This window comes from Rana temporaria, chromosome 7, assembly GCF_905171775.1.
Source record: "Rana temporaria chromosome 7, aRanTem1.1, whole genome shotgun sequence".
NCBI classification, from domain to species: Eukaryota; Metazoa; Chordata; class Amphibia; order Anura; family Ranidae; genus Rana; species Rana temporaria.
The window spans coordinates 83,709,141-83,781,229 of NC_053495.1; the positions used below are offsets into that span (position 1 = coordinate 83,709,141).

At 45.9% G+C, this 72,089-nt stretch overlaps 2 long non-coding RNA genes across 3 annotated transcripts; one reads left to right on the forward strand and one right to left on the reverse strand.

Annotated features, from left to right (window-relative positions):
• Nucleotides 1-22,029: 22,029 nt before the first annotated feature.
• On the reverse strand, nucleotides 22,030-41,735 carry LOC120945455. Of its 2 annotated transcripts, none has more exons than XR_005750583.1 (4): nucleotides 41,659-41,735; nucleotides 25,084-25,232; nucleotides 24,875-24,949; nucleotides 22,030-22,210 (listed from the first exon to the last, which is right to left on the reverse strand). It is a non-coding gene; the product is annotated as an uncharacterized LOC120945455 (long non-coding RNA). The 2 variants fall into 2 exon arrangements; XR_005750582.1 differs by lacking the exon at nucleotides 41,659-41,735 and adding an exon at nucleotides 25,435-25,705.
• LOC120945454 lies at nucleotides 26,848-27,884 on the forward strand. Its single transcript, XR_005750581.1, has 4 exons — nucleotides 26,848-26,992; nucleotides 27,093-27,241; nucleotides 27,376-27,450; nucleotides 27,704-27,884. It is a non-coding gene; the product is annotated as an uncharacterized LOC120945454 (long non-coding RNA).
• Nucleotides 41,736-72,089: the final 30,354 nt, after the last annotated feature.

Consider the following 72,089-nt stretch of genomic DNA (forward strand, 5'->3'; position numbering starts at 1 on the left):
GAAGCGGAAGGCACCGCAGAAGCCCGGAGGGTGGCGCCCTCCAGTGGAAGACAGCGGAGACAAGCCCTGGCCCCCACGGAGGTGCAAGGCAGAAAAGGCCATCGAGAGGCACCCCCCGGCAGAAAGCGACGAAGCCCGCGGCCCTCCCCAATAAGCAAGGAGCTTCATGGTGAAGGGGGCCCCGGCAGAAAGCGACGAAGCCCGCGGCCCTCCCCCATAAGCAAGGAGCTTCATGGTGAAGGGGGCCCCGGCAGAAAGCGACGAAGCACACGGCCCTCCACCCTAAGGAAGGAGCTTCATGGTGAAGGGGACCCCGGCAGAAAGCGACGAAGTCCGGGGCCCCTCCCCGAATGTAAAAGGCGGAAGACGGCGTAGAAGACCGGGGGGTAGGTGCACCCCCCCGGCAGAAAGCAGCAAAGCCTGGGCCCCCCCCGAATGTAAAAGAGCCTTATGGGGTGGGGGCCCCCGGTGGAAGACGGCAGAAGACCCCCAGCTGACTAATAAATTAATTTATAAATGTGTGTGGTGTATTATTTTTTTACATTTTTTTTCCCCAGGTGAATGGGTAGGGGTACAATGTACCCCATACTCATTCACATAGGGTGGGGTGGCCGGAATCTGGGGTTCACCACACACTGAATTTATACAGACTGGCAGTCGAAGACGGTTGAAAACAACGTTTCTGGTTTATTTTTCCATCTTGCTGGAAAACAATTTCAAACATCCAAACAGCATAAACGAAATCAAACATAAAATAAATCCTAGCCACGTTGGGCATCTACCTTCCACACATGAACCTATCTATGAAGTCTAACACAGCCTACTGCTGGGTAGACAGTGCTGGTCGTACAGCACAAAACAATAGTCTTTTGATTTTTATCACACAGAAAAATCAATGGTCTCCTCACCTCTCAGAAGACCTTCAGCTCTGCTCTCTTTCACACAGAAAGCCTCAGCATGCAGCAATTAGTGGTAACCCTCTGGACCTCTTATAGAGGCCTTAACTGCCTCATTCTGAACAGCTGACGTTTTTCAACGGCTTTTAGCCTTTCTCTGGCTATGTTTGTAGCCAACGCCCGATAACCATCTGTGTATCTTCTAAACAAGGCAGAAATGTATGTCCCATCAGTGACAACACCCACAGATTTACCTGACTTCCTGTCACAATACTTATATTGATTCAATCGAATCATCTGTATTTTTGTCTAAAGTTTTCACATCATAGGAGTTAATACTCAGCGCATATTATTATCACTATTGATTCACTATTTTTTGTTTGGCTAACATTATTATATGCTGCGATTATTATTTAGTAATTTTTTTGATGTCATATTTATTAAGTATTTAGTAGCGCTGTAGTACTATATTATTTTATATTTTCACATTGGTCACATTATCACTATTTAGCAGCTATTATGGATATATTTAAATATATGGAAAACCGCACAGTAGACTTGAAAGATGTGTTCACCACCAAACCAGTTTCTGAAGCAGGTGATCTTGACACCACTTTTAGAAAGTTTTGTCATCTAATGGAAAAGAAGGTGAGCGTTTGGTGGGATCTAACTACCTATGAGCAGTATATCAAAGAGGGGATTGTCCCACGGAGGCTCAGATGGGATGTACCAATCAATGATGGTATTTTAGATCAAGACTCTATTGAGGAATGGTACAAGTTTTTTAACGAAAAACTGAAACAAAGAAAAATTGCTACTATTAACAAACAGATTGCTGAATGCAAAGTTTTTTTAGAGGGTCATAAAGACACTCCTTCTTTTATAACACTCACTGCCCAATTAAAAAAAGTATTGGAGCAAAAAGATCTTGAGATCAAACAACGAAAGAAGAGAAAATATCTTAGGGATACAAATGATTATCAACAACACCAAAACTTCAAATGGCAAATTAATCTAAAGGATGGAAATAGGGGATCTGTCTCATCATCTCCGGATAGAGAGGTGCGAATAGTATCCCCTGGGAGAGAGATGAGATACAGATCTCCAGAACCTACTGGCAATAATGGAGGTGATTATGGAAGATCATATAGGGATAATCCAAATAGTCATTATTCCAATGGGCAAGGTCGACCAATAAGAGATGACCATAATGAACCCAGAACTCCAAAACCCTGGTGGGTGAATAAAAACAATCAAAAACCTAGGTTTAAGTCACCAAAAAAAACCTTCTGGAAAAATAAGAATAATCAAAAACATCAAAACCTCCACAGAATCGATCTGATGAGCAAGGGGGACACCAATATGGATACCAACAGGATCATTCACAATATAATCAAGATCGTAGGGATCCTAGAGATAATTATCCCCACCAATATCCTAGAGTGCAATCCCAACAATATCAGCAAAGGGACTCAGCTCTCAGGGACTACCAACAGTATGATAATAGAAGAAGTCCCATCCCAATGTATAATAAATATGAACCATTGGGTAATTACAGAGAGGAATCAGATTCCCGGTCTTTTTTAGAGTATCGCAGGAGCGACAGAACACCTCCACGATACGAACAAATGACACATACGCGAAGCCCAAACGACAGAGAGGATTAGAGGCGGACACAAGATCCAAAAGAAGAAAGGTACAGTAGGGGAAGGGATCTATAACATCAGTGGGGTAGAACTAACACGTACGGAACTTTTAACTCTGGATAAGGGGCTCAAATTTGCCCCTAAACGGAACCTTAGCAAATTTGATGTCTATGTGGACATACAAAAATATACCAGAAAGTTGAACATTAAAAAGTACAAGATGAACCAACCAGTGAAGGGAGAATAGGATCAAAGTAACCTATTGGGGAGGGTTCAACATAGTTATTTGAGGAATAAATCTTTATTTAATCCTCAGGTTCACAATAATGAGCATGTTGAGGTTTTCAACAAAATGGTACTTCGAGATCTGGAGAAACTAAAAATTAAAAAAGTCTGGGATTCCAAAGCTATACATAAAGGAATTAAAGAACTGGAGGACAACAAGCAAGTCATTATTAGGCCTGCGGATAAAGGTGGAGCCATAGTGGTATTATCCAAAAATTATTATTATGAAGAATTGGATAATCAGCTGAAAGACACTAATACATATATTAAACTCAGGGGAAATCCCACGTGTGAATACAAGGAAGAACTGATTGATTTGATCCAAAAGGGAAGGGACAAAGGAGTCCTCCATAAAAGGGAACACAAATATCTGGTTCCAGATAGTTGTAGGGTACCTATAATATACACAGTCCCCAAAATCCACAAGGATCCACTCAGACCCAAAGGAAGACCTATAATCATCGGAATTCAGTCCATAAACTCGAGACTGGGGGAATACGTAGATAAATTTATCCAGCCGTTGGTCCCACAAACAAGGGCATACCTAAGGGACACCAAGCACCTTATTCAGGTCCTCAATACAGTGAAGATTGACACATCAGGCAGCTACTTGTTAGCCACAGCCGATGTGGCCTCACTCTATACGGTCATTAACCATATAGAAGGTATTCAGGCGTCAAAATGGGCACTGAATAAATTTGGTGCACTTGTGTCCAAGCAAAATAGGTTTGTCCTAAGATGCCTGGCTTTTGGACTACAACACAATTATTTGTGGCACAAACAGGGATATTACAGACAATTAAATGGTATAGGCATGGGTGCCAAATATGCACCAAGTGTTGCTAATGTTTTTATGTCTGAGTGGGAGGAAACTGCTATATATGATGACATACCTGATCAATTAGTACTATACAAAAGATTTATTGATGATTGTATACTCATTTGGAGGGGTGATGAAGGATCACTTATGCGTTTTTTTTTGAAAAACTAAATATGAACCAGAGGAATATCAAACTCTATACCATCAATGAAAAAACGATACAGTTCTTGGACCTTGAAATCACACTTGAGGCGCAACAACTAACCACCAAAACCTATTTTAAACCGGTTGAGAGAAATAGCTATATACCGGTGGATAGGTGCCACTTTGATCCCTGGTTAATAAATATTCCCAAAGGGCAAATGGTTAGGATCCGCAGGAATTGTACTGATTCGCAGACATTCCTTGAGCAGGCCAATATGATTGGCACAAAGTTTGTTAACAAAGGATATGATACCAGCTTTATACAGACACAGATTCAAAATGTGTTAGCAATACCGAGAGACACACTTATACAAGATAAAGTAAAAAGCAAAGGTTTGGACAACCAAGTACAAATCATTCTCAATTATAATGTCCAACACAAACAATTGGAAACCATATTTAAAAGGCACTGGTCTATATTACAGGCAGATAAACAACCGCAATGCATACTACCCAGTATGCCAAGAATAGTATGTAGACGTGCACCCACCTTAAGAGATTTGGTGGCAAAAAATGTACCGGATCCTCCCACCAAATCCAAAACATTAACTTTTTTTCAAGGAAAAGGATTCTTTCCGTGTAAGCGATGCTTCGCCTGCAAAAAAACAAACTTTAATGGACAAAAATGCTCAAGTTTTGTTTCCAATGTCACACAAAAGGAATACGAAATTAAAGATTTAATCACTTGCCGAACCGAAGGAGTAGTTTATGCTCTACAATGCTCATGTTCCCTCCAATATATTGGACGTACGAAAAGAAACGTCTTAGGAAACACGTTCAGAATATTGAAAACGGCTTCCCTAAACACAATGGGGCTGATTTACCAAGCCTTTGCTCCATGACTCATGGAGCAAAAGCAGGAGTAGCAGCCGTTTTGACATTTACTAAAGAAATACGCTGCTAGTGCAGTGTATTTCCTTAGTTACTAAAGTGCTCAGTGCACCTGTATAGACCTGGCGCACGGCATATTAAAATGTAAATTGCGGGGATTCGGGTGGGAGTTTATTAGGGGGGAGGTGGGGTGATGCGGGGGAAGTGTTGTGACATGTGTTTGAATGTGTGTTGCGGGCCGAATTGAAAGTGAAAGTGATTTTAGGGAACCGATCCCCGTACGCTTACACAGTGCGCCTGAACCTCGGGAGGTTCATTTTCATACTGGGCATGCGTACAGAGAAATTTCGGAGATTACCGTGCGCCTTGTCAGTACGCCGAGAAAATCTTGGTAAATACCAAGCGGCATACCCGTAATGAAGGGGAACGCCGCGCCAAATTTCAAACAAGGAACCGTCGCGGGTCCCCCTCCAGGGGTACATTAGGCTCCTCGGCTTGGTCTGGAACGTGAGGGGTTAAACCCGCGCCGAAAACCAACGCGGGGTTCCGCCCAGATCCAGACCAAGCCCTTATGCCAGGCACGCAGTCTGGCCCGGACAGGAATGGGGGTGGGGACGAGCGAGCGCCCCCCTCCTCCTGAGCCATACCAGACCGCATGCCCTCAACATGGGGGAGTGTGTGCTCTGAGGGAGGGGGGCACTGCCCCCCCACCCCAAAGCACTCTTGTCTCCATGTCGATAGGGACAAGAGCCTCTTCCAGACAATCCTTGCCATTGGTTGTCAGGGTATGCGGGCGGGGGCTAATCGGAATCTGTGAGCCCCCTTTCACCCATTCACCTGGGGGAAAAGTGTAAAGTAAAAAAAACACACCACACAGAATAAAATAATTTATTAGTCAGCTCCGGGGCCCCCCCTTTCTTCTTTTAGCTCTTTCAGAAGGGGGGTGTCTTCTCTCCTGATCTTTCGCCGGGCCCCTGGGCTTCGCCGATTTTTGCCGGGGGAGGGCGCCATCCCACCCCGGTCTTATCCGGTGCCTTCTGCCGGGGCCCCCCAACCCATTTAAGCTATTTAACATTAGGGGGGCATCTGGACTTCGGCGACTTCTGCCGGGGGGTGGCGCCTATCCCCCGGTCTTTCCAGTGCCTTCCGCCAGGGCTCCGGTCTTGTTCCTCGTCTTCTGCCGGGGGTGCGCCAACTCCCTGGTCTTTTCTCTGCTGTCTTGGCGTTCCCTCTTCTGCCTGTCTCCCCTGCGGAGCCCAGGGCTTTCTTCTCTGTCCCCTCTTCTGCCTGTCTCCCCCGCGGAGCCAGGGCTTTCTTTCCGCTTTCTTTCCTCTTCTGCCTGTCTCCTCCGGGAGCCCAGGGCTTGTCTCCGCTGTCTTCTACCTTCTCTTCCATTCGATGTTGACACGACGAGGTCCCGCGGTGAAATGCCGTCTGAGCAGTGGGCATCGAGTTATATAGGGCAATGCCACCATGTGACCTCAACCCATGTGACATCACATTCCCTGGGCATGATGGGAATGTGATGTCACATGGGTTGAGGTCATATGGTGCCCTATATAACTCGCTGCCCACCGCTCAGACGGCATTCCAGCGACGGACCTCGTCGTGTCAACATGGAAGAGAAGGAAGAAAACAGCGGAGACAAGCCCTGGGCTCCGCGGAGGAGCCAGGCAGAAGCGGAAGGCACCGCAGAAGCCCGGAGGGTGGCGCCCTCCAGCGGAAGACAGCGGAGACAAGCCCTGGCTCCCGCGAAGGAGCCAGGCAGAAGCGGAAGGCACCGCAGAAGCCCGGAGGGTGGCGCCCTCCGGTGGAAGACAGTGGAGACAAGCCCTGGCTCCCGCGGAGGTGCAAGGCAGAAAAGGCCATCGAGAGGCACCCCCCGGCAGAAAGCGACGAAGCCCGCGGCCCTCCCCAATAAGCAAGGAGCTTCATGGTGAAGGGGGCCCCGGCAGAAAGCGACGAAGCCCGCGGCCCTCCCCCATAAGCAAGGAGCTTCATGGTAAAGGGGGCCCCCGGCAGAAAGCGACAAAGCACGCGGCCCTCCACCCTAAGGAAGGAGCTTCATGGTGAAGGGGGCCCCGGCAGAAAGCGGCGAAGTCCGGGGCCCCTCCCTGAATGTAAAAGGCGGAAGACGGCGCAGAAGACCGGGGGGGGGGGTAGGTGCACCCCCCGGCAGAAAGCAGCAAAGCCTGGGCCCCCCCGAATGTAAAAGAGCCTTATGGGGTGGAGGCCCCCGGTGGAAGATGGCAGAAGACCCCCAGCTGACTAATAAATTAATTTATAAATGTGTGTGGTGTATTATTTTTTTACATTTTTTTCCCCAGGTGAATGGGTAGGGGTACAATGTACCCCATACTCATTCACATAGGGTGGGGTGGCCGGAATCTGGGGGCCATCTTATTAAAGGGGGCTCTCAGATTCTGATAAGCCCCCCGCCCGCATACCCCGACAACCAACGGCCAGGGTTGTCGGGAAGAGTCTCTTGTCTCTATCGACATGGGGACAAGAGTGCTTTGAGGTGGGGGGGCAGTGCCCCCTCCCTCAAAGTACACACTCCCCCATGTCGAGGGCATGCGGTCTGGTACGATCGCTCCTCCCCACCCCCATTCCTGTCCGTGCCAGACTGCGTACCTGGGATGAGGGTTTGGTCTGGATCTGGGGGGGGGGACCCCAGGCTTTTTATTGGCGTGGGTTTAACCCCTCACATTCCAGACCAAGCCAAGGAGCCTAATGTACCCCTGGAGGGGGACCCGCGCCGGTTTCTTGTTGAAATTTGGCGTGGAGTTCCCCTTTATCCCGGTCCTGTCAGGGGGGGAAATGCCTGATCGTCTGTTCATACAATGTATGAACAGCGATCTGACATTTCCCCTAGTCAGTCCCACCCCCCCTACAGTTAGAACACACCCAGGGAACATAATTAACCCCTCCCTCGCCCCTAGTGTTAACCCCTTTCCTTGCCAGTGACATTTTTATAGTAAGCAATGCCTTTTTAGAACATTGGTTGCTAGAAAAATGCCAATGGTTCCAAAAATGTGTCCACCATAATGTCGCAGTACTGATAAAAATCGCTGATCGCCGCCATTACTAGTAAAAAAAAACTATATTAATAAAAAAGCCATAAAACTATACCCTATTTTGTAGACGCTATAACTTTTGCGCAAACCAATCAAACGCTTATTGCGATTTTTTGGAACCAAAAATATGTCGAAGGATACGTATCGGCCTAAACTGAGGGAAAAAAATATTATTTTTAGTTAATTTTGGGGATATTTATTATAGCAAACAGTAAAAAATTTTTTTTTTTTTTTTTTTAAATGTCGCTCTATTTTTGTTTATACCAAAAAAAATAAAAAACGCAGAGGTGATCAAATACCACCAAAAAAAATCTATTTGTGGGGGAAAAAAAGGACGCCTATTTTGTTTGGGAACCCCGTCGCACGACCGCGCAATTGTCAGTTAAAACGACGCAGTGCCAAATCGCAAAAACTGGCCCGGTCATTGACCAGTAATATGGTCTGGGGCTCAAGTGGTTAAAAAATAACAAAACACTTTAGCCCAATTTTTGGCGATAATGTGAAAGATGATGTTACACCGAGTAAATAGATACCTTACATGTCACGCTTTACTATTGCAAACACTCATGGAATGGGGCCAAACTTCAGTACTTTAAAATCCCCATAGGCGAAGTTTTTTTTAAAATCAGGTTACCAGTTTATAGTAACAGAGAAGGTCTAGTGCTAAAAGTATTGCTCTCGCTCTAACGCACGCGTTAATACCTCACATGTGTGGTTTGAACGGTGTTTACATATGTGGGCGGGACATGCATAAGTCCCGCCCACATATGTAAACATCGTTCAAACCACACATGTGAGGTATTGACGCGTGCGTTAGAGCGAGAGCAATACTTTTAGCACTAGACCTCCTCTGTAACTCTAAACTGTTAACCTGAAAAAATAAATTGTGCGTGTTCGCTTCTGACTGGGAGCTACTAGGGACAGGGGCATTTTAATTTTTTTTTTTTTTGTTACGTAATAATTCACTAAGACCTCCCCTTCAGGCTGGAAAGCATGAGTTCAGGGGAAAAAACACAGCTCTCATGCTTTCAGCAGCCATTGCAGCTTTGTTCCTGCATGTGAGCTGAACTGAGCCTGCTCAGACACTTAGAATTGTATTTCTTTCTTTTTGAGGGTGAAAATCACTTGGATGTCTCTGAGCATGCTCATAGAGCGTGGGTGGGTTAGTAATTTAAGGACATCCCTACCAGGTGTAATCACTTACAAGCTCACCCAAACTAGAGACTGAAATTTGTTCATGTGATTTCAATTGCTTCATTAGCACACATGTTATAAAAAGCGTGGATCGAGCAGTCCTCAGCTGCCCTCAGAGGGGCAGGCTGGCAGGAATGTTGTTGCTAAACAGAAATGTGTTTTTGAGCATGTTTATTTTTATTTTGCCAATGTTTTTTGTTTATTTTTAAATGATGTTCACTTTGATGTATTTGTCTCTGCTGCCTTATTTTGAAAAATATTTCTGAAGATGTTGGGACGGTTAACCTATGTTTATTTTGATTTTTGAAATGTATTTTTGTTTGTTTGTTTGTGTGTGTGTGTGTGTGTGTGTGTGTGTGTTTTGCTTTCCTTGTTTTGTTGACCAATAAAAATTACTTTAACATTTTTAAGTTTGTTTTTTTTTGTTACTTTTTCATGCTACATATTTTGACAGCTGCAGCTGAAATAGGTTTGGGCCTAACAAATTAGGTGTGATTTTTGTCTAAGCTTCTTTCCTGGTGTGTAATCATGAAATGTTTGCCCTGTTTAATCTCGAGGAAATTAAAGACAAAGTGGTAAGTATTTTGTTTTTACTGCAGTGGTCCTCAGCCCTCAAGTACCCCCGACAGGACATGTTTTGTGGATTTCTCTTATCAAGAATTGCTGTCCAGACTGTCTTTTAAAGCACATGTGCAAGATGAAGGAAAACCTGCAAACATGGCCTGGGGGTGGGGGGTGGGGGTGGTATTGGTGGACAGGCTTGAAGTGCTGATTTACAGCACTGTGCTTAAATCTAGCGCAAGGCAATCCTATTCTAATTGTGGGTGTTTGAGGGAAGCAAAGTGAGTGTTGGAGCCCCTGCTTGTGTTTTTTTTGGGTTGAGCTTTGTGTCCCTTTTCTTAAAATTGGCTTCACTTCCTGTCACACAGCTGAACAGGAAGTGAGGTTAAAACTCTACCAATGTCTTTTCTTGGGGACACAGGTCAATCTAACTAGTGTCCCCCACGGCCCTCCAGTTGTTCAGGAACTACAATTCCCATCATGCCTAGTCATGTCTGAATGTCGGTGCATTACAAGGCCTCATGGGATGTGTAGTTCTACAACTGGAGGGCCGTAGTTTGAGGATCCCTGCCCCAAATGATTATTTTGTTTGGGGTTTAGTAAAGGCAAAGCCACTCTGCAGTACAAGCGTAGTCGCTGAAAATCAGAGAGGAAGCACTGATGGTTTTAACATCCAATCCTGTAGAAGCAAAGTTTTTTTGTTTTCTTCCTTGCTTGTCCACTTGTAGTGCAAAGTGAATTTGCCTTTAGTAAATGGACCCCAAAGTCCAAGATCCCTAATAATTTGGGGTGTACACAGCAAAATGCTAGAGTGCAATTTACATAATGGGAAACTATTTAGATTGATCTCTGTGTCCCCAAGAAAAGATAGTAAGGATTTACCCTCACTTCCTGTTTGACTATGTGACAGGAAGTGAATGAATTTGAATTAGAAAGGGTGAAGACACCTCACAAATGTTGTCACTATCAGGGGTGCAGACATCCCCAAAAAATGAGCAGATAATACTTATTTGCAAATTAATATTTTTTTATTTAACATTGGGTGGTGTTTGTGGGGGGCCCCAACACACACATTCCTACATATTAGCAACGCTGTATCCTGGCCTATTGGCATGGTTATATTTTTTTAGGCCTCTCAATAAAACTCTCTGAAATTTGTACTAGAACTTTAATCAACACTTTTTATTTTCTTTAATTTTGGATAGAGTGAGGGAGGGTTATAGCTCTGTCAGTTTATTTTTTATTATCGGTGTTCAATTGGGGAGATTTGCCTTCACGTCCTGCCCCATAGCCAAACAGGAAGTGAGAGAAAAACTATGCAAATTAAGGGAATCCAGTGCCCCCCTCCCCCCCAGAACTAGTGTGTGTGTGCCCTGAAAATTCCTGGGCGGGTCATACAAAAACAGGGTGTGGCTTTGACAGGAAGGGGTGGGTCATTTTTGTATTAGGAGGTGCAGAAATGTAGTCAGGCCTAGGGCAGCACAAAACCTAAATATACTACTGCGGGGATATGTAATTAGCGGACCTCCAGCTGTTGCAGAACTACAATTCCCATGAGGCATAGCAAGACTCTGACAGCCACAAGCATGACACCAGAGTCAGAAGCATGATGGGACTTGTAGTTTTACAACAGCTGGAGGTCCGCTAACTGCATATCCCTGTACTACTGCATATTAGGGCTTATTTAGACCGGATCCGATTTACAGCATGTTTTTATAGTGTGGGAGGAAACCCACGCAGGCACAGGGAGAACATGCCAACTCCAGGCAGATGGTGTCACGGGCGGGATTCGAACCAGCGACTCTTTTGCTGCTAGGTCAAAGTGCTATACACTACACCACTGTGCTGAACGAACATGATTGCAGCTGAAAGCATGAGATCTTTTTTTTTTTTTTTTTGCCAATAACATGCTTTCCAGCATAAAGAGGACCTGTCACACACTAGTCATATTACAAGGGATGTTTACATTCCTTGTAATAGGACTAAAAGTGATCCAAAATAAAAAAAAGGGACAAAAAAGTGCAAAAAGAAAAATATTAGGTAAAAAAAAAAAAAACGCCCCTGTCCCTAGTAGCTCGCACTCAGAAGCGAACATGCTTGTAAGTCCTGCCCACATATGTAAACACCATTCAAACCACGCATGTGAGGTATTGACACGTGCGTTAGAGCGAGAGCAATAATTCTAGCCCTAGACCTCCTCTGTAACTCTGAACTGGTTACCCGTAAAAAAAAAAATCAAGCATCGCCTATGGATATTTTTAAGTCCCGAAGTTTGGCGCCATTCCATGAGTGTGTGCAATATTAAAGCGTGACAAGTTAGGTATCTATTTACTCGGTGTAACATCATCTTTCACATTATCCATAAAAATTGGGCTAACTTTACTGTTTTGTTATTTTTTAATTCATGAAACCGTTTTTTTTTGGGCCAAAAAAAAAAGGCGTTAGAAAAGTTATTGCGCAAATACCATTGGAAATCAAATAAAAAATGACCGCCACTTTATTCCCTAGGGTGTCTGCTAAAAAATTATATATATTATGTTTGGGGGTCCTGAGTAATTTCCCAGGAAATAAATATAATTTTTACATGGAGGAGAGAAGTGCCAGAATAGGCGCGGTATGGAAGTGGTTAAAGTGAAATAATAAAAGTTAAATATTCCTTTAAATTTCATACAGGGGGGAGGGGGGGTACACGCATGTTTCCCATGCTTAGAACTGTCCCTGTACAGTGTACAAGATGTCATTTCTGAAGTGAAAAAAAAAAGTAATTTAAAAGTACTTATGGCTATAAAGAATATAGTCATTGCTCATTAAAACTAAAAAAAAAAAAAATGTGTGGGGGTCCCCCAAACTAAATTACCAGGCCCTTCAGGTCTGGAATGGATATTAAGGGGAACCCCGCCTTAAAAAATGGTGGGGGGTCCCCCCAAATATCCATACCAGGCCCTTCAGGTCTGGTGTGGATTTTAAGGGGAACTCCACCCCAAATTAAAAAAAAAATGGCATGGAGTCCCCCTAAAAATCCACACCAGACCCTTATCCGAGCACGTTAACCTGGCCGGCCGCAGAAAAGAGGGGGGGACAGAGTGCGGCCCCCCCCTCTCCTGAACCGTACCAGGCCACATGCCCTCAACATGGGGAGGATGTCCCCATGTTGATGGGGACAAGGGCCTCATCCCCACAACCCTTGCCCGGTGGTCGTGGGGGTCTGCGGGCGGGGGGCTTATCAGAATCTGGAAGACCCCTTTAACAAAGGGGACCCCCAGATCCCGGCCCCCCCCTATGTGAAATGGTAATGGGGTACATTGTACCCCTACCTTTTTACAAAAAAAAGTGACAAAAGTGTGAAAAATGACAGTAGCCGTTTTTTGACAAATCTTTTAATAAAATCTTCTTTCCGCGTTTTTTCTTCATCTTTCATTCGGGTTTCTTCCTCTGCTTCTTTCTTGGGTCTTCTCGTCCACATCCTGCCCGACGTCTTCTCCTATCTTCCTCTCCTTCCGTCCACATCTTCTTGATCTTCTGGGCGCTGCGCTTGAAATTGAAGACCCCGCCGTGTTCCGCCCCCCTCTGACGCCACAGGTAAACTCATATGAAAGTCCGCATGTGGTATATGTGCATCAGAGGGGGGCGGGGTCACATGAGCGTCACATGGCGGGAACTTCAATTGGAAGCTCGTCCGCATAGTGCGGCGGCTTCTTCTTCTCCAGACGGCGCGATTGAAATTGAATTCCCCTGCCGTGTGACGCTCTGTGACCCCGCCCCCCTCTGACGCACATGACCTTCTAATGAGTTTAGTTGTGGCGTCAGAGGGGGGCGGGTCCCAGGAGCGGCACACGGCGGCTAATTCAATTTCAAGCGCTGCGTCCGGGGAAGAAAAAGATGTGGACGAGAAGGCTGATGGACGGAGAAGAAGATGATAGGAGAAGACACCGGGCAAGATGTGGACGAGAAGACCCAAGAAAGAAGCAGAGGAAGAAACCCGAATGAAAGAAGAAGAAAAAACGCGGAAAGAAGGGAATAAAAGATTTGTCAAAAACCGGCTACTGTCATTTTTAACACTTTTGACATTTTTTTGGGGTGAAATGGTAGAGGTACAGTGTACCCCATTACCATTGCACACGGGGGGGCAGGATCTGGGGGTCCCCTTTGTTAAAGGGGTCTTCCAGATTCTGATAAGCCCCCCGCAGACCCCCACAACCACGGGGCAAGGGTTGTGGGGATGAGACCCTTGTCCCCATCAACATGGGGACATCCTCCCCATGTTGAGGGCATGTGGCCTGGTGCGGTTCAGGAGAGGGGGGGCTGCACTCTGTCCCCCCTCTTTTCTGCGGCCGGCCAGGTTAACGTGCTCGGATAAGGGTCTGGTGTGGATTTTTAGGGGGACTCCACCCCATTTTCTTTTTTAATTTGGGGTGGAGTTCCCCTTAAAATCCACACTAAACCTGAAGGGCCTGGTATGGATATTTGCGGGGAACCGCACGTCTTTTTTTTTTGTTTTTACGGCGGGGTTCCCCTTAATATCCATTCCAGACCTGAAGGGCCTGGTAATTTAATTTGGGGGAACCGCCACACATTTTTTTTTGTTTTATGAATGAATCCTCTCTGAATTGTCAGAGCCGACAATTCATTATTGCCGCGTGTGAATTTTAAATGACTTTTTGCACAAAAAAAAAAACCTAACGTCACTGGTGTGCCCCACGCCTGGGGCGGCCACGGCCACGGCTCCTCAGGGGAGACTCATGGGGGGGGGAAATCAGGAGAAGGAGGAGCATCCCCTGGTCTCTGCCCACCTGGCGGCCTGCCCTCCAACCCCAGGGCGATGCGGGTGAGGCCCACATTGAGGGCTGCCGTGTTGGCTGGACAGCCTCGGTCAGGGCGCACACCTCCTGACCCATGCCTGCTGTGGTGGTCTGCAGGTCGCTCTTTACTGACGGCGCTGTGATTGGCCAAGCATGCGGGTCATAGAGCATGCTTGGCCAATCATAAGCAAGCAATGCCGCAGTGAATTATGGGCCATGGTGCGTTACTCGAATATGGCGCGAACGACCTGTTTTGTTCGTATTTCGACAAACGATCGAACATACGATTTTCGAGTCTAACATACATTCGACTCGAACACGAAGCTTATCCCTAATCCTCATATTCGTGCTATCAAGGAGAGGGATCATTACTGGTTGGCAACCCTCCTTGATCCATGTTACAAGGGTAAGGTTGCGGACCTTATCTTGCCGGCACAGAGGGAGCAGAAGATGAAACATTTTCGGGAGGCCTTGCAGAAAGGTCTGTGCAACGCGTTCCCAGATACTGGGAGGTTACAAATCCTGGTCCTGGACAACATGTTGCTGAGGCTTCGGTCAGTCACAGAAGGAACGGTGGAGAAGGTGGCCGTCTAAACGATGCATTCAGACAATTTTTTAGTCCGCAGACCGGTTCCAGCAACCATCGCCAGCGTCTGTTTTACATGGTACGGGAATACCTAGGGGCAAGATCAGACTTGGACACCTTTCCCACCGAAAATCCTCTGGCTTACTGGGTCTTGAGGATGGATCACTGGCCACAGCTTGCACAGTACCCAATTGAGCTACTGGCTTGTCCTGCATCCAGCGTTCTTTCAGAACGCACATTCAGTGCTGCTGGAGGCTTTGTAACCAATCACAGGGTGCGCCTCTCCACCTACTCGGTCGATCGACTGACCTTCATAAAAATGAATCAGGCTTGGATCACCACCAGCTACCAAGCACCTGATGCTGATGTAACTGAATATTTTTTTTGAAATGTAAGATCCCTTCAAGACTGCCTATGCTGATGCTGAGTGACTATCCTGTTATGCTGAGTTACTATCCTTTTCCTCCTCAATGACCATGCTGATAGCTTGTAAGAACATTTTTGGTTCTGGGCACCAGTGCCTAAGGCCCAATTTGTCTGCCCCTGTTTAACAGGGGCGTGTAATTACAATTTTTGATGCAATACTTTACAGCGGGCTCATTCATGCGCTCCAACTATAGTATCTGTGAGGGGTTGCAGTGTTGTGGCACCAGCACCACCACCACCACCAACAAAGGCCCAATTTGTTTGCCCCTGTTCAACAGGGGCATGTGATTACAATTCTTGATCTAATTTTTCACAGCAGGGCCCATTCATCTGCCCACCAAGAGTAACTGTGAGGTCTTACAGAATTGTGGCACCAGCACCACCACCAACAAAAGCCCAATTTTTCTGCACCTGTTCAACAGGGGCATGTAATAACAAATTCTTGATCTAATATTTCACAGCAGGGCCCATTCCTGCGCCCACTAAAAGTAACTGTGAGGACTTACAGTGTTGTGGCACCAGCGCCAGCACCAAAGGCCCAATTTTTCTACCACTGTTAAACAATGGCATGTATAATACAGTTCTTGATATAATGGTTCAGACAGCAGGGCGTTCCAGCGCTCACCAAGACTAACTGTGAGGGCTTAGAGTGTTGTGGCAACACCAACACCTAGGGCCCAAATTTATGCAGAGTATACACGGCAGGCCCCTACTTTCAAACATCCAACTTACAAACGACTCCTACTTGCAAACGGAAGGAGACAACAGGAAGTGAGAGGAAATCTACCCCTAGGAAGGGAAATTCTCTTCTATAAGAGGTGCCTCCTGTCCACTGATGCTTTATCATCAATCCTTGTTTCACAAAAAAAACTGAATTTTCAAAAAAACATTTGTCTTTGGGACAGAAAGTGAATTGCAATCTTCTGAACAGATGCACACAGACAGCAAAACAAATGTTACAGGGGTGATAACCCTTCTCTATGTTTTCAGAAAAGCTTAAAAATAGATTTTATGGCTGGAGCTAAACTTTAAAAAAGTACCAGTTCACAATTACAAACAGATTCTACTTAACAAACCTACAGTCCCTGTCTTGTTTGCACCGCCTAAATACTGCTGTTCAACGTATATAGGGCCAAAGGGGCTTGTAATGACCTGGGGGGAGTTGGGGGAAACCCATGCTATTTTTCTCAATGATTTTGATCCATATTGCAGGGACCAGACATTACATTTAAGCCGCAAGCAGTTTTTAATTACTTTTTTCTTATAGTAATCTCATTTTGTGCAGGGACAGTTCTAAACACGTGCCACTTCACAGACATACTATAGACACCCAGCAGGTACGATATTTAAAGGAATTTTAAATTGTTTTCACTTTAAGCATCATTAAAATAACTGCTCCAGAAAAAACAACCATTTTTAAAACTTTTTTTTCCATTGATACATGTTCCCTGGGGCAAGACCTGGGTTCGGCTCATCCCTATTTCTCGCTTGTGGCTCCCTTCCCACTCCCCCCCTCGAAGCCCCTCCTTCCATTTCCCTAAAATATATATATATTTTTATGATCTTCATGTATACCTTAACTGAATTTATTTTTCTTTCTTTTCTTTTTTCCTTCTTCTCCCCTTATCTCCTCTTTCCCCTTCATACCAATTTTCCATACTGCGAACGCAGGGCCTAAACTCTAATTATACATATAATTTACACATGTGTTACCAAATACCAAATAACACACTTAAGTTATTCAAATATTCTCATAAAATGAACATACAGTACATAAAAAATTAAAAGAGAAAGAAAAAAAATATATATATAAAAAGAAAAAACATGAAGAAAAAAAAAACTTCATAATATATAAGCTCATCCTATAACGGCTTTTATGTACAACCTTCGTACTCTGAACAGAACAAAACAATATTAATATCCTCCCTCTCCCCACCTCTAGCCCTGCTTCTAATGGGTTTCTTCATGGCGTCATCATTGGATGGGGGCTCATTTCTAATTGCCTAAACCATTCTCCTTCCATAGGACCAGGTAAGGGTAAACACACTCCCCCCTGAAACCATCCATCTCCCCCTATTCCCCACCTCTACCCTCTCTACCCCCCAGGTTCTACCCATCCTACTTATAAACTATGTGAGCTGTGTGTTCCCCATTCTACCCATGTGCTCAGAGGGGCCTTGACTCTCCTCTCTTAGTGTCCAATCTCTAATTTAACCATTAATCTATGTATGTGTATTCCACTTTATAAGGGGTAGTATTTGACTACCCTGCTGTGCCAAACATAACCAAAAAAAAAAAACACGACCATATTGTCATATGTGGTGAAGTACCTATACAAAAATACAATTCCCCTCCCCCCAGTGCTTGCTGCTGCAGGGAAAGCTCCTATATTCTTACTTCATCCTTACCCCCCCACCCCTATCCCATCTGTCCCCTATCCTAAGCCCCCCCTTCCCCCATGATACAAATATCCAATCACCCATCCTCCACCTTCACTTACGCCCTCTTAAGTGAATGATAGAGTTTAGGAAGGGGGAGGAGGACAGGAAAGAGAAAAATATATATATATATATATTTTTTTTTTTCAAAAGTATTTATTGAGTTATAAAAGATCATATAAAGGATAAACAAACATGAAAAAAGGAAAAGGACAGTTGCACAAGAAACTAACATGTTACAAACAGAGTGATCCAAGCATCCAATAAACGAGTCAGAATGTGGCAGAGTATACACATGTATCTTGAGAGAGCATACAGTGACTATTGTAGTAGACTAAAGACCTAGACTTACAAGGGGTAATAACGTATCAGACTATAAAAATACCGGTTAAAGGAATAAAATGAGGAGGGAGGGGGGGGCACCAAGGTCCATTTGACGTTATCGGGGGTGACAACCGTTCTTCCTGCAGTCAATCAATCGGAGGCGGTGGATTGGGTATCCAGTGTGGCAGCCTCTCCCGAGAATGAGGGCAGAGGGGATTTAAAGTACGAGAAGGTAAACTGATGAAAAGTAGCTAAGTCCTCTGGAGATAAAGTTGAGCACATAAAAGGTTTCCAGATGGAAAGTGTGACGAGATCCTTTCTCGCCCGGTTCTGCTCTCCCGACACTCCTCTGCTACCAGTGAGTCAGCTTGCAGATTGCAGCATCTGATGGTCCAGTCATCCAAGGTTCCGGGATCCGAATTACAGCTATGTGCCATTCAGACCCATTAAGAACAAACACCAGGCAGGCTGTATGTAAGTTCAAACAGGACTCTTTATTTTCAAGTACACAGCACACTTTTATACAGAATTTTGGAACATCCCACTCCCAACAACCGCTTTCCTATTGGTCAATTGTAAAGTATATGCAGTCTTCACTCAAGTCCTCCTTGACCATGCAAACGAGGACTTGAAATTGTCAACAGGGATTGGTCCAATAGCTTGGATAGAAAGACTTGTGTATTGAGACAGAAGCCCCAGGGGGTAATCAATGTACACAATAACCCGGTCTACTTAATTACTACCTCTGAGAGGTTACATTGCTTTAGACAATAGAATGCTAATTCAATACAGCTGACAGGAGGCTTCTGACCTTTAGAACAATACAAAGTCCCTTAGCGTAAACACATACATCTTCAACCACACATAATAGATTCAATTAACCTTCAATCCCTAATTCTAGCCAGACGGACTGGCTCCGACACCCACTCTTAACCTGCAGAACACAATAAAAGGTATTTCACAAGCTGGTTCCACTTAGCATTTCAAAAGCCTTGCATTGAATGTCCCTCTCCTGTGTAACAGATGTCAAGTAGAAACACTTTAATATCTCAAGGTCCATGACATTACTTCCCCTGGGAAACAGTCCAACAGCCGCAGTGGGACCCAAACGGGTCAACTCGAGGATGTTGGAAAAGTAGTCTTAAAGTTCCAGGACTGTCTGCTGGGATGACCCATCTGCCTTCCTGTTTTGAGGTCCTGGCCCATAATCGGACGGCAAGAGGCTTGCATTCAGTCCTCTCCAAAAGCCCCTGTCCCGGCTAGGTCTGTCACACATCTCCCCCTTTGGCAGGAGACTAACACTGGGAGAGACCCCAATTCCGGTACCCACCCAGTACCCCAGATAACTTGTCCCAAACAGAGCATTACTCACCCAGCCAATCTCTGCCTCTCTCAGAGAACACGCCTGCCGCTGGGGAGAGGCCTGGACTGGCCCTTCTCCCTGGAGTCCTTTCAGCCGCTGGAGAGAAGACAGGGTGGCGGGGCTCAGTTCATCATGCTGTTGGGGATCTGGGCCAACTGGCCACCATTCCTGGGGTATACCAGTGGAGACTGAAGTCCCATCCCCTGATGCTAGGTGAAAATCCCACGGTGCTTGCAAAGCAAAGCCAACATCCTCCTGTCTCAGTGCCGCACCATTTTCTGGGGTTGTGTCAGTGGAGATCTGAGTCCCATCCACTACCACAGGAACCCCCTCTTCTGTTAGTTGAGAGCAGAGGCCTGGGGCACTCTGCTCTGTTGCCAGCTCTTCCGCTGGGTTGCTGTGAGTGGAGACCACAGTCCCATCCACCGATATCCGCTCAATCTGTAGTCGTGTGCAGCAGCCAGTAGCATCCTGCCCTGCTGCCAGTGATTCACCTGGGAGTAACAGCTTTACTACCTCAGCTTGTTGCTGGGGAGGGGGGCAAACTGCCCCGGCTCCCTGGAACTCCACAGTTGGTTCCGGTGCTGGGCAGAGATTGCTAGCACTCTGCCCTGTTGCCAGCACTTCTGCTTTGGGAATGACAAGCTCCCGATTTTCCACTGCTGATTCATCAGCCAGGATTTCAGCGTTGTCAGCTGATATTTCCTCATAGTCCCAGGCAAAGGGAGCCCCATCCTGCTGCTGAGCGGAGTCTAGCAGCTGTTTGTAGGCTATTTCCAGCTCATGTTGCCGCTCTCGTTCTCTCTGTTGCCGCTCTCGTGCTCTCTGTTGCCACTCTCGTTCTCTCTGTTCCTGCAGCTGGAGGTCTCTATTGGTATTCTGTATGGCCGTCTCTGATGGGTTAGCACCATATAATGCCAACCGTTGTTGAACTCGCTGCTGGAACAAGTCTTCAACTGACCGGGGTCCTGCATCACCATCCCTCTGATCCATCTCGGCTAGCACAATGATCAGGGTGGCCTTGTTCTTCCCACCGGTCCCTCCACGGCTCTCAAGCAAGTCTTTTAGCATGGTTCTCCTCCAGGCTGCATAGCTGGTCATTCATGGTGGTGGTTTGGAGTTGTCCCAGTAACTGGAGAGCAAATCCCACCGCTGCCAACCAATGTGACGAGATCCTTTCTCGCCCGGTTCTGCTCTCCCAACACTCCTCTGCTACCAGTGAGTCAGCTTGCAGATTGCAGCGTCTGATGGTCCAGTCATCCAAGGTTCCGGGATCCGAATTACAGCTATGTGCCATTCAGACCCATTAAGAACAAACACCAGGCAGGCTGTATGTAAGTTCAAACAGGACTCTTTATTTTCAAGTACACAGCACACTTTTATACAGAATTTTGGAACATCCCACTCCCAACAACCGCTTTCCTATTGGTCAATTGTAAAGTATATGCAGTCTTCACTCAAGTCCTCCTTGACCATGCAAACGAGGACTTGAAATTGTCAACAGGGATTGGTCCAATAGCTTGGATAGAAAGACTTGTGTATTGAGACAGAAGCCCCAGGGGGTAATCAATGTACACAATAACCCGATCTACTTAATTACTACCTCTGAGAGGTTACATTGCTTTAGACAATAGAATGCTAATTCAATACAGCTGACAGGAGGCTTCTGACCTTTAGAACAATACAAAGTCCCTTAGCGTAAACACATACATCTTCAACCACACATAATAGATTCAATTAACCTTCAATCCCTAATTCTAGCCAGACGGACTTGCTCCGACACCCGCTCTTAACCTGCAGAACACAATAAAAGGTATTTCACAAGCTGGTTCCACTTAGCATTTCAAAAGCCTTGCATTGAATGTCCCTCTCCTGTGTAACAGATGTCAAGTACACTTTAATATCTCAAGGTCCATGACAGAAAGAAAGCGAGCTTTGGAAGTGTTACGTTTAAAATCTGTGTTGGCTCGTTCTTTGTAGAGGAGGAGAAGGAGCTCTCGTTGGATTTGGGTAATGGAGGGACAGTGAGAAGAGGTCCAATTCTTTAAGATAGCCCTTTGAGCGACAAGAAGGCAGAGTAGAGGCCAGTCTTTGTAAGCATGCAAGGGGTTTGGGGTAGCAGGTGTGGTTGAGCCATCCTGTCGAGACCATTGGAGTAGTAGGGGGTCCCAGTAACCAAAGATAAGGAGTAGCAGGTCTTTTGGCAGTTTCAGCAGGGTAATTCCAAAAATGTAGGCCAGCACCTGTTCCCAGAAGGTAGAGATGTAGGAGCATGCCCAGAAGCGGTGTGTCAATGAAGGTTTCAGTTGGTGGCATAAGGGGCATTCAGCACTGTTTCGATCCGTTGCGGAATGGAGGAAGGGTACGTGAGCCCGGTGGAGGATTTTCAGTTGGGTTTCTTTCCAGATTTCATTCGGGGTCAGTTGTTGGACTTTGTTGAAGCCCTGCAGCATCTTGTGAAAGATAGGTGATCGAAAGTCCTCTTTAACATATGGCACCTCATCCCAAATAGATTAAATGGAAGGTTTGGAGAGGATAGAGGATTATAGCGGTGCCAATTATAGAAACCAGACGTAACGTTATATCAAAAATAGAAAATTTTATTCAATTTATACAAAGTTTAAAATAAATTAGTAACATTCATTGGTGGGAGCTAATTATGGAGACAATTATTTTTTCTCTTGAACAAGACTACCCTACTAGTTTCGCCCTTAGGCTTCTTCAGGGGTTTTAGGACTTGATCATCTCAAAGACAAAGCTCTAGAATGAAACAAAACAATTTTTACAATCATCAAATAGACAGTCATTTATAATTTAACAGTTAATGTCAAGTAATAGCGAATAATAACGAGTTTGGCTGGGATAAGTGGCCGAGCGTCAAGGAACCATGGTCCCAGAAAGAAAGGGGCGCCAAAACATGTCCCAAAAGTCCACATCCACCCCCAGTACTGAACCACCCTGTGAAAGAAAAAGGGGGGAACACAAACACCCATAACAAAAAGAGTTTTCCCAGATGGGGTTGTTGCGCAGCTCTGATAGAGAAAGGTTTAAACCATGTAGTAAAAAATATATATTTTATTTGATTCACATGTAAAAAATGGGAACAAGGAGGGATGGCGCAATGGATGGAACATGAGTTATAGCAGGTACACAAACAGCGTTTACATGAGTGTGTAAAACGGTACACAAATGGTGTTTATACGATCAAAAATATGCATCATAATATAAAAAATTCTAACGAACGTTTCGACCTGTTAAAGGTCTTCTTCAGAGAAATTTTGTGTAGCTGAAAGGGAACAGATAGTGGTTAGACATCTCATGATTGTAATTTTAAATATTGGAAAATACATTATTACGTTTTAAGTTTGTGTCTGCTAATACAAAAGGCCTGAATATGGAGAAGCAGTAAGCTACAATACAATATAGGCAGTTCATATGTGTTTAATACAGAACAATAATATTAAATGTATTTTTTTGGGGGATTTGTAGTCCCCTTACCTTGATGCGGTGTCACAGGTGAGTGCTGCGGGCCGGATGGCTAGATCAAATGGCCCACCCAAGAACGCCCCCCATCCCAGGGAGTGTGGCAGCCAGCCACGCCATGTGGAGCTCCTCGCTCGACACCACAAGAGGTCACCCCCAAAATAGGTGGGGCGGGTGGTGGAAGGACCGTACTCACCCTCTTTTTGCTTCCCTTTGCCACTTTCACACCTACCCCCCCTCCCCCTCTTTCAACCCTTCCCCTCACTCTTCCTTTTCCTTTTTTCACTTTCCTTGTCTCTTCACTTCTGTTATCCATCCTCACTCTTCTTCCTTTCCCTCTTACTTCTTGCACACCCCTCACTCTTATCTTCACTTCCCCCCCTTTCCCTCTTTTTTTTTTTTTCCCGCCTTCACTTATTCACTCATCACTCCCACACTCTTTTTATTCAATTGGTTTTTGCTGTCACTACCTCTTTCACTTTGCACTTAGCACCCTTGTTCACACATCTTTTTTCAATCTTTCTCACTCTCCATTTATCCCCAGCTTCCCTTCTCCCCTCACTCCCTTGCCATCTCCCCTCCCCCATCCCCTCCTTTTCTTCTTTCCTTCCTTCCTTTCCCCTTCCCTTTAATTTCCTCAGCCTCCCTTCCTTATTCCCTCATTGCTTCCTTCCTCCCTCTCCTTTGTCTTCCCTCCTTTTTTCTTTTTCTTTTTCTGGATTTTCCCAGCATCTTTACCCCACTCCCCCTTTTTCCTTTTCCTTCTCTTTCCTTTTCTTTCTCCCTTCTCCATTTCCTCCCTCCATTTCCCCTCCCCCTTTCCTTTCCTCCTCTCTTCCCTCTTTCCCTTTTTCCCCATTCCCCTTCTTTTCTGTCTTTTTTCCGTGCCATAGGGAGACCTACGTACCCTTTCTTTAGAGACACACTGCTTTAAAATCTTTACACCGGCATCCCTTGGCTTTTTTCCCTGTTACCGACAGTTCATGTCGGTCCTATCTGTGTCTTGTTCTCCTACCCACCCATCCTCAAGGACCAATGTTCATATCATTCAATTACCTGTTATGCATGTGTATAAAGATACAGTCCATAATACTACCGTATTATCTTGCTTTCAGGCTTTTTCAAGTTTTCCTTCCCATCACCTCCAATCTCCCCCATCCCTCCCGGGCTTTCGTACGGTCCTTCCACCACCCGCCCCACCTATTTTGGGGGTGACCTCTTGTGGTGTCGAGCGAGGAGCTCCACACGGCGTGGCTGGCTGCCACACTCCCTGGGTTTGGGGGCGTTCTTGGGTGGGCCATTTGATCTAGCCATCCGGCCCGCAGCACTCACCTGTGACACCGCATCAAGGTAAGGGGACTACAAATCCCCCAAAAAATACATTTAATATTATTGTTCTGTATTAAACACATATGAACTACCTATATTGTATTGTAGCTTACTGCTTCTCCATATTCAGGCCTTTTGTATTAGCAGACACAAACTTAAAATGTAATAATGTATTTTCCAATATTTAAAATTACAATCATGAGATGTCTAACCACTATCTGTTCCCTTTCAGCTACACAAAATTTCTCTGAAGAAGACCTTTAACAGGTTGAAACGTTCGTTAGAATTGTTTATATTATGATGCATATTTTTGATCGTATAAACACCATTTGTGTACCGTTTTACACACTCATGTAAACGCTGTTTGTGTACCTGCTATAACTCATGTTCCATCCATTGCGCCATCCCTCCTTGTTCCCATTTTTTACATGTGAATCAAATAAAATATATATTTTTTACTACATGGTTTAAACCTTTCTCTATCAGAGCTGCGCAACAACCCCATCTGGGAAAACTCTTTTTGTTATATTTTTCGGGGTGAGCAGCCCCATTCTCTCCACTTCAGTGTCCAGTCCTTTCCACAAACACCCATAGGGGCAGAAGAACACCTACCCAAAGTACTGCATACGACCTAGTGAGGTAGCCCAATCAAAGACAAGATGAAACAGTTTGGCCTCAATATGGCAGCTAGAACAGAGCATTAAATAATTGATATATTAGTTTTGCCAATAATGAATCCATATCAATAGTTCAGCAGCAGAAACCAATAATTAAAAGGCATACACAGTAAAGAAAGAAAGTCCTATAACTAATGAGCCTACCTGAAATTCAGAGAAAGGAATCGAATACAATTCTGAGGCAACTATCATAAGGTATAAGGACAGCTGGATCATCAAGGTGCATATACAATGCAAACACCCTGGGTGCTGGTAGGTGTTGAGGGATACGGTCTGCAATGAAGGCAGAGTCCCTGAAAGGGGAGGGGAAAAGAGAGGGAGGCATCAGAGTATGCATTGACGATCTAAAACAAAAAACAATAATACGAAGAAACAGAATACATAGCCACAATTTGTGGTTTCTTTTCTAAATAAAGTTCAATATTCTATGTAATGTTAATTTATTATCATTATTTACTGTTTGCATTGATGACTATTGTATAATCTTTGTCTTACACTGAACTATTTTTGTCCATTATTGTATCCTTTGGCTTGGATATATGGCCGGGTGTCACTACCAATATCCGGGATTTCCCATAAGTGGTAGAGGGTTAATCCTGGGCTGGTCCCTTTTTGGGCACCTACCTGTCCCTCTTGCTCTCCCTACCCCTTCAAAGACTCATAGATATCTGCACCTCCCAATTTATAATCTAAATTCTCCTCTGAATAATAAAACTTCCTTTCCCTTTTTCTTCCTCTGTCATGTTTGACAATCCGTATCGCCTTGTGTTGTCTGCATTATGCTTAACCTATCCCGATGGAGCACGGGCGTGTCCACGCTATTCATTGGCTATGGCGGTTTAGCCATAACCTCTTGTGACTGCAGGGCATGTTGGGGGCTGTAGGCCCTCTGACTACCTTGCGTCACATGATCCGGTAACGCTGTCGCGTCGCCTGTCGGCGGGCGTTCACCGTGTGATGCGGTGCAGTGTCATATTCTGCTCCCTATCACAGAATGCAGCCTAAGTCACGTGGCGGCGAACTGCGCATGCGCAATGCGTTCCAACGCCAAATGTGATGCGTTCCAGGGGATTCACGACACTACCCCTCAGTGAACCCATCACAATTTGTCACGGAAGTGACGAGGAACCATAACGAGGAGGCATACACAGAGCGGGGGTGGGGGGCGGGACAGAACATGCAGATCCAATGAGAAACCTACAAAGAGCGGGGGGGGGGGGGGGGGGGGGGGGGGAGACGGAGGAGAAAGAGACATGCAGATACATTAGGCTGCATTCTGTGATAGGGAGCAAACGGTGACACAGCCCCGCCTCCAGCCCCGCCCCCAAAGCAGAGGCTTATTGAGGTCCGTAAAAAAACATAGACTCTCTGGCTTTTAAAGCATCCCCCATGTATAATAAAATGTCACATTGTTTTGGTGTGCGCAATAAAGACTGTGAATAAAATGTGTATGTAGGAGGAGAGCTTCTGAATACCATCAAACACATTTCATTTTATTCCTCATTTCTATGGGAAAGTTTAAGGTGGAACTTTAGGTTTGATTAACTTTGAAGTGAAATGTTACCCAAAAAGTAAAGTTCCGCTCTTCTGTATTTTTTTAGGCTCCATGTACACGGGACCATCCTCACCCCCCCCCCCCCCCCCCACCGCCATCCTCCCAGCTGTAGGGATCACCCCCCCACCGCCATCCTCCCAGCTGTAGGGATCACCCCCCCACCGCCATCCTCCCAGCTGTAGGGATCACCCCCCCAGCACCACCATCCTCCCAGCTGTAGGGATCACCCCCCCCCCCCCACCCTCCCAGCTGTAGGGATCACCCCCCCCCCCCACCGCCATCCTCCCAGCTGTAGGGATCACCCCCCCCCCACCGCCATCCTCCCAGCTGTAGGGATCACCCCCCCCCATTGTGGGGGCTGTAGGCGCTGCGGCGCTGCGCTGTTATGCGTCGTATTGACGCTACCAATTACGTTGCCAGCCTATAAAACGGCGGTCTCCGCTCACTAGCATCTGCTACTGCCACGGACACTGGAAGCACTCCATCTATGAGTGCATGGTAAGTGAGAAGAACATAACCCCTAAATGATTGAGCTCATCCACTGTAATGCTCCAATGCATACTCTGATGCCTCCCTCTCTTTTCCCCTCCCCTCTCAGGGACTCTGCCTTCATTGCAGACCGTATCCCTCAACACCTACCAGCACCCAGGGTGTTTGCATTGTATATGCACCTTGATGATCCAGCTGTCCTTATACCTTATGATAGTTGCCCCAGAATTGTATTCAATTCCTTTCTCTGAATTTCAGGTAGGCTCATTAGCTATAGGACTTTCTTTCTTTACTGTGTATGCCTTTTAATTATTGGTTTCTGCTGCCGAACTATTGATATGGATTAATTATTGGCAAAACTAATATATCAATTATTTAATGCTCTGTTCTAGCTGCCATATTGAGGCCAAACTGTTTCATCTTGTCTTTGATTGGGCTACCTCACTAGGTCGTATGCAGTACTTTGGGTAGGTGTTCTTCTGCCCCTATGGGTGTTTGTGTTCCCCCCTTTTTCTTTCACAAGGTGGTTCAGTTCTGGGGGTGGATGTGGACTTTTGGGACATGTTTTGGCGCCCCTTTCTTTGTGGGACCATGGTTCCTTGACGCTCGGCCACTTATCCCAGCCAAACTCTTTATTATTCGCTATTACTTGACATTGACTGTTAAATTATAAATGACTGTCTATTTGATGATTGTAAAAATTGTTTTGTTTCATTCTAGAGCTTTGTCTTTGAGACGATCAAGTCCTAAAACCCCTGAAGAAGCCTAAGGGCGAAACTAGTAGGGTAGACTTGTTCAAGAGAAAAAATAATTGTCTCCATAATTAGCTCCCACAAATGAATGTTACTAATTTATTTTAAACTTTGTATAAATTGAATAAAATTTTCTATTTTTGATATAACGTTACGTCTGGTTTCTATAATTGGCACCGCTATAATCCTCTATCCTCTCCAAACCTCCCTGCAGCATCTTGTTTATTAGGTCATCATCCGGGAAGTCTCTTCCCCAGTTGGCTGCGGATGAGGATGCCAGAGGGGGGATAGTCTTTTGGATCAAAAGTTTGTATATGTCTGAGATTTTATAGGATCCCTCCAAGAGCAGCTGGTTGATGAAGTTGGGGGGAAAACGCTTGCAGGCCTCATTGCAGGTAGCCCTCAGATAGTTGACGCATTGCCAGAAGTGGAAGGCATGAGATTGGGGCAAAGTAAAAGTCGTGGCGACATTTGCAAAAGGTAAAGGATGACCAGTAGAGGTATCACATAAAGAGGCAAACTGTGTGAGACCCTTTTCCTGCCAGATTCTGAAAGGTTTGTGATCCAGACCCGGAGGGAAACTTGGGTTTCCTTGTATCGGTAGGTGTCTTGACATGAATGGGGATAGCCTGAGGCTCTTCCTGGTTTCTCTCCAGGCGATGACTGTGTCTCTGAGCAGTAGGTTGTGCTGGAGTAAGGGGGTGATTGACTTCCACTTGCAGTAGAGGAGAGCCACTAGAGAGAAAGGGTGTACCATAGCAGACTCCAGAAGATAGTTCGAATACCTTGAAGATTGCAATATCCAATCTAAGCCGGTTCTCAACAAACATGCTAAATTATAGGTTCTAACATTTGGGAGACTAACACCTCCTTCGCGTCTGGGAAGAAATAATTTCTTTAAAGCTATGCGGGGTCTCCTGCCCTGCCATATAAATTTGGATATAGCCTATTCAATGAGCTTAACGTCTTTATAGCGAAGGAGCAGAGGAATAGTTTGCATCGGATATAATAGCCTGGCGAGACTGACCATTTTTACGAGGTGACATCTTCCCAGGAGCGAGATGGGCAGATCCAACCAGTTCACCAATTCCTGAGAAATTTTAGAAATCAAAGGGGGGTAGTTCAAGTGGTACAGAGAGGAGGGCATTATGCCAATTTTGATGCCGAGGTACGTGATATGGGATTTAGTGACAGAGAAAATGGAGTGGCATGTCCAGGGGGGGTCGGGCAGAGTACCTAAGGGGAGAATTTTACTTTTGCCATAATTTATCCGGAGACCCGAGCAGGAGAAGCCCATTTTTGCCATGGATAAAGAGAGCCATTCGAAGCTAACATTATCGAAGGCTTTCTCCGCGTCTAGTGTGATGATGGCAAAGTCGCCTGCAGGGTGTTGTTTAGCATGCTCCAAGGCCAACATCACTTTGCGAATATTTAGAGTAGCTGTTCTGCCTTCCACAAAGCCAGATTGTGCTGGATGAATTAGAGAGGGGATGATGTCAGAAAGCCTATTGGCAACGATTTTGGATATCCAGGTTTAGTAGGGAGATGGGTATATATGAACCAGGCTCGAGGGGGTCCTATCCCTTCTTAGAGAGCAGTTTGATAATGGCCTGGTTTCCCGATGGAAGGTAAGGGCCGCCGGACCACACGCCGCTGTACACCTTATGGAGGGTGGGTTCCACTATTCTTTGTAGGGTCTTGTAGAATTCACCCGTGAATCCGTCGGGTCCCGGGGGCCTTAGAGGGGGTAAGTTTGCGAATGGTGTTCGAAAACTCGGGGAGAGACCTGGGAGCATTAAGGGCCTCTAATTGGGAGGGAGTGATTTTGGGAATTGCTAAGTGTTCTAGAAAAGCGTTTGCCGTCTGCTTATCAATGGGGTCTGGAGCGTATAGGGCCGAATAGTATTGGAGCATCGCCTTATTTATCGTTAGTGGTGTGGTATTAATGGTGCCGTTGGAACCTCTCAGGGACATAATGAGTGGGTCGAAAGGATCCTTTACAGAGTCTAGCGAGTAGCTTGCCTGATTTGTTTCCAAATTTGTGGAGGGTGGCATCTAAATTAGCTTTTTTGACTGTTTCAAGAGTGCCTGCCCAAGTATCAAAAGATCTCTTAGCTGCATGCCATTCGTCTCTGTTGCCAGGGGAATCATAGGATTGGAGGTTTGGATCATCCGCGTGGGGGGCATTTGCTGAGGAGTATTCTAGCCATGCTTTCTCCATGAATTGCTAAAAGTCAGCATGATTATGGAGGTAAGAGGGGAAACGCCAGATCTTGGGGTGGGAAGGTAGGTCGAGGTTGGCAAGTTGGACTGAGACTGGAGCGTGGTCAGAGATGGCAATGTCAAGGATGTCGTGGCAGATACCATAGGGAGTAAGTCGTCCGAACCAAAAAGATAGTCTATTCTAGTGAAAACGGCATGAGGGTTGGAATAAAAGGTAAATTCCCTGGCGGGGTGATTTAAACGCCAGAGGTCCTGGGGGTGAAGGGACTCCATAGTGGATGCGAAAAGTGAAGGGTTACAAGGGGCATTGTCTGAGGCGTTTAGGGGAGGATCTGTCTTCAGCCTGATGCAGGGTGTCATTGAAGTCACCTTCAACCAGATGGGGGAGGTGGGTGTTTTGAAGCAGCCACAAAGAGAGTTCACTGTAAAAGGATTTGCCGGGACTGTTAGGGGCATAAACATTAGAAATAACCATTTCCTTGGATCCTATTTTTACATGAGCCGATAAAAGCCTACCTAGGGAATCTGGTTTTACTGCGATGACCGAGCATGGGAGATTTTTGTGAATCAGCAGGAGAACTCCTGCCTTACGGCCAATGGCTTCTGAGCCCAGGACTGTGCCCACCCAAAGTTTTTGCATGCGTGTGAAATCAGAAGTTGACAGATGGGTCTCCTGTAATAGTGCTGTGACGGTATTGGTATGATATCCCCGTCAAACAGTCCCTTCTTCCCATAACAGAACATCACAGAATCATCCACACATGAGCCCAAGCTTACTGCTGGAACCAGAGAGCCTTTAATGGTATAACACACAGCTGATATGTAATTTCCAAAACTGTTACAATGACAAATCTCCGCCCCCTCACACTGGGGCTTCCATACAGATCATGGGCAGACATTTCGGAGCCGACTCTGAAAACACATTTTCTTTAGATAATGACATCAGTGGAGTTAATTACTAGGTGTAACAGAATACATTATCTAGACAGCTTGGCCCCGCATATAGAAGAGATAATTACCACAATGAAGCAATCAGAATAATTAACATGACCCACTTCTAATCACAGTAAACAGTAACCACGGCTTCTTCACACAACATACTAGATCAATTAACATTTCAACAGCCTGTTAGCAGAGTGAGTCACACCTGAAATCACCTTCCAACACAGCATTAACCAAGCAGGGAGAATTTAAACTGAAGCATCCTTCACAATGGCCCCCCTTTTTCTCCCTGCTCTGGCAACCCGGTTGGACCTTCCCTGGTCCAGTAGGGTTGACGGGTTCAGAGCTTTTAGTCCGAGGTTAACTCCGTTTGGCGTGACTGACCTCCCTTGGCAACTGCTTCAGACTCAGGTATGCCACCGGGTCGTCAGATCACACGCCGGTCAGTCCCCAAGTCTTTGTGTGATCTGCAGAGTCACCAGAAGTCAGTGTGAAGACGGCGAATGGGTCTGTGCGCCGCCATCTAGGTGTCCCGCTATGGGAGGGGCAGGTTATGGCTCTGAAGTGACAATCACAGGAGATTCATAAAAAAAAAAAAGTTATATTTGTTGAAATGCTGTAGCACTGGTGCTCAGAGTTCGGGGGGGGGAAATCAGTGCCCCATAGGGTCAGCCACCCTCTGCTCCCTCCGCAGCCACCGGTTTTCCTCTTTGAGCTTCTCCAGCTCCATCTCTAGTTCATGGAGCCTGGGGGGGTCAGCCTGCTGTGACCTCAGGTGGTTGTTCTCCTCCTCCATGCGGCTTATGCACTCCTCCAGCTCCATGTACTCACGGATCAGCTCTTGCTTGCTCATGTCCTGCAGGCTTTCCACGTGGTCCTTCATCATCAGAAACTGGGTGGTGGTGTAAGGGGCCACCGGTGGGCCCTTGGCGAACATCTCGGCCCGCATCTGGGACACCCGCTGCGACTCCCTCTCCTCCAGTCGCTTCTTTTCCTCCCAGGTCAGCTTGTTATACGGCTTCCAGGACCTCTTCTTCTTGGAGGGTGGCCGGCGGTGCCTCTTTCTGCCCAGCTCCCTCCAGGGCCCCTCCGGCTCATGGCTGTCGCCCATGACCAGCTGACAATGGTGTTCCCTGTTGTCCGTAATAACAGATTGTACCATGAGGGCTTCGTAAGGGGTGCCCAATGGTTCTTCCTGACCCAGCTCCTGGGGATCCCAAGCCGAGTCTACACAATGGGCTGCTGCTGGTGGGCGGTACCCAGGTTGAGACCAATTTGACCTGGTGTTGTCATTCAGGGGGCAATTCTGCTTGAAGTGACCCAGCTGTTTGCATCGGAAGCAGCGTTGTTCGTTGTCCTCCTGGCGTGGATAGCGAGGGCTAGATGTCACCGGTCTGTTAGGAGGTTGGTATCTAGTGGCTGGTGGGTGTGAGGGCGCCATTGGTCGTGGAGGTTGTACCTGTGGTGTGACCTGGTTTGTCTTGCGAGTATCCGCATATTCATCCGCCAACTTAGCGGCCTCTGGTAGAGTCATGGGCCTGCGATCTCTCACCCAGTCTTTGACGTCCGTCTGGATGTGATTGTAAAATTGCTCCAGGAGCATTAGTTGCAAAATGTCTTCTGCGGTGGTGGCCTGGCTGCTGTTAACCCAGTTAGAGACCGACAGGGATAACTGACATGCCCATTCCACGTAAGAGTCTTTCGTGGTTTTGCGTGAATCCCTGAACTTCTGTCGGTGGGACTCTGCATAACGAGCCAGGAGCACTTCTTTAACCCGGGCGTAGCTATGGATATCTTGATCTGGCACGGTCCGGAAAGCATCAGAAGCTTTGCCTGACAGTTTGCCTGACAATATTGCAACCCACTCTCTTCTAGCTATTCGGTGCAGGTTACATTGTCGCTCAAAATCTGCCAGGTAGTTATCAATTTCACAGTCCTTTTCATCAAAAGCTTTAAAAGCGCTAAACGGAATCTTCCTTGTGTCTGCTGTGCTGTACTCACTGTTTGGAGAATGTGCGGCTGCTTGTTGGACTGCTGCCAGTTTTAACTGTAGCTCTGCGTTTACTAACAGGTCCATCACTTTCAGCACCACATCCGCTGTTGGGTTCGGACCGAACCATGCTAGCTTCTCTCTCATTACTTTGTTGGCTGGCGATTCCTCCTCCTGAATCACTGGTGTCTCCATCTCTTGTACTGCTGGCGTTGCTGCAATCCCGTCCTCCTGGTCTATCTCCATTAATTCTGCTATGATGACACGCTTGGTTTTGTTGCTAGCAATCCTTCCACGAACTTCCAGTAGTTCTTCCAGTGTCTGCTTGGAATCCGGGTGTAAAGGGGAATAGAAGGGAAAATCCCGCTGCTGCCAACCAATTGTGATGGTATTGGTATGATATCCCCGTCAAACAGTCCCTTCTTCCCATAACAGAACATCACAGAATCATCCACACATGAGCCCAAGCTTACTGCTGGAACCAGAGAGCCTTTAATGGTATAACACACAGCTTATATGTAATTTCCAAAACTGTTACAATGACAAATCTCCGCCCCCTCACACTGGGGCTTCCATACAGATCATGGGCAGACATTTCGGAGCCGACTCTGAAAACACATTTTCTTTAGATATGACATCAGTGGAGTTAATTACTAGGTGTAACAGAATACATTATCTAGACGGCTTGGCCCCGCATATAGAAGAGATAATTACCACAATGAAGCAATCAGAATAATTAACATGAGCCACTTCTAATCACAGTAAACAGTAACCACAGGGCTTCTTCACACAACACACTAGATCAATTAACATTTCAACAGCCTGTTAGCAGAGTGAGTCACACCTGAAATCACCTTCTAACACAGCATTAATCAAGCAGGGAGAATTTAAACCGAAGCATCCTTCACAAGTGCAATGTCCGTTTTAAGTCTTTTTAGATAGCGAAGGACATTCATTCTCTTGTTAGGGGATCTAAGTCCCTTCACATTCCAGGAAACTATTTTCATGTTAGGGGGCCTGAGAAAGGGGTTTGAGGAGTAGTTACAGAAAAGTCATCGCTCTGTTTGGAACGAAGGGAAGTCACCGGGGTGAGGTGGAGTGTGCCGCTCACATCCCGGAGGGCCGGTGGCAAAGAGAGTAGGGGTACGTTGGTGCATGGGGGAAGGGAGCAAATAGGGGAGACAGGGGGAGAACCTGAAACAAAAGCAACAAAAACAACAAAACCAATTGCGAAAGCTTCGCTTTTTTCTGCATGGAGTCACTGTATGAGCCGGCCCCCATGTCACGACCCTGGCAACATGAGACCCGGGAGCCCGAGATGGGGTGCGAGGTGTCATGCGGCTGGCATAAATTTGTGAACGGGGAAGGAACAATAAGGTTGCATACAGTGAGACCAGGAGGTGCATTTAAAAACAGAACAACAGAACAGCAACCTGGGGGGACATAAAAAGGAGAACAAGAACAAAAAATACAAACAATGTTAACTGAGCAGAGTCATATTAGAACAATAGGAAGAGAAGCGGGCAGGAGGACGAACAAAGTGCAATGGTTCATTTCGGGGTGGTCCGGAAGGGGTCCGGGACCGAAGCTCTGAAACGTTAGGGAGAGTCTTTCCGCGGGCTTCTTTGGTCCAAGGGAGGGTTGAGTAGAGGGGCTTTAGAAGGGGTCTGGGAGTGCGGACTTGCATGCCGGGATCGTAGGAAGGCTTCTGCTTCAGAGGGATCCTGAAAGGATAATTGATCGCCATTTGGAGCTTTGAGGCGGAGAATGGCCGGAAAGGCTAAAGTGAATTTGATTTGCTGTTTGAAAAGTTCTGTGCAGACCTGCTGAAAAGCTTTCCTTTTCTTTGAAACCTCAATTGAGTAGTCAGCAAAGACCAAGACCCTTATTCCATCAATTTAGATTTGGCGGGATTGCCTGAATTTTTGCAGTATAAGGGACTTGTCTGAGTAGTTAAGGTATTTGGCGATTATTGGTTGAGGTGATTTGCCTCCTGAGTTGAAGGCCCCCATGCGGTGGACCCGTTCTACCGTGCAGGGGCCCGAAAGGCCTAGAGCTTCTGGGATGCGCAGCGCGCAGAAATCTGAGAGTGCAGATGCTTGGAGCGATTCCGATACTCCTATGAATCGCAGGTTGCTCCTCCTGGACCCATTCTACAAATCGTCCAGCTTTTGTAAAATGTACTGGTTCGTTTTTTCTTGGGCGTGTTCAGTGGCCTGTGCCTGATAAAGCTCTTCCTCTACATTGGAGAGACAGTGCTCTAGTTCATTTAGCCTGGTACCATGTTCCCCTAGCTGGGCTTTTATTTGTGCCATCCCAGCATTCACAGCCTTCTCCACTGAAGCAGCTATCATGGGAGTCAGAAGCGCTGCCACAGCCTGGGCAATGCGCTCTGTGGTGTTATCCCCCATTTGCTGGGGCACTGATGTGTGTGGAGAGGGAGGGGGAGAGGTATCGCTGCTTACCTCCATTGCCGCCGGCAGCACTGGTGCATGTGAAGCGGAGTAGGCCGAGACCGGGGCCTCGATTTGTGGATGCGCCGTCTGGGCCGTATGGGTGCGAGCGCCCGATTTTTCAACAGACTGGTCCATGGTGCCGGGGGGGGGTATGCCCAGAGATGGAGGGAGGCTTGCCGGCGTCTCAGGCCATTTTTTTAAGCCGAGTTGTGTTAGTGCTGCGGGAGCCGATGAGGAGAGCAGCTACTCCATGCGGCGCCGGAACCGAAAGTTGCATATTCTTATTAGAGAAGTTTTTCCTCCGGAAGCAAAAAAAAAGAGAATGTTCTTCCTGTGTTACTGATTCGCCCCCCAGTGATCTGGGACCTCCCTCTGGATTATTCTCTTTCTTCTATCCCCTGTCCTCCTGAATTGGGGTTGTTATGTGGGCGTGGGGTATATTCCATCCGTTCTGGTAATCCTAACCAATTGGGGACTTCGAGGGCCCCCCCCAAAAAAAAAAGAAGAATTCAGGAAGCTGCTCTGGTTCCCGCAGATTAAAGCTCCGTCCTTCCTTTTTCACAAGCACAGCCAGTGGGTGTCCCCATCTATATGTACCACCATTCAGTAATATATAGTCCAAGATTGGTTTTAGCATTCGTCTCCTCATTTTCGTTTGTCTACACAGATCCGGAAAAATTTGTATCCGCCCCCCCCCTCATATTCCAATGTTCCCACCTGCCATGCTGCTCTAAGAATGTCCTTTTTCACCCGAAAAAAATGTATCCTACATCTCGTGGATTACTCTGGGTACGATTCACTGTGGTGGGCACTTTGTGCACACGGTCTATATCAATATGAGTCTCTGTTTTTTTTTTTTAATAATCGATTCAAAATATCCATCACCATGGTTCTTAGTTCTGGACCATCAATATTCTCTGGCACCCCTTTGAGGCGGATATTATTTCTCCTACTCCTATTTTCGATTTCTTCCGCTTCGAGCTGTAGCATAATTAACTGCTGTGTTTGTGTATAAACCTTATTTTCCAGCATCATAAGACGCATATCTGTTGTGCTTTGCTCATTTTCCACTTTGCACAGCCTTTCCTCCACCCCCCCCACCTGAGTTTGGACCTCCTTAATCTCCCCCCATAGTGTACCTGTTAAATTGACCATAATCTCTTGTATATCTTTCCTGGTGGGTAATGCCTGAATAAGCTGAAAAAGTTTTCTGATGTCTATTTCTCCTTCATGTTCAGTTTGCTCAGTTTGCTGGCTATCATGTACATTTGTCAGGCATACCTGTATGTCATGCTCCAAAATCTTTTGGGTCTTTGAGGGGGTCCGCTGAGCCTGCTCTGCATTCTCATCCATAGCGTCGGAGGCTCCTTCTGTCTCCCAGGCTGCTCCACTCTGCAGCTGCTGCACATGCTGGGGGAGGGTAATTGCCTGTGCTAGTGCTGACACTTCAGGCAGTGCTTCCCGTATCAAAGCACCCCCGTCTCCTCCCGTACTTCTCCTCACCTCCTGGCGTGGGTCCTGTCGGGCGTCCTGTCTCCCCGACATATAGTGGGTAGGGTAAACGTGACATTACAGTGTGAAACGCGTCAGCTATATACCCCACTGTCTGCTGTGAATTGTAGTGCTGTTTCAATTTTTATCATTAAAGGCAACCTTTTTAAGGATTTTGTGGAAGTGCGGCTGTCCAATCTTTTCTTCAAGTTAGGGTAAGCATGGGCTTGTGTGTACTGCACATCTGAGACAATCACACTTGTCCCGCTCTTCCACCTCCTTTGCATGAATGGTGATACGCTGTAATAGTGGAGGTGGCGGAGCCAGTGGTGGTATTAACTGACCAAGCAGCAGTACGAGCAGCTGTATGAGCAGCTCCCCCAAAAAACAGAGGTCCTGTTTGTTAATTTCCTTCACTGAGCTTCAGACAGGTTTAATCCCCCATGTATTTAAATTCCCTTGAGAACACATGCATATAGGGGGAGACAAGAGGTCAAGAAGTCAAGATGTCCAATATACACCCAGTGAGTATTCAGCTCCTGTGTACCTTAGGAGCCGGGGATTTTGTACAAAAAGTTCCTAGAAGTAATATGCTCTTTTGAATGCAGTCATACAGATCAGTCAAATGAGTCAGGCATTCCATTAAAAACCTCCTATATCATTTAAGGAATTATTTGTCCTTCTTCAAGAGCTAGGCTGAAGCTTTTTATTTTTACTGTAATTTAGGCAAAGATGGCTAGATGGACTTATTTGTTATGATTTGCCTTACCCCCTCCACAATCTCAGTCCTTCATGGCTCTTCCCTCAGCCTTCTTTCTCGGTCCTGCCACTTACCAACGGGGTTCCACGCCTGTGAGAGTCTGCTGTCCCCCGTCCGCTACTGGAGATCTTCACCACGAGTCCCAGAAACTTCACTTCCCAGGTGTCCCGTTCGGTCTCAGCGTCAGATGTCACGTGGATCACCAGAGGCTGTCCTATCTTCGTCTCCTGGCGACGAGCTCCAGCCTCTGTCTTACCCCCCTTACTCAGGACACAGCTTCTCCTCCCCTCACCAGACTTAGCGCTCACCAGCTAGGCGTCAGAGCAAAGGCAGCCAACCAACAGCAGCCCGTGCACAGGATGGGGATCGCTGTCTCACTGTCCCAAAAGGTAAAAGCTTTTAGGGAAGACCAGTCCTGATACCTTCATTCTATAGGGGTGCTATATGGGTGCTAGCTGTCCGACAGGTAATACAAGCAGCTATATAAGCAGCTCCCCCTGTCATACAATGGGGGTTCTCAGGGTTTCTCGGGGGGGGGGTTTTTTGCTCTTCCAGGCGGACTCCTATCGGACCGCTACACTCTCAGCGCCGTCAGAGTCTGCTCACTCCATCACGCAGCTGCCACTCCCCCCCAGAAAAAGGAAGTATCAAGGCCTTTCTTAAAGAAATCTACTGAGTTGGCCAGAACCACCTGTGGAGACAGGGCCGATCCCAGACGGGGTGCACAGGGTGCACTGCACCCAGGCGCCAGAGGGGAGGGGGCGCCAAAGTGTCAGGAGCACCGTTGGTTCGGCAATCAGAGCAGGGGAGAGAGCCGGGACAAGGAGCAGCCTGCAAATGCTGCATTAACATGGAGTCGGCTGGGGCGGGTGAGATGGAACTGGAAGCCCTGGCTGCATGTAACCCTGCCTGGGCTTTCTGCGATTTCCCCTCCTCCTCCTCCTGGATCGTGAGAGATCTGTCAATGAGGGCACACTGCCGAGGGAACTCTTAGACACCTCCTCAGCTCTGACACAGCTGAAGGGAGACCGGGTATGCAGAAGATTTCCTGCCTCTGTCTGTTCCGTGCCAATTTCTGAAGATAAGGTCAGGTAGGCATGACTTTCTATGTGGAGGAAGGAGGGAATGAGAATTCCTGCCTGGGGGAGTTTATTTTGGTAGGGAGGTTAAGGAAAGGGGGTGGGTTTGCTTTTGGAGAAGGACCCCACTGTAAGTTTCTTGTAGAGAAGTTTACAGGGGGTGGTTATTGGTAGGGATTTGCTCCTGAGTGGGAAGTTTGTTGAATGAAGGGAGATATTTTTTAGCTTAGCATTAGATATGAGGGAGATATTTTTGCCTTGAGGTGTGATCGGAGACAGGGGGTTTAATATTGTGGGGATATATGAGGAAGGGTGGTGTTTTGCAGTGGGGAGTTTTGGTTGGGGGTGGGGGGTTCTTAAGCAGTAGAGGGGGGGGGATTTTTTCCTTTAATTCACACTGATGTGGCTCTGCAAGGTGCATTTTGTGTGGGCATGGCAGCCCATTTATACTGTATGGGATGCTGTGCCTCCTTAATTACAAAGAAAAGGTCAAACGGACCCTCCATCATTTCTGGCGTCGCAGCCCGCACAGGAATCGCAAATGCAGAGCAGTTTCCAGTGTGGGTGTGATTCCTAGTGCAGCATGCCATTAGGATTAAAGCAGATGTCCGCTGAAACAAAAATGTTTAAAAGCCAGCAGCTACAAATACTACAGCTGCTGACTTTTAATATTAGGACACTTACCTGTCCTGGAGTCCAGCACCATCTGCAGCAGAGGACGAGCGATCGCTCGTCACTCTGCTGCCCCCCCCGCCATCCTCGGTGAGGGAACCAGGAAGTGAAGCGCTCCGGCTTCACTGCCTGGTTCTCTACGGCGCATGCGCAAGTCGAGATGCGCCGTGCTGACTGGCTCCCGCTGTGTTCTGGGAGCCAAGTGTTTCCCAGAACACAACTAGGGGGGGGGGCCGGGATCTGACGTCCTGCCCACAGTCTACCCACAGACTGTGTGGCCAGAAGTGGGTGCAAATACCTGTCTTTAGACAGGTATCTGCACCCCCCTCCCCCCTGAAAGGTGTCAAATGTGACACCGGAGGGGGGAGGGTTCCAACGGACGGGAGTGGAGGTGGAGGGTGGAGTTCCGCTTTAAGGGCCGGTTCATACTGCTGCAATGCCGGAACCCTGTAAATCCACTGGGGGTTCCCACATCGCATGTCTCCTGCCGGCAGGTCACACTGCCCCATGTGAACGACTGGGAGTGCCAATTAAAACTTAATGAAACCCCCAAATCAGTTTGCACATCGCAGTGCGATCTGCAAATTCGGACAGGAATTGGATCGCATGGGTGTGAACACCCAGGGCTCGAGTCCTGCAGGAATGCATGGGAACAACGTTCCTGTACTTTTTCCACAGCAGGAAAGCCATTCTCATTGTCATCAAGGTGCACCCGTCCTCCCCTACCTCGGTCCGCCCATTCCTCCTCCTCCAGCGGCCGCTGTAACAAGTCCCGGCTCTAGTGATAGGGGGAACACTGATCCAATGGCAAATTGAATCAGTGTGATGTAAATTATAGGAGCCGGGACTTTGTTACAGCAGCAACTGGAGGAGGAGGAGGAGGACCGAGGGAGAAGAGGACGGGGTCGCAGTGGGATATTCAAATCCCAGATTCAGACACATGCCAGGCTTCATTGCTAGACACAGATCAGGCTGCATTGCTGCACACTGATCGGGCTGCATTTGATGGACACTGGCAAGGCTGCATTTGATGGACACTGGCAAGGCTGCATTTGATGGGCACTGGCAAGGCTGCATTTGATGGGCACTGGCAAGGCTGCATTTGATGGGCACTGGCTAGGCTGCATTTGATGGGCACTGGCTAGGCTGCATTTGATGGGCACTGGCTAGGCTGCATTTGATGGGCACTGGCTAGGCTGCATTTGGTGGGCACTGGTAGGCTACAATTGGTGAGCAATGGTAGATTGCATTTTTATGGGCACTGATAAGGCTGCATTTGATGGGCACTGGGGAGGCTGCATTAATCTCCTGTACCATGTCTGCAGTCTCTGACCATCTCCTGTACCATGTCTGCAGTCTCTGACCATCTCCTGTACCATGTCTGCAGTCTCTGACCATCTCCTGTACCATGTCTGCAGTCTGTGACCATCTCCTGTACTATGTCTGCAGTCTCTGACCATATCCTGTATTATGTCTGAGGGCTCTTTCTAAACAGACTCTCTAACAGAGGCCCTCTCTGTGTCCATTAGAGAAACCCCCCTCTAGGTCCAATTAGAGTAGTCTGCTTCTCTTTCTGTATTTTGTTTATTATTAAGAGATCATGGGAGGATCTCAATGTAACGATAACTCCTTAGGGGAGCATCTCTGTGTTTGAATCGTTGCCATAGAAACATTTGTAAAGGGGGAGGAGTTAGTTAGATGGCCACGCCCTTGTAGAGGCGCCAGAAATATTTCTGCACCCAGGCACATGTGACCCTAGGATCGGCCCTGTGTGGAGGCAGTCTGTTCCACAATTTTTACAGCTCTTACTGTGAAGAAACCTTTCCGTATTTGGAGGTGAAATCTCTTTTTCTCTAGACGTAAAGAGTGCCTTCTTGTCTTTTGTGTTGACCGTAAAGTGAATAACTCAACACCAAGTTCACTATATGGACCCCTTATATATTTGTACATGTTGATCATATTCCCCCTTATTTTCCTCTTCTCAAGAGAGAATAAACTCAGTTCCTCTAATCTTTCCTCATAGCTGAGCTCCTCCCTCCCTCTTTTCAATTTGGTTGCCCTTCTCTGCACTTACTCCAGTTCCCTGATATCCTTTTTGAGAACGGGTGCCCAAAACTGAACTGCATATTCCAGATGAGGTTTTACTAATGATTTGTACAGGGGGAAAAATATCTCTCTCTCTCTCTCTCTGAAGTCCATACCTCTCTTAAAGCGGAGTTCCACCCTCTTTCACAACATAGCTTCATCCCCTGTAGGTCTGTCCCCTTATGACGTTTTGGCATATATTTATTTTTTATCTTTTAAACTCACAGTTATATTGTATTCCCATTTACATCCCCGCCGCGGCGGCAGCTGCCTCGGCGCCATACACGGACCGCTATGCCTCCTGGGAGAATACATCGCAGAATTGCAGAGGAATCAGCTCGATGTCGGGGGGCGGGACCAGCACAGCAGCTGAAAACACCAACATCAGCTGAGCCAATGGTATGGGATCTGGGCGGTACGCTACGTGTATGTAGCCCCGCCCACTTTCTAAAGCAGCCCAATCATTGGCTGATGTTTGATATCTGCATGGCTCCGCCCCCCGTTCCCGCCCGCCCCCGACATCACGCTGACAGCTGCTCTCTGCATTTAGTTACATATACTGTAGTGTAAGTGAAGCAGACAAATCGGCTCAGTGTGAAACTGCCAGTGCCAAGCAGTGACACCAGCCAGTACCAAGCAGTGACACCAGCCAGTACCAAGCAGTAACAATCAGTGACACCAGCCAGTACCAAGCAGTGACACCAGCCAGTACCAAGCAGTAACAATCAGTGACACCAGCCAGTACCAAGCAGTGACACCAGCCAGTGCCAAGCAGTGACACCAGCCAGTACCAAGCAGTGACACCAGCCAGTACCAATCAGTGACACCAGCCAGTACCAATCAGTGACACCAGCCAGTACCAATCAGTGACACCAGCCAGTACCAAGCAGTGACACCAGCCAGTACCAAGCAGTGACACCAGCCAGTACCAAGCAGTGACACCAGCCAGTACACCAAGCAGTGACACCAGCCAGTACCAAGCAGTGACACCAGCCAGTACCAAGCAGTAACAATCAGTGACACCAGCCAGTACCAAGCAGTGACACCAGCCAGTACCAAGCAGTGACACCAGCCAGTACACCAAGCAGTGACACCAGCCAGTACCAAGCAGTGACACCAGCCAGTACCAAGCAGTGACACCAGCCAGTACACCAAGCAGTGACACCAGCCAGTACCAAGCAGTGACACCAGCCAGTACCAAGCAGTAACAATCAGTGACACCAGCCAGTACCAAGCAGTGACACCAGCCAGTACACCAAGCAGTGACACCAGCCAGTACCAAGCAGTGACACCAGCCAGTACCAAGCAGTAACAATCAGTGACACCAGCCAGTACCAAGCAGTGACACCAGCCAGTACCAAGCAGTGACACCAGCCAGTACACCAAGCAGTGACACCAGCCAGTACCAAGCAGTGACACCAGCCAGTACCAAGCAGTAACAATCAGTGACACCAGCCAGTACCAAGCAGTGACACCAGCCAGTACCAAGCAGTAACAATCAGTGACACCAGCCAGTACCAAGTAGTGACACCAGCCAGTGCCAAGCAGTGACACCAGCCAGTACCAAGCAGTGACACCAGCCAGTACCAATCAGTGACACCAGCCAGTACCAATCAGTGACACCAGCCAGTACCAAGCAGTGATACCAGCCAGTACCAAGCAGTGACACCAGCCAGTACACCAAGCAGTGACACCAGCCAGTACACCAAGCAGCGACACCAGCCAGTACACCAAGCAGCGACACCAGCCAGTACCAAGCAGCGACACCAGCCAGTACACCAAGCAGCGACACCAGCCAGTACACCAAGCAGCGACACCAGCCAGTACCAAGCAGCGACACCAGCCAGTACCAAGCAGCGACACCAGCCAGTACCAAGCAGCGACACCAGCCAGTACACCAAGCAGCGACACCAGCCAGTACACCAAGCAGCGACACCAGCCAGTACCAAGCAGCGACACCAGCCAGTACCAAGCAGTGACACCAGCCAGTACCAATCAGTGACACCAGCCAGTACCAAGCAGTGACACCAGCCAGTACCAAGCAGTGACACCAGCCAGTACCAAGCAGTGACACCAGCCAGTACCAATCAGTGACACCAGCCAGTACACCAAGCAGTGACACCAGCCAGTACCAAGCAGTGACACCAGCCAGTACCAAGCAGTGACACCAGCCAGTACCAAGCAGTGACACCAGCCAGTACACCAAGCAGTGACACCAGCCAGTACACCAAGCAGTGACACCAGCCAGTACACCAAGCAGTGACACCAGCCAGTACACCAAGCAGTGACACCAGCCAGTACACCAAGCAGTGACACCAGCCAGTACACCAAGCAGTGACACCAGCCAGTACACCAAGCAGTGACACCAGCCAGTACACCAAGCAGTGACACCAGCCAGTACACCAAGCAGTGACACCAGCCAGTACCAATCAGTGACACCAGCCAGTACCAATCAGTGACACCAGCCAGTACCAATCAGTGACACCAGCCAGTACCAATCGGTGACACCAGCCAGTACCAATCAGTGACACCAGCCAGTACCAAGCAGTGACACCAGCCAGTACCAAGCAGTGACACCAGCCAGTACACCAAGCAGTGACACCAGCCAGAACCAAGCAGTGACACCAGCCAGTACCAAGCAGTGACACCAGCCAGTACCCGGGAACTCAGCACAGCACAGGGATTGTGGGAACCCCTCATAATGAGCACATCAGAAGTACAAACCCAGGAAGTCAACACAGCACAGGGATGATGGGAACCCCTCATGAGCACAGCACAGGGATGGTGGGAACCCCTCATAATGAGCACAGCGGCTGTACAGCCCCAGGAACTCGGCACAGCACAGGGATGGTGGGAACCCCTCATAATGAGCACAGCAGAAGTACAAACCCAGGAATTCAGCACAGAACAGGGATGGTGGGAACCCTTCATCAGGGGTTCCCACCATCCCTGCACTGTGCCGACTTCCTCGGGCTGTACTTCTGCTGTGCTCATTATGAGGGGTTCCCACCATCCCTGTGCTGTGCTGACTTCCTGGGTTTGTACTTCTGCTGTGCTCATTATGAGGGGTTCCCACCATCCCTGTGCTGTGCTGACTTCCTGGGTTTGTACTTCTGCTGTGCTCATTATGAGGGGTTCCCACAATCCCTGTGCTGTGCTCATGAGGGGTTCCCATCATCCCTGTACTGTGCTGACTTCCTGGGTTTGTACTTCTGATGTGCTCATTATGAGGGGTTCCCACCATCCCTGTGCTGTGCTCATGAGGGGTTCCCACCATCCCTGTACTGTGCTCATGAGGGGTTCCCACCATCCATGTGCTGTGCTGAGTTCCCGGGTCTGTACTCCTGCTGTGCTCATTATGAGGGGTTCCCACCATCCCTGTGCTGTGCTCATGAGGGGTTCCCACTATCCCTGTACTGTGCTGAGTTCCCAGGTCTGTACTCCTTCTGAGGGGTTCCCACCATCCCTGTACTGTGCTCATGAGGGGTTCCCACCATCCCTGTACTGTGCTGAGTTCCCAGGTCTGTACTCCTGCTGTGCTCATTATGAGGGGTTCCCACCATCCCTGTACTGTGCTCATTATGAGGGGTTCCCACCATCCCTGTGCTGTGCTCATGAGGGGTTCCCACCATCCCTGTACTGTGCTGAGTTCCCAGGTCTGTACTCCTTATGTGCTCATTATGAGGGGTTCCCACCATCCCTGTACTGTGCTCATGAGGGGTTCCCACCATCCTTGTACTGTGCTCATGAGGGGTTCCCACCATCCCTGTGCTGTGTTCATGAGGGGTTCCCACCATCCCTGTACTGTGCTCATTATGAGGGGTTCCCACCATCCCTGTGCTGTGCTCATGAGGGGTTCCCACCATCCCTGTACTGTGCTGAGTTCCCAGGTCTGTACTCCTTATGTGCTCATTATGAGGGGTTCCCACCATCCCTGTACTGTGCTCATGAGGGGTTCCCACCATCCCTGTACTGTGCTCATGAGGGGTTCCCACCATCCCTGTACTGTGCTGAGTTCCCAGGTCTCTACTCCTTCTGTGCTCATTATGAGGGGTTCCCACCATCCCTGTACTGTGCTGAGTTCCTGGGGCTATACTCCTGCTGTGCTCATTATGAGGGGTTCCCACCATCCCTGTACTGTGCTCATGAGGGGTTCCCACCATCCCTGTACTGTGCTGAGTTCCCAGGTCTGTACTCCTGCTGTGCTCATTATGAGGGGTTCCCACCATCCCTGTGCTGAGTTCCTGGGGCTGTACTCCTGCTGTGCTCATTATGAGGGGTTCCCACCATCCCTGTGCTGTTCTGAGTTCCCGGGTCTGTACTCCTGTGCTCATTATGAGGGGTTCCCACCATCCCTGTACTGTTCTAAGTTCCCGGGTCTGTACTCCTGTGCTCATTATGAGGAGTTCCCACCATCCCTGTACTGTGCTGACTTCCTGGGTTTGTACCCCTGCTGTGCTCATGAGGGGTTCCCATAATCTCTACAGCGCCAGGAAGTCAGCACAGCACAGGGATGGTGGGAACCCCTCATAATGAGCACAGTAGATGTACAGCCCCAGGAAGTCAGCACAGGGATGGTGGGAACCCCTCATAATGAGCACAGCAGATACTATTAGTCCAGCTTTTAAAAAATTCATCATAACGAATGTGGGTAATTGTTACGAAAAGTGAACGAATCTAACGAAAATTCGTATTTCGTACGAATCTGAATTGAGTTTCGGGCACGAAATACAAAAATAACGGCTAATGCGAAACGGAACTAAACAAAATGAATTTATTGACGGCGCAAATGTCTAGTATATGTATGTGTATATATTAGTGCTGTCAAGCGATTAAAATTTTTAATCGCGATTAATCGCATTAATGTCATAGTTAACTCACGATTAATCGCGCCAAAAATTTTTTTTTTGTTTTCTTATTTATTTTTTATTTTTTTATAATATTAAATTGTGTTTTTTAAATTTTTTTACATTTTGATCACTTTTATTGCTGTCACAAGGAATGTAAACATCCCTTGTGACAGCAATAGGTGGTGACAGGTACTCTTTATGGAGGGATCGGGGGTCTAAAAGACCTCCGAGCCCTCTTTTGCACTTCAAAGTATTCAGATCGCCGAAAACGGCGATTCTGAATACTGTGTACTTTTTTAAATCCGGCGCCATTGGCAGCCGAGAAACCCGGAAGTGACGTCATGACGTCGCTTCCGTGGTTTCAATGCAGAGACTGAATCAAAGCCGCTTACGGCTTAGTGTCAGTCTCCGCCTGGACACAGAAGGCGCCGGATGGAGGATCGGGTCTCCCGGTGGGACGAGAGGCCCGGTCAGAGCGGCGAAAGGCGGCGGGAGGGGGGGATGTCCCCTCCCGCTCCTCCGGCATAACAACCGAGCGGCTTTTAGCCGCATCGGTTATTATGTTTGGATAGCCGATCGCCCGCTCTAAACAACGGTACCGGGATGATGCCTGCGGCTGCAGGCATCATCCCGGTATAACCCCGAACGACGCCTCGTTAATCGCGCGATAAAAAAATTGACGGTGTTAACGTGGGTTTGCGTTAACGCCGTTAATAGCGCGTTTAACTGACAGCACTAGTATATATATATATATGTATATATATATATATATATATATATATATATATATATATATATATATATATATATAAATAATCTTGTTTCTGTGCAGATATATCTACATAACAAATGATTTAGTATATTTACTGGTTCCTGGAGGGAGGAGGGGAGGAGAGTTTTGCACAGACAAGGGGCAGCAAGTTCCTCCCGTTGCTATGGAAACCTGACCTGAAACTATTACATGCTTGTGCAGCACTGAGCATGTGCGAGATCAAGGCTGAAATCCAGGAAGTCATACAGTCTGGCTTCATGATGCCCACACTTAAGATGGCCCCAGTCAATTTCTATTTTATAAAGTGTCTAAATGCTGTAACAATCTAACAAAACGGACCTTAGTTTACAGACTAACTGTAGTAGAATACATTAAGCTTGTGTATTACAGGGGTTTTCATATTGAAAAAGTTTTTATTTTTAAAATTGTGGCCGGAACTCCGCTTTAATACAAGAAAGGACTTTGGAAACCGCAGCTTGGCATTGCATGCCATTATTGAGCTTATGATCTACCAAAACCCCCAGATCCTTCTCCACTATGGATTCCCCCAGTTGTACTCCCCCTAGTATGTATGATGCATGACTATTCTTGGCCCCTGTTGCCTTATGAGGAAGTTTATGAATAATCTCCATTAGCAACTGGGAATATTTGTACATAGATGTGTGTGTGTGTGTATATATATATATATATCATTTAGGATAAGGAATGTGTAGTGTGTATGAAATATTGTTTCTGTAAGGGTTAACTGGGCTGACAGGCTGGGCCTGAGAAAATCTAGTTAACAGTCCCCTTTTGATATGCATGAATGCTGGGTGACGAGGTGCAATGAAGCCGTTCTGTCTGTATACCTAACTTAGTATTCAAACAAGAAAACAGAAAATTCTGCGCTATTAATGGTAAGCAGTAGGGATGAGCCGAACACCCCCCCCCCCCGTTCGGTTCGCACTAGAACCTTCGAACGGACCGAACGTTCGCGCGAACATTTAGAACCCCATTGACGTCAATGTGACTCGAACGTTCGAATTCAAAAGTGCTCATTTTAAAGCCCAATATGCAAGTTATTTTCGGAAAACGTCTTTGAGAACCCGGGTCTTGCCCCAGGGAACATGTATCAATGGAAAAAAAAGTTTTAAAAACGGTTGTTTTTTCTGGAGCAGCGATTTTAATGATGCTTAAAGTGAAAAAAAAATGAAAATTCCTTTAAATATCGTACCTGCTGGGTGTCTATAGTAGTGGCACGTGTTTAGAACTGTCCCTGCACAAAATGAGATTAATGTAAGGCCCCATACACACGACCAAACATGTCTGCTGAAACTGGTCCGCGGGCCAGTTTCAGCAGACATGTTCGGTCGGGTGTAGGCCCGAGCGTGCAGGATTCCAGCAAACATTTGCCTTTTCCCAGCGGGCAAATATTCCTGGACTTGTTTTAAAACAGTCCGCTGGAATCCTGCCCGCTCGGACATGTTCGGTCGTCTGTACAGACCTACCGTACATGTCCGAGCGCCCGCCATCCCTCGCATGCGTCGAATGACTTCGACGCATGCGTGGAAGCATTTAACTGGCAGGCCCGCCCACGTCGCCGCGTCATCGACGCGGCGACACCGTGGACACGCCCTGCGTATTGTTTACGCGCGGATTTCTGTACGATGGTTAGTACAGCCATCGTACAGAAAGCCCCGGCCAGACATGTACGGTGAAAACGGTCCGGCGGACCGCTTTCATCATACTTGTTTGGTCGTCTGTACACGGCCTAAGAAAAAAGTTATTTAAGACTGCTTGCGGCTTTAATGTAATGTCTGGTCCCTGCAATATGGATGAAAATCACTGAGAAAAATAGCATGGGTTTCTTTAGGTGCAAACTACAGAGCACAAGTGCAGTACACACAAAGTAACTTTAGGTGCAAACTACAGAGCACAAGTGCAGTACACACAAAGTAACATTAGGTGCAATCTACAGAGCACAAGTGCAGTACTGGTACACACAAAGTAACTTTAGGTGCAAACTACAGAGCACAAGTGCAGTACTGGTACACACAAAGTAACTTTAGGTGCAAAACTACAGAGCACAAGTGCAGTACTGGTACACACAAAGTAACTTTAGGTGCGAACTACAGAGCACAAGTGCAGTACTGGTACACACCAAGTAGCTTTAGGTGCAAACTACAGAGCACAAGTGCAGTACTGGTACACACAAAGTAACTTTAGGTGCAAACTACAGAGCACAAGTGCAGTACTGGTACACGCAAAGTAACTTTAGGTGCAAAACTACAGAGCACAAGTGCAGTACTGGTACACACAAAGGGCCAGATTCAGGTACATTTGCGGCGGCGTAACGTTTCGCATTTACGTTACACCGCCGCAAGTTTTACGGGCAAGTGCTTGATTCACAAAGCACTTGCCTGTAAAGTTGCAGTGGCGTATCGTAAATCCCTCTGGCGCAAGCCCGCCTAATTCAAATGATCGGGTAGGGGGCGTAGATCATTTAAATTAGGCGCGCTCCCGTGCCGAACGTACTGTGCATGCTCCGTTTTGAAATTTCCCGCCATGCTTGGCGCGAAATGACGTCGCACCGACGTCATTTTTTGAACGTAGACGTGAGTTACGTCGATTCCTATTCACGGACAACTTGCGCAAAAAAAAAAAAATGTAAATTCGACGCGAGAACGACGGCCATACTTTAACATGGCACGTCTATCTATACACCACGAAATAGCAGCTTTAACTATACGCCGGGAAAAGCCGTCTAGCGACGACGTAAGAGAATGCGACGGACGCGCGTACCTTCGTGGATCGCCGGAAAAAGCTAATTAGCATACCCGACGTGGAAAACGACGCAAACTCCATCCAGCGGGCGCCAAAGTATTACACCTATGATCTGAAGGCGTACGAAGCCGTACGCCTGTCGGATCGAAGCCAAAAGCCGTCGTATCTTGGTTTGAGGATTCAAACTAAAGATACGACGCAGCAAATTTGAAAGTATGCCGGAGTACTCCGGCGTACTTCTTCTGTGAATCTGGCCCAAAGTAACTTTAGGTGCAAACTACAGAGCACACGGGCAATACACCACGTGAGAATACTGCAGCTAGCACAATCAACTGATAGACAGTAAATTAGGATAGGAAGAACTGATCTAACTAAACTATACAGTGTATAAATATGTACAACACCTGGGATGTATATATATCCTCTACACACTGTGGCCCGGATTCAGATACAATGGTGTATCTATCGGCTGGCGTAACGTATCTTAGATACGTTACGCCGCTGTAACTTAGGGCGCAAGTTTCGTATTCTTAAAGAACTTGCGCCCTAAGTTACTGCGGCGTAGCGTATGTGGTCCGGCGTAAGCCCGCCTAATTCAAATGTGGATGATGTGGGCGTGTTTTATTCAAATTAATTGTGACCCCACGTATTTGAAGTTTTTTACGAACGGCGCATGTGAAAGAATCCCAGTGCGCATGCTCGAAATTACGCCGCAAATCGTCAATGCTTTAGACGTGAACGTAACTTACGTACAGCCCTATTCGTGAACGACTTACGCAAACAACGTAATCGACGGAAAATTCGACGCTGGCCCGACGTCCATACTTAACATAGGATACCCCTCATATAGCAGGGGTAACTTTACGCCAGAAAAAAGCCTAACGTAAACAACGTAAAAAAATGTGCCGGGCGGACGTACGTTTCTGAATCGGCGTATCTACCTAATTTGCATATTTCTCGCGTAATTCTACGGAAGCGCCACCTAGCGGCCATCGTAAATATGCAGCCTAAGATACGACGGTGTAAGAGACTTGCGCCGGTCGGATCTTAGGGAAATCTATGCGTAACTGATTCTATGAATCAGTCGCATAGATACGACCCCGCAACTCAGAGTTACGATGCCGTATCCAGAGATACGCCGTCATAACTGCTATCTGAATCCGGGCCACTGTCTCTCTCTCTCTAGGACTGATCTATTCACCAACACCGCCGCAACACACTACACAAGGCCGCCCTGCAGGCAGCCTTTTATAGTGTGGGGCGTGTACTAAAGCCCTGAGCCATAATTGGCCAAAGCCAATTATGGCTCTCCGTTTTTTGCGCACTGTGATTGGCCAAGCATGCAGGTCATAGTGCATGCTTGGCCAATCATTAGCGCGCAATGCCGCAGTGAATTATGGCGCGAACGACCCGTTTTGTTCGTATTTCGACGAACGGTCGAACAGACGATGTTCGAATCGAACATACGTTCAAATCGAACGCGGAGCTCATCCCTAGTAAGAAGCTCACACTACCAATGGACAATGGTGAAATTCAAACAAACAAAAAAAGTGTAGCGCATAAAATTAGAAGATCACCCAAATGAATGGATGAATAAATGGTGCATCAAACAAATAATAACAAAATAGTGATGACAATATATCAACTTAAAGCGGAGTTCCGGCCACAATTTCACTTTTTAAATATAAATACCCCTGTAAAACACAAGCTTAATGTATTCTAGTAAAGTTAGTCTGTAAACTAAGGTCCATTTTGTTAGGTTGTTACAGCATTTAGAGACTTTATAAAATAGAAATTGACTAGGGCCATCTTAAGTGTTGGCATCATGAAGCCAGACTGTATGACTTCCTGGATTTCAGCCTTGCAGATCTCGCACATGGTCAGTGCTGCACAAGCAGTGTAATAGGTTTCAGATCAGGTTTCAGCACCTGTACTGTCCAAGTCACATGATTCTTCGAGACTGGGGAGTGCACAGACTCCTGGAAAGTTACACCCACTACATTCCCAGGAGTCTGTGCGATGTAGGTTAGGAAGCTTAAGCACCTAGGTGCAGGAAGAGGGAAGATTAACTATTCTGCCTAGCAACAACACTTTGAAGGCATCTAAAAACATTATTTTTTCTTAAAGGACTAATGACATTTTTTTTAAACTACTGATGTAATGTTATATTTATGGGTGAAACTCCACTTTAAGAAAAAATTATATTGTGATATATGTTGTGACAGGAAGTCAGGTAAATCTGTGGGTGTTGTCACTGCTGGGACATACGTTTCTGCCTTGTTAGACAATACACCAATCATTATTAGGCGTCGGCTGCCAGAAATAGCCAGGAAGGCTAAGGGCCGTTGGAAGACTCCAGCTGTTCAGAGTGAGGCAATTAAGGACCTCTATAAAGTAGCCCAGAAGATAACCACTAATTGGCTGCATCACTCCTAAGGCTGTGTGAACAGAAGAAGCAGTGCCAGACAGTCTCCTGATGAGGTGAGGAGACCATTGACTTTTCTGTGTGATAAAAAGTCCAAAGACTATTGTTTGTGCTGTATGAGCAGCACTGTCTATCCAGCGGTAGGCTGTGTTAGACTTCATAGATAGGTTCCTGTGTGGAAGGTAGACGCCCAGAGTGGCTAGAGTTTATTTTATGTTTTGATTTTGTTTATGCTGTTTGGATACTTGCAATTGTTTTCCAGCAAGAAGGAAAATAAACCAGAAACTTTGTTTTCAACCGTTTTTTGATTGCCAGTCTGTATAAGTTCAGTGTGTGGTGAACCCATCCAAGGGGTCACACACCCCGCTTCCGAGCTAACCCCTCACAATGTATATAAACACTGAATGATGTGTATATAAAATCCTTAGTGGACATTAGTGAAAAGAAGTCCAATGTGATGAAAATTGGTTATAATGATCCCAATGCCTCGGAATGAAGTGCAATAAAGAAATCCACCACCGATCATTGAAAGGAAGGCTTACCGGAAGTACTGTACCTTAATGCAGTGGTCCCCAACCTTTTTTGCACCAGGGACCGGCATTGTGGATGAAAATTGTGCCAAGGCCTGGGGGGGGGGGGGGGGGGGGGGTCTGGGTGACCATGCGGTTTTTCGTGGCCAATTTGTCAGGAAATGGCTGGTGTTAGCACTACAATCATCACAACACCATGGTTAATATGGTTTCAGGACGATTGAAGCGCATTTTTTTAATTATTATATTGTAATATAAAATTAAATAATTAAACTCACCATAATGCAGAATCTACCACCAGATGCAGCTTGTCACAGTGCCTGTCATCAGATTCAGATTGCCACAGTCACTTGCCACATGCCACCAGATGCAGATTGCCACATGCCACCAGATGCAGATTGCCACATGCCACTGTCTCCTGCCTCCTAGATGCATTGTCACTATGCACAGTGAGTTCCGCATGATAGAACAGTGGTTAAGGCGGGGCGGGCAGTGGGAGATGCCATCTCTCTGCTCGCCTACTTCACCCCTAAAAGTGTAGCGGCGGGGCTGTGTGGGCGGAAGTGCGGTGATCTCTCTTCTCACCGCCGCATCTCAACACAGACTTCACGGCCCACCAGTAAACAGGCTGTGGCCCGTTAGTGGGCCGCGGACCGGGGGTTGGAGACCCCTGCCTTAATGGACATAATTTTGAAAAATATATATGACAGGGTAAAAAGGCCAGAGTAAACTATACTATTCTAAGTCGTAAAAAAAAACGGGGGGCTGGCACTCCCAGATATAAAAAGATATTACAACGCAGTAATTTTAGCAAGGTTAGCAGAATGGACAAGCATACACAACAAAAAGAAGTGGGTACAGATGGAAGACACAATAAGTTCAACACAATTAAATAAGAACGTCTGGATACCACCAACATTTTTAAAAATGGGCACGGACACACATAGTATAACGAAGAATGTATTTCAAAAATGGGATACACTATATACACTATATAGACGGGAAAAATGGGAATATAACTCCCCATTAGCAGGCACAAATTTTTTCCCACCAGGCAACAAGACGCGAATTGGTAAGCACTTGGACTCAATAAAATTAGGGGAACTAGTCACACAAGGAAAAATTAGGCCAAGAAATGATTTTCAAACACTAGGATCTCAATACTTTAGTGAATGGGAGTACTTTGTGAGCACTTTACCACAGCCGATAAGAGAGGACAAAACATTAAACGCAATAGAAAAGCTATGCTCCATCGGGAAAACAAACTACATGACACTTGTGCCTGATGAGGCCACTGATGTTCCAGTGGTGGTGGCCCGTGAGACTGTCCATACAGGCTTGGCCCCCCAAAATGCACGTGCTGTGTGGCAACAATATGTAGATTATTTTAGGGGTGGGGGGGGAATTACAATGCCAGATCTTGGCTAAATAAATTATTTTTTTGGGAAATAAAAATTCTAGAGAAAAGGGGGGTTGCCATCCGGGGCCTCCTTTGAACAAATCCAAAAAAATGCGTGGGAATGCTGAATTGCTAAGCCAACACCAAAGCCATTCACCATAACCACTACACTATCTTTAGGACATACAAGCAGTGTTTTTTCAGTACTTATAAAGCCTTTCTTTGATCATTAAAGGGGTTGTAAAGGTAAAAAAAATAATCCCTAAATAGCTTCCTTTACCTTAGTGCAGTCCTCTTTCACTTACCTCATCCTTTGATTTTGATTTTAAATGTCCTCATTTCTTCTGAGAAATCCTCACTTCCTGTTCTAATGTCTGTAACTACACACAGTAATGCAAGGCTTTCTCCTTGGTGTGGAGAAAGCCTCTTGAGGGGGGAGGAGGCGAGCAGATGTCTAATAACACACAGCTCATTTCTCTATCTGCAAAGTAGAGAGTTTCCTGACTTGCCTGGTCGCCCCTCCCCCTCAAGAGGCTTTCTCCACATGAGGTAAGGGAGGAAGACTGCACTGAGGTAAAGGAAGCTATTTAGGGAAAAAAATACCATTACAACCCCTTTAATCCGCACACCTAATGAGTGATTGAACCCTTCAAACAATCCTTAATAAATCCACAACCGTACATGCTATCGAAACATCGACTTCACCGTATAAAACACAAGGCCTTTAGGAAATTGTGCAACATGCAGGAGCAAAGTATGACATGGTTCTGATTCTATATAAGAAACCTACAGTCCTTATCTTGTTTGCAATGCCTGTATACTGCTGTTCAAAGTATATAGGGCCAAAAGGTCTTGTCAGGGCCGATCCTCACTATAGGCTCACCCGCAAAGCCGCGAAGGGCCCCCAAAGTACTAGAGGCCCCGCCTGGTGAGAAGTCATTTTCGCCCCCTCACCCCGCTTCTATACTCGCTGGCTGAGTCATTTCCAACAGCAGAACACGCCCTCCCCCCGCTTCTCAACTTTCAACTTTGTGACATGTCACTGTCGTCAGCGCCCCCCCGATTCTCATTTTTAATGTGAAATAATATGAAAAGCAGGTGGTGGCGCCACCCTAAAGTGTAGAGTGTAAACTGGTGTCAATAGTAATTAATGATAGTGTGTGGGTGGTACAATATAAAAACAGAACAAAACAAAAGCGAAAAAATGCTTAGTGATAATCCAAATAACAAACAAAAAATTCAAATGTGTTCCAGTGCTAAAACAAAATCCTCATTCCATTTCTGTTTCATGCACAAATTGAGTGAATCAAAAAATATATGAATATATATATGGTGCTGTGTGCTTTCAACAGACAGTACTCATACTGTAAGTAAAAAGTCTTTATGCAAAAGTTCCATGCAATAAATAAAAATAAAATAAATAAAGTGCTGTGTGCTTCTTCCACGTGAATCAACGTTGATCTAAATCTTCTGTGCAAAAACCGTGCTCACTCCCTGTGGTCCCGCACTCACCAGATACTTGAACCCCTACAGGGGTAACGGGCGTTCACAGTATAATATACTGACAAAATCCCTGGATCTTCCCAGAATCTAAAAATCTTGACCGCTCAGAAGAGGAGACAAATAGATTGCCCAATAGCGTGATACCGTATTTGAACTGATAAACAACTTTTATTCACATATAACAGGGTACTCACATTTAGTAGAAAGGTTAACAAACATTAACATAAAACGTGCTGTGGCTTAGAATAGCGTCTGCTCTACCGGTTTCGTCGATCTGACGTCATCTGGAGCGCGCCTCTAAGCCCCCAGCACTTCCTTATTTATATGGGACGTTTATGTCTGAAACGTCCGCCATGTTGTAGTTTTTTGAGGACAGAAGTCCAGCCGCTAGAGGCCCTATATTATAAAAACGCGTCCGCCATATTGTGGATTGTGGCAGACAGAAGACCAACCTCTAGAGATCCGTTATCTTCTCTTAGTGCTAAAACTAAGCATGCTCTAAGAAAACGTCCGCCATGTTGTGGCTTTTTGGAGACCGGAGTCCTGATCTAAGGTTACTCTATATATTTAAACAGCGGAGTAAACAGCAACGAATCTCCCTGTTATATTAATGGAAACGTCCGCCATGTTGTGGCTTTTTGGAGACCGGAGTCCTGATCTAAGGTTACTCTATATATTTAAACAGCGGAGTAAACAGCAACGAATCTCCCTGTTATATTAATGGATATACATAAATAAATAAATATACTTTGCGGTTGTAAACAGAACGGTGTTATGGCATAATATTTGAAACATAAAGGCATATATCATTCAGACATAAAGTGCCACAGTAAAAATTTCATGATACTATAGATCATTGTAATTAGACCGTAAATATATAAATTAAGACCTATGTAAATGATGATAATATGGGTATATTAATAAAAACTTCATAAAATTTCTTTAAAATATAACATAAAATATGATATCTATAATAATAAAATAAAACTGTAATATATGTATATATGTATTTGAAGTGGGGAGGTCCAGATGACGTCAGATCGACGAAACCGGTAGAGCAGACGCTATTCTAAGCCACAGCACATTTTATGTTAAATGTTTGTTAACCTTTCTACTAAATGTGAGTACCCTGTTATATGTGAATAAAAGTTGTTTATCACTTCAAAAACGGTATCACGCTATTGGGCAATCTATTTGTCTCCTCTTCTGAGCGGTCAAGATTTTTAGATTCTGGGAAGATCCAGGGATTTTGTCAGTATATTATACTGTGAACGCCCGTTACCCCTGTAGGGGTTCAAGTATCTGGTGAGTGCGGGACCACAGGGAGTGAGCACGGTTTTTGCACAGAAGATTTAGATCAACGTTGATTCACGTGGAAGAAGCACACAGCACTTTATTTATTTTATTTTTATTTATTGCATGGAACTTTTGCATAAAGACTTTTTACTTACAGTATGAGTACTGTCTGTTGAAAGCACACAGCACCATATATATATATTCATATATTTTTTGATTCACTCAATTTGTGCATGAAACAGAAATGGAATGAGGATTTTGTTTTAGCACTGGAACACATTTGAATTTTTTGTTTGTTATTTGGATTATCACTAAGCATTTTTTCGCTTTTGTTTTGTTCTGTTTTTATATTGTACCACCCACACACTATCATTAATTACTATTGACACCAGTTTACACTCTACACTTTAGGGTGGCGCCACCACCTGCTTTTCATATTATTTCATACCCTTCTCCATTTTGTGGGGATTTTTTTGCAGGGGCAGCCTCTCACACCTATTATATATATTTTTAATCACCTGAGAGTCTATCTGAGGGCTCCAGACTATTTTTAAATATTCTGTGGCGCAGATTCATATTTTCTTTTCCCATTTATCTTGCATCAATATGCAAGTAGAAACTGCAGCAACGGATATTTTTAAATATATACACAATAGAAGTATCAATTTGGGTGAAGTTTTCAATCAAGAACAGGTAGTAAGCAGACAGGACACTGATGGACTTTTCAAACAGCTAAGACACAGCCTAGAGAAGCAACTCAGGGTGTGGTGGGATATAGCCACCCTGGGGAAATATATAGCAGAAAAGATCACACCTAGGAGACTAAGGTGGGATATCTCACCTAATGATGCCATCAATGATAAAGAACTAATGAATGACTGGTACAAATTTTTTAACCTGAAGGAGAATGACTTACTACACAAGATTTTAGAAAGAAGACAAATTAAATTAAAAATGATTGAATCAGAAATTCTTCATGTGAGGGACCAACTGATCCCATTCGCAGAGTCACAAGAATACAAAGATAAAGAAAACCTGTTGCAAGAAATTATCAAAAAATATGATAAAGAAATTCAACAAAAGAAACAAAAGAAATTTAAGAGAGATGTTTTGGATTATAAGAACCAACAAGTATATAAATGGCAAACAGATGAAATTTATCACAATAACTCTATAGAAGAAGAATCAAGAGAAAATTCCCCAGAAATGGAAACTAACATTTGGCAACCCACTACAAATGTGGAAGTGAGACCAAATAGAACTGTACGTACCACTAATATGACAGTACCACAGAGGAGGGAAGAAATAAGTCCCATACGCCAGACATATAGAGAGAGACCACAAAATGAAGAAAGGAGACCTCAAGCACCATACACACCAAGGATTCCAAGACATAGAAATAGGTTCTCCCCATTAAGGAATCACCCACAAGAAACTCCATATAGAGGAGCACAAAATAGGGTTTTTTTCCCAGGAGATACAGAGGCCGACCACCCGTCATGAGAGAAGACAACCGACCTTTCAGGTCACAAGGATGGAGACAACCTTTCAGGTACCCACAGAGGAGAGCCCCATACGGAGAACAACAAGGATGGGGCCAGAGAACATACAGACACCCGAGAGGGGACTATTGGGACCAAGAAGAAAACGAGTGGGAAGAGAGGAGAGACCAGACCTACAGACCACAAGGATGGGACAGAGGATACGCAAACGAGGCAAACGAGGGGGGCACAAGAAAAAGGAGAGAATATTAGGAGGAGGCATTTTTAATTTAAGTAATGAAGTTTTTACTGAAGAAGAGATGAGAGTTTTAGATTTAGGATTGAAGTATGCACCGGATAAAGAATTGGATAAGTTTGAAGCATACATAGATTTACACAAATTTGTGCGCAAATTGAATATAAAAAAATTCTTTGCAAATAAAACAACAAAACAAATGGATAATACAACACAATATCAGCATTCCAACTTGAGAAATAATTCAACTTTTAACCCCAAGAGTCAACAAAATGAAAGTCTGACAGTCTTCAGAAAAATGGTTGAAGAAGATATAAGAAATTTAAGAGTTAATAAATCAAAACGTAATAAAATATGGAAAACTATTAAGGAGCTTGAAAAGAAGAAAGATATTATTATTCGTCCCGCGGATAAAGGGGGAGGATTGGTCATACTTAAGAAAAAAGACTATGAAGAGGAAATGAGCAAATTATTAACCATCCCTAACACTTATAAGAAACTGAAGACAAATCCTAAGAAAGAATATAATAAGAAATTGATCACTTTCGTGGAGAAAGGCAAGAAAATGGGCATCCTTACCAAGAAAGAGGCAAAATATCTAACTCCAAAAACAGCAAAAACACCTATCATTTACTATGTTCCAAAAGTACATAAAGATGAAATTCATCCTCCGGGGAGGCCAATTATAAGCGGTATCGATTCGCTTTTCTCAAGACTTGGGGCATATATTGATGGTTACCTACAACCGTTAGTAAAAGAAGGACCATCGTACCTCAAAGATAGCAGGCAGCTCATAATGGAACTCAATGACATGGAAATAGAATCTACTGACCTTATGGTCACCATAGATGTGAACTCTCTGTACACCAATATAGTACAGGAAGATGGTATTGAAGGAGTAAAATGGGCTTTACATAGAGATTCTAAATTGAAGCAGGAACAAATAAACTACATTTTGGAGGGTCTAACTTTAGCCATGAGCCATAATTATTTTTGGAATAAGGGACAGTATTATGTCCAAACAAAAGGGGTAGCAATGGGGGCTAAGTACGCCCCCAGTGTAGCTAATATCTTTTTGAATCACTGGGAGGCGGAACAAATACAAGGAGTAACGAGATCACCATTGAAATTTTATAGAAGATACATAGATGATATTCTAATTGTATGGGGAGGCACAGAAATGGAATTAGACGTTTTTTGATGAGATTAACAACAACATTTATGGCATCACGTTCTCGGGAACCTGGAATACAGAATCTATAGATTATTTAGACCTACAATTATTTAAAGTTGGTAATAGAATTCACACTAGAACTTTCTTTAAGAAAACTGACAGGAACAGTTATATTCCTGTAAACAGTTGTCATCACAAGCAATGGATTCAAAATATCCCCAAGGGACAACTTATGAGACTGTTTAGAAATTGTAGTAACAGTGTTGATTTTGAAGCACAGGCGACACAAATTATTAATAAATTTGTTGAAAAAGGATATAAAAGAAAAGAGCTAGAAATCTCGAAAACAAAAGTCATGAGAATGAACAGAGATAACATTATAACAGGAACACACAACAAGAAAAAGAAGAAATTTATGGATACAGCGTTCCTAACCGGTTATAATATACAGCACAAGGACATTGAAAGAATTTTCAAACAACACTGGCCTATTCTACAATCAGATAAAAGTCTAAAAAATCTGTTACCAAATAAACCGAGTTTCATATACCGAAGAGCCCCTAACCTCAGAAATAGACTAGCCCACAATGCAATAGACCCTCCTAAACAAATCCAAATTTTCAAAAACCTAAAAGGTTTCCACAAATGTGGAAAATGTTTACCATGTCGTGTCAGTAAAAAAACTAATAAGAAACGAACAGAGTTCTCCTCAACAACAAATGGATCCTCACATAAGATAAGAGAACTCATTACCTGTAGCAGTACACATGTGACGTATGTTTTAGAATGCCCCTGCCACAAACAATATGTGGGTAGAACGACAAGAGAATTTCATATTAGAATAAGAGAGCATATTGCCAACATAAAAAAGGGTTTCCACAAACACAGTGTGTCTAGGCACTTCAGGGATTATCACAACAAAGACCCTGGGTGTATGACATTTTATGGGATTGATAAGATAAAAGAACACTGGAGGGGTGAGGACAAAACTAAAAAAGTATCCCAAAATGAAACCCGATGGATCTATACATTAGACACCCTCCAGCCGGCAGGTATGAATATTGATGTAGACCTGAACTGCTTTTTAACCAATTTTTAACTATCAATTTTTACACTATTGGAAATGTGAGCTGACACATTACAATACTTACCATTTTTATTCATATCTTCATTACATTCTTATTGCCTTTTATAGCCTCCCCACTTCAAATACATATATACATATATTACAGTTTTATTTTATTATTATAGATATCATATTTTATGTTATATTTTAAAGAAATTTTATGAAGTTTTTATTAATATACCCATATTATCATCATTTACATAGGTCTTAATTTATATATTTACGGTCTAATTACAATGATCTATAGTATCATGAAATTTTTACTGTGGCACTTTATGTCTGAATGATATATGCCTTTATGTTTCAAATATTATGCCATAACACCGTTCTGTTTACAACCGCAAAGTATATTTATTTATTTATGTATATCCATTAATATAACAGGGAGATTCGTTGCTGTTTACTCCGCTGTTTAAATATATAGAGTAACCTTAGATCAGGACTCCGGTCTCCAAAAAGCCACAACATGGCGGACGTTTCCATTAATATAACAGGGAGATTCGTTGCTGTTTACTCCGCTGTTTAAATATATAGAGTAACCTTAGATCAGGACTCCGGTCTCCAAAAAGCCACAACATGGCGGACGTTTTCTTAGAGCATGCTTAGTTTTAGCACTAAGAGAAGATAACGGATCTCTAGAGGTTGGTCTTCTGTCTGCCACAATCCACAATATGGCGGACGCGTTTTTATAATATAGGGCCTCTAGCGGCTGGACTTCTGTCCTCAAAAAACTACAACATGGCGGACGTTTCAGACATAAACGTCCCATATAAATAAGGAAGTGCTGGGGGCTTAGAGGCGCGCTCCAGATGACGTCAGATCGACGAAACCGGTAGAGCAGACGCTATTCTAAGCCACAGCACGTTTTATGTTAATGTTTGTTAACCTTTCTACTAAATGTGAGTACCCTGTTATATGTGAATAAAAGTTGTTTATCACTTCAAAAACGGTATCACGCTATTGGGCAATCTATTTGTCTCCTCTTCTGAGCGGTCAAGATTTTTAGATTCTAGGAAGATCCAGGGATTTTGTCAGTATATTATACTGTGAACGCCCGTTACCCCTGTAGGGGTTCAAGTATCTGGTGAGTGCGGGACCACAGGGAGTGAGCACGGTTTTTGCACAGAAGATTTAGATCAACGTTGATTCACGTGGAAGAAGCACACAGCACTTTATTTATTTTATTTTTATTTATTGCATGGAACTTTTGCATAAAGACTTTTTACTTACAGTATGAGTACTGTCTGTTGAAAGCACACAGCACCATATATATATTCATATATTTTTTGATTCACTCAATTTGTGCATGAAACAGAAATGGAATGAGGATTTTGTTTTAGCACTGGAACACATTTGAATTTTTTGTTTGTTATTTGGATTATCACTAAGCATTTTTTCGCTTTTGTTTTGTTCTGTTTTTATATTGTACCACCCACACACTATCATTAATTACTATTGACACCAGTTTACACTCTACACTTTAGGGTGGCGCCACCACCTGCTTTTCATATTATTTCATACCCTTCTCCATTTTGTGGGGATTTTTTTTGCAGGGGCAGCCTCTCACACCTATTATATATATTTTTAATCACCTGAGAGTCTATCTGAGGGCTCCAGACTATTTTTAAATATTCTGTGGCGCAGATTCATATTTTCTTTTCTCATTTTTAATGTGCTATGTCATTTTGCTTAGGGCCCCAGGGAGGTCAGGATCGGCACTAGGTCTTGTAATGACCTGGGGGGAGTGGTGGCGGGGAAACTCATGCTATTTTTTTCAATGATTTTTATCCATATTGCAGGGACCAAACATTACATTATAGCCGCAGGCAGTATTAAATTACTTTTTTCTGAGAGTAATCTCATGTTGTGCAGGGACATTTCTAAACACGTGCCACTACTATAGACACCCAGCAGGTACCATATTTAAAGGAATTTTTTTTTCACTTTAAGCATCATTACAATCGCTGCTCAAGAAAAAATTACAGTTTTTTACAACTTTTTTTTCTTTTTTTTTTTTTTTTAATTCAGTGGGCCAGATTCACAAAGAAATTACGCCGGCGTATCTATTGATACGCTGCGTAATTTCAAAATTCCCACATCGTATCTTTGTTTTGAATCCTCAAAACAAGATACAACGGCTTCTGGGTTAGATCCGACGCCTTCGGATCTAAGATGCAATACTTTGGCGTCCGCTGGGTGGCGTTTTCCGTGTCGGGTATGCAAATTAGTGATTTACGACGATCCACGAATGTACGCGCGGCCTTTGCATTTTCTAACGTCGTCTGTAGTCGGCTTTTTCCGGCGTATAGTTAAAGCTGGTATTTTGCGGCGCGTACATAGAATTGCCATGTTAAGTATGGCCGTTGTTCCCGCGTCAAATTTTTTTTTTTTTTTTTGCGTAAGTCGTCCGTGAATAGGGATGGATGTAACTCACGTGTAAGTTAAAAAAATGATCTCCTAGCGACGTCATTTAGCGCAATGCACGGAGGGAGATTTTGGGACGACGCATGCGCAGTTCATTCGGCGCGGGGACACGCTTCATTTAAATGAAACTACTCTGCCCAGCCATTGTCTTGTCGGCGCTGCTATGCTCTTTCAAAGAATTGGAATGCAGGCCTTTGCTGCTGTAAGTAAGTGTCTGAGTAAAGAATTTTTGTACTTTACCATAGAGATTGAGAAATCATTTAGTAGAAATGCTGCAGGGTTATCCCCCAAATCCACCTCCGTAATTTATTTTACTGTGTCGGATACCATTCTCCAAAATTCTTTTAATTTCGAGCATTCCCAGAATAGATGTATCATGGTGCCCTCTGCCTCATTACATCGCCAACATTGGTCTGACAACTGGGGGAACATGCGTTTTAACGCTACAGGAGTTCTATGCCATCTGGTTAGGATTTTGTATCCGCCCTTTAGATATTTGCTAGCTAGCGAGGCCTTGTGAGTAAACCTAAAAAATTTTGTTTTCTGAGTCTCTCTCTCCCATGCTTGCATAAATGCTAAGTCTTGTGGTGCTTCTGACTTAACTAGTAGGCTATACATATATGACAAACCATGTCTCATAGGTTCTCCCTTACAACAGACTTCCTCAAACTCTGATATGTCTCGAGTAGTTTCACCTTGTGATGTCCATGCTCGAATCGCGGCTTTTAATTGTAGTTGTCTCATTGGGTCTAATTCCCTTTGGATTATCTCTTCATTTTTTCCGCTATTCCCTGTTTGAGTATCACTCTTGAAATGTATCAGCCTACTCAATCCTAGGCACCTTAAGTTATTAAAATGGCGATCTGTAAGACCTAACCAAAACCTTGATTTCCAAGGACTGGTATTGGTGGGCTTGGATATTTCGAAATTTTAGTTTTTCCAAATATCCTTTTTATTGCTTGTATCGTAGGTCCCACTGTGGGATGTTTCTTCACTCCTTGTGGTATGTCCAAATCCAAGATCCATGCCATACCTTCTAATGGTATATTCCTTATTTTCTGTTCTATTTGTATCCATGTTTTTTCCTTCTGATGAAGGCACCACTTTACAATCTGAGCCAGATGGGATGCATCATGGTAACTCATTGGGTCCGGGAAACCCACTCCTCCCCTTTCTTTCGGCAAAGTCAAAACATCCCTCCTTATCCTCGCTGGTTTTCCTGCCCAAATAAATTTAACAAATCTCGATCTCAATTCTCTCAAAAAGCCCAGGGGGATCTTTACAGGTAGGGTCTGGAATAAATCAATCAATCTCGACATTATATTCATTTTAATTATATTAATTCTCCCAAACCATGTAAAGATCTCCCTGTCCCATCGTTGAAAGTCTGCTTTAATCTGTCTGACTAATGGTATAAAGTTCAATTCAAAGGTCCTGTTTAGGTTTTTCGGTATTTTTGTTCCCAGGTAGCAAATATGGGAGCCTGTCCACTTAAAGGGGAAATTTGCCGCAAATTGCTGTTGTATGCCGGCATTTATCTCCACCCCCATTGCTTCAGACTTATTATAGTTCACCTCAAAGTTGGACAGGTCCCCGTATTTCCTTATCTCCTTCAACAATGCTGGTAGAGATAATCCTGGAGTCGTTATCGAAAACAATAGGTCATCTGCAAATGCAGTAACCTTGTATTCATCTCCTTTTATATGGATACCTCTAATATCTGTGTTTGCCCGAATAGTTCTCAGGAACGGTTCGAGGGCAAGAGTAAAAATAATCGGAGATAGTGGGCACTAGTGTTGCTCACGAATATTCGCATTGCGAATATTCGACTCGAATATAGCATATTCGAGAAATCGCGCTATATTTCGAATTTCGCGGTGAATATTCGCAATTCCGAATATTCCATTTTTTACAATTTTTTTTTTAAAACAGATCACATCCTAGATATCTCCATCGACGTCTAAAAGCATTGCTGGTATGATTAGAGACCCTGGGCCGAGTAGCTGAAGCGTTCATTGAATTTTGCCGAAAAATCGCAATGCGATTATTCGGCAAACGCAATATCGCGCGATTATTTTCTTCGCCCCTATCTTCCGCATCAGAGCGATTTTTACAGTTTCATTTTTAAAACAGATCACATCCTAGTGATCTCCATAGACGTCTAAAAGCATTGCTGGTATGATTAGAGACCTTGGGCCGAGTAGCTGAAGCGATCATTTTATATTGCCGAATATTCGCAATGCGAATATTCGGCAATAGGAATATTGCGCGATTATTTTCTCCGCCCTTTTGCATCAGAGCCAATCAGAGTTCTCCTTCCACACTCGTCAGAGGTTAGCAACCAATAGGAACCTGCCTGCACGGACATTATATAAGCTCACTCCCAGCACCATTTCATTGCAGATTCAGAAGCTGGCTAGAGAGTGTGGAGGCTGTTTCTGTGTTCCTGTGTCTGTTCCTGATTGATTTATATCATCACCAGCATAGTGCTGCATTGCTATTTAGTGATTCCAGTGCATCGATTCCAGTGCATCTTTTCCAGTATATCAACTGCTTTTTTCAAAGCAATAGACCCAAGAGCTTTTTTCAAAGCTACGTTTTGTGCTGTTTTGTTCATCTTGTGTTACTGTTTGATCTTGCATCTTCGCTGTTCAGTGATATTTGCTAGTGATTTCAGTGCACATTTTGCTTAGTTTTTCCTAAAGAGCTTTTCTAAAAGCTAAGTTTTGTGTTGTTCAGTTTAGTTAAATTTTGTGTAGTAAGTGTACACACTGTTAGTGTACATTTATTTCATCTAGCTTAGCTTAGTGTGTGTTTAGTGTTTAGTGTCTGTGTTTTGTGTTAAAAAAAAAAAGAAAAAAAAAAAGTTAGTGTTTGTTTAGTGCTTTTTTTTTATTTTTTTTATTTTGTAGTCCTTGTCTTTGGTGTACTACTTTTATTATAGTTTAGTAGCTGTCTGTGTATGTCTTTGTCTGCGTGCCTGTCTTGTAAAAAAAACACATAAAAACACATTTCCCCCCCCCCAATAAAGTTTACCCCCCCCACACACATCAGCAATAATGAGCGGCATCCGTGGCCGTGGCAGCAGGGGTAGGGGAGTTACTCCCAGTGCTGGGTCGCTGCCAGCACAGGGTACCTCTCGTGCCCCTACTAGTGGTAGAGGATCGGGTGCAAGGGGAGTCCGCCTGATCCGGGAGTTCTTCCCATCGGGCAGCCGCCCGATATTGCCATCTCAGGCTGAAGTAGTGGTGGATTACATGGGGCACAGCAGTGCCACTGAGTCGTCGGTCCCGACTCACAGCAGTACCACCATTACACCGGTGCCTGTAGTACCCCCCCCCCCCCCAGCCCCCAAGAGTCCAGCATCTTACTGTTCGACAGCGACAGTGAGAGGGATATCTTGGGGGAGGCCATGCATCAGGCAGACCTCCAGCTCTGTCCTGATGGTCAGGACCTTTTTGACGGGATGGATGAGGAGGATGGGATACCTGCTGGCAGTATCCCAGATACATCCCTTCAAACTGGTGCTGCTGTTTTGGTGCAGGAAACAGCAGCACCTAGTCAGACCCAGGCGTGGGTGAGGGGACAGCGGAGCCAGGCTAGAGGCTCCATGTCAGTTGGTTCCCTCAGACCAACACATCTCAGCCCTTGGTCTGATATCTCTGGGGGCGAAGAGGGTGACCCATCATGGTTGCCATCTGACGCGTCGGCTCACTACGTCAGTGACGACGGGGAAGGTAGGCACCCTGGTGAAACGGTGCGCCAGGTCACCACCAGGGAGACCATCGTCAGGGTCTCCACTGGTGATGGCAGCAGGAGGTGTCAGGAGGAGCAGCAGCAGCAGCAGGCAGCTCCACCTGTGCGCACCGAGTCCCAGCAAGTGCAAGTAAGCGTCACCCCATCTGACAGGAGGGCGGTGCTGAAGTCACCTGTCTGGAACTACTTTACCCTGGTGGCAGACAACCCTACCGTGGCCATCTGCCGGATTTGTAAAGTGAGGGTGAAGAGAGGGAAGTGTTTGGCTCGGGTGGGTACCACAGCCCTGAACCAGCACCTGAGGATAAACCACTGGGCGGTGTTTGACGAGATGAAGCGTGGTGGTGGTAGCAGCGCCACCACCACAAGTGAGCAGGGTACAGCAGCCCCTGCCACATCTTCATCTCTTTCCAGCAGGTCATGCTCCCTCTAGTAGAGGTACTGGTACCGGCAGCCAGACCTCTACTTCCACAGCACCCTCCGCGTCTGTGTCCCGCACTGCCGTCCGGCGCCAGGCGTCAATTTCAGACGCCTTTGACCGCACCACTCCCTTCCCCCCTGGAGACCGACGTGTGCGTTCCCTCAATGGGTTCCTGGCAAGGGTTATTGCCCAACATCTGCTGTCCTTCAACATAGTTGACAGCAACCCCTTCAGGCAGATGTTGGAGCAGGCCCAACCCCAATGGCGTGTCCCCAGCCACCATTTCTTTGCCAGGACTGGTGTCCCTGCCCTACACCAGCACATTGTGCAGAATGTAACCCTGTCGCTGGATCACGCTGTCAGCGACAGGGTTCATCTGACAATGGATGGCTGGACCAGCAGGCATGGGCAGGGGCGCTACATCAGCTTCACGGCCCATTGGGTTTCCCTCCGAGGCGTCGGTGAGGGATCGGCGGCAACCGATCTTGTGGTGCCGCCCCGGGGTGTCCAGGCAGTCTGACCCACGTGCCCTGTCTGGCACATGTCCTCAACCTGGTGGTGCAGAAGTTCCTGCGCACTTATCCCGGGTTGAGTGACATTGATTGCCAGCCACTTCAGGCGCTCCCCAACCGCTACCGCGTCCCTGTCCGAGTTGCAGCGGAACTACAGTCTGCCCCTTCACAGGCTGATTGTGGACAGTGTGACGCGGTGGAACTCCACCCTCCACATGCTGAAGAGGTTGTGGGAGCAGCGAAGGGCGGTGAGGGAGTACCTGATGGACCTACGCACTGAGAGGGCTTCACCACAACTCCCTTTCATCGCCTGTGCGGAGTGGGGGCAGATAAACCAGGTCTGCCAAGCGTTGTCCTCCTTCGAGCAGGCGACCAAGATGGTCAGCAGTGAGCATGTCGGCCTCAATAACGTGCTGCCAATAGTGTTCATGCTGGAGAGGACACTAGATCGCCTGCTCGAAGCTGGGGAGAGTGCCTTGGTGGAGCAGGAGGAGTCAGCAATGCTCCACCGAGACCAGGGCCAGGACGAGGAGGAGGAGGAGGATGATGATGATGAGGAGGAGGTGGTTGCTGGTGTCGTCCCGGAGTCAGGGCCTGGTCAAGAGGGAGAGCCGGTGTTGGGGGCACCGATAGTCCGGGGGTTGGGCATCTCTGAGCGTGACCAGCAGCGCCTCAGGGATGAAGAGTCGGACCTCATTCACCTGGGCAGCAGTGAGGAGTCACAGCGGGCTGTGCTCTTCCCCATGGCTGCCCACATGCTGAGATGCCTCAGGAGGGACCCCCGGGTTAAGACCATCAAGGCGAGGGATGATTTCTGGATGGCCACTGTGACGGTATCGGTATGATATCCCCGTCAACGTTCCCTTCTTCCCATAACGAAAATCACCCCAATATTCCACGAGGAGGGATATCCCTGGAATCGCCCAGAAAGCCACACATGCCAAGCTTACTGCTAGAACAAGACAGTTTAATGTTTTTTCTTCTCAGCTTTTTATACAGTCCAAGACATTCAAGCAACAATGAAATCTGCACCCCCCCTAATCACACACTAAGGCTAATTACTAAAACATTCTAGACAGGTCGGCACCGACCGACAATTATCATGTCTAATCACTGCACATTCCTTAAACCACAAACCATCTTCACACACTGAGTTTCCTAAGCAGACGTTTCGTCTGCTTCCAGTTTGACACCTATTAACACCTCTGAGAATCACTAGGTTGTAGACAGCGTTATCACACAATTAAAGGCCTTTCACAAGCTAGCCTTATTTAACATATGAACAGTGTTCACAGAGAGATATGAATCACACATGAAACACCTGTTACCTGTAACCCACAGCATTAAATTAGCAGGGAGAGCATTAGACTGAAGCATATAGGCAATTGCATCACAGCCACCCTTTTGGATCCCAGGTGCAAGGGGAAACTGGAGCAGTTCATCCCAGCCAGCCGGAGGCAGCACCGGATGGAGGAACTGCAGGCAGGCATTGTTAGCCGGTTGGAGCAGGCAACTCCACGGCCTCCAGTTGTCCCCCCTCATCTCACCCACCAGGTGGCTGCACCCAGCAGCAGCCGAGCAGGGGACCTAATGGATGAGATGAGGATGTTCTTCCAAACCGAGCGACCCAGTACCAGCACCAGCAGCAGCAGCAGCAGTCACCACCAGCGGCTGGCCCACATGGTGGCAGACTACATGGCGTCCATCGGTGCTTCTGACAGTATGAGCACCGACGACCCCATGGAGTACTGGGTGGCCAGATTGGACACCTGCCGCGAGCTCGCTCAGTATGCGCTGGAGTTATTGTCTTGCCCCCCCCTCCAGCGTACTATCTGAGCGGACATTCAGCGCGGCAGGTGGGGTGGTCACGGACAAGAGGACCCGTCTGTCCACAGACTCCGTGGACAGACTCACATTCATAAAGATGAATGAGTCCTGGATCGGCGGTGACTTTCTGGCACCCGTCGTCGGTTCAGGGCGCTGAAGGGTCCCTTGTCATGCATTCCCTGATGGAGCCCCGGACCTGATGTATTTACAGTGCTGAATATAACTATTTTAACATCTGAGAAAATCAATGTTAATATTTGGTACAGTAGGCTTTCTTTGCAATTACAGCGGTCAAACCTTTCTTGTAGTTTTACACCAGCTTTGCACACACTGGAGGAGGGATTTTGGCCCACTCCTCCACACAGATATTCTCTACATCAGTCAGGTTTCTGGGCTCTCGCTGAGAAACACGGAGTTTGAGCTCCCTCCAAAGATTCTCTATTGGGTTTAGGTCTGGAGACTGGCTAGGCCACGCCAGAACCTTGATATGCTCCTTACAGAGCCAATCCTTGGTTATCCTGGCTGTGTGCTTTGGGTCATTGTCATGTTGGAAGACCCAGCCTCGACCCATTTTCAAAGCTCTAACTCAGGGAAGGAGGTTGTTGCCCAAAATCTCGCAATACATGGCCACGGTCATCCTCTCCTTAATACAGTGCAGTCACCCTGTCCCATGTGCAGAAAAACACCACCAAAGCATGATGCTACCACCCCCATGCTTCACATTAGGGATGGCGTTCTTGGCATGGTACTCATCATTATTCTTCCTCCGAACACGGTTAGTGAAATTATGATCAAAAAGTTATATTATGGTCTCATCTGACCACATGATTTTCTCCCATGACTCCTCTGGATCAGTCAAGACACCTATGTCAGCAGTTATTTCACACCCTATATACTCTTATTAACACTGCTGTTCATCATGGCACCTCCTGCCCAAGTGATATGACTCTGTATCAACTACTACTGTTAATACTACTACTGCTGCTGCTCAGTCAAGACACCTATGTCAGCAGTTATTTCACACTCTATATACTCTTATTACCACTGCTGTTCATCATGGCACCTCCTGCCCAAGTGATATGACTCTGTATCAACTACTACTGTTAATACTACTACTGCTGCTGCTCAGTCAAGACACCTATGTCAGCAGGTATTTCACACCCTATATACTCTTATTAACACTGCTGTTCATCATGGCACCTCCTGCCCAAGTGATATGACTCTGTATCAACTACTACTGTTAATACTACTACTGCTGCTGCCCAGTCAAGACACCTATGTCATCAGTTATTTCACACTCTATATACTCCTATTACCACTGCTGTTCATCATGGCACCTCCTGCCCAAGTGATATGACTGTGTATCAACTACTACTGCTAATACTACTACTGCTGCTTCTGCTGCTGCTGCTGCTGCCCAGTCAAGACACCTATGTCAGCAGTTATTTCACACCCTATATACTCTTATTACCACTGCTGTTCATCATGGCACCTCCTGCCCAAGTGATATTACTCTGTATCAACTACTACTGCTAATACTACTACTGCTGCTTCTGCTGCTCAGTCAATACACCTATGTCAGCAGTTAATTCACACTCTATATACTCCTATTACCACTGCTGTTCATCATGGCACCTCCTGCCCAAGTGATATGACTCTGTATTGTCAATGTCTACTACTACTGCTCAATCAAGACACCTATGTCACTAGTTATTTGCCACTCTATACTACTATTACCACTACTGATGCTGCTGCTGCTGTTCATCATGGCACCTCTTGCCCGAGTGATTTGACACTGTATTGTCAATGTCTACTACTACTATTACAGCTCAGTCAAGACACCTGTGTCCCAATTTTTTGGTACACTATTGACTACTATGACCACTACTGATGCTGTAAAGTCTTCCCCAAGTGTTTTTATGCTATCTAGTACTATTACCACTACTGCTTGTAAATCCTGCCTGTGTGATACTTAGTGGGAATGCTTTAATAAGCATTCCCAGTATGGATACCCGTAAATGTATTAATCTTAATTAGTGTGAATGCTTTAATAAACATTTCCAGTATTGATATCCGTAAATTTAGTAATCTTATTATTCCTTACGTTTTTTGGTTCTGCGTAACTTCGGCATACTTTCAGC